Below are 72,089 nucleotides of genomic sequence, written 5' to 3'. Positions count from 1 at the left end.
GGTCCATGACCTTTTGATGCCTATAAAATAATAATCAAATATTAGCATCAAATACCATAATAATTGGCTAATTTGCAATTAAGTCTAAGATCAAATGTAATTTATAAAATGCAATATAAATGTGAGTTTAAGCTAAGAGTAAACCATTAAGAACATGCATTATGAATCAAAATAATGTAGCTAAATCATGGTTATCAGTGTGACTCACTAATCTATTATACATGCAAAAATAATCCATTTTGTAGGGTTTGAACTATCGATTTAACGTGACAATTGATTAAGGGTAAGACCAATCGATTGGGAGGTATTTTTCAACAGGAGAGAAATCCTAAAAAAGAGGAGTTTATGGATATTTGAAGATGTTAGTTCTTGGATAGTTGAGGAAAAAATACTATTATATTTCATTGTATTTTCAACTAATCAACAGACATTTCTGACCAACAAGAGATCAAGTAAGAAGGTGTTCATTGTATTTGTATTATTATCTCTTGTTTTGTACTATTCTTGTGGTATTCTCATGTTCAAAAATTGTACTAGGCTTCTCCGCCTCTGGCAAAAAGGTTTCCATAGTGAAGCTTTGAGTGAGGAATTAACCCTTAGATTAGTCATCTCAAGGAAGTGAATATCAAGTAAAATCGAAGGTGTTAGCATTATGGAGTCTTTGCTTTAAGTTTCCGCTACAAATTAAGTTTGAAGAAGTGAAGCGACCAATTAACCCCCCCCCCCCCCAACTCATACATGTCCTACCAAGTTGTATCAAAGCGAAACCGCTCTTTTTTGAGCTAATCGCCGAAAAAAGCAAAGAGCTAGAGGAAAATAAGAAGCTATATTCTTGACACCCTTTAATATCAACAAGTCATTGGATTAATTTTCAAAAGTACTCACGTGTACAAATGGATCCTTGAGATAGATTCGGATTTGACATCCGAGTGCCCCCATCATTTGGAATGAGAAGATTTGATCTTTGAAAATCAAAGATGGAGAACTTCTTGATAATGGGCATAGAGCAATAGTTTGCTCTAATTGAGAGATTTGAAGCTCCAATGGATGACAAAAAAAACTTCTCAAGAAAAAGAAATGGACCGAGGAGCAAGTTCAAAAATTCGAGACTAATGATAAGGTAATTAGATTACTAGTTAATATTTTACCTAATATTACTTTATGTAAGATAGATGAATATAAAGATGCCAAGGAGTTATGGAGTAAGTTGGCCAAGCTCCATAAAGATCCAACCTCAATGCAATGTGAAAGCACATCCAAAGAGGGAGACTCTTTAGGTCAAGAATAAGAGGATTCAGAAGTTGAAAGGTGTTCAACATATGAGGATGAAATTGAAGAAGTATCCATCTCAAAGATTGATGGAGAGAGACCATTAACACCAAACCAAGATGATCTCTCTACCTCTTAATCAAATGAAGAAAAATATGTCACCCATATAAATAAAGAAGGTATAATAATTTCAATTGTTAAAAATAAAAATCATATCATATGCTTTGAGTGTAGGAAAAATGGACATTACAAGAGCAAGTGTTCAAACTAGGTAAGAAGAAGATTAAAGTTGCACCTAAGGCGAAGGAGAGACTAAGAGAAGGTAGCTCCTTAATATGAAAGGGCAAAGAGTACATTGTGTACTTCTTATGCAATCACAAGGGATATTATCAAAATCAATGTCTAAGTAGGAGGTTCTCAAGTAAGAACAAAGAATGAAGCTCAAGTCATGAGGGAGCTTCCAAAAGTAAATCTAAGGTATCATTAGTTAATGGTACTCCTTTATATCATGGTAAAAAGACATGTTAGAAATATTTTTTATGATTTTGGTTCTATTTATCATAAAAATAGAAAATAGGATAATTCTAAGGATGTTTATAAGTCATATCGTGTTAGAACAACTCTATCTAAGGATAGGAAAGTAGAAAATGGCTTAGGCAATAACCCAAAACAATCTAAATATGTGCCTAAAAAGAAAAATGTTCAAGGCAATCATAAAAAATCAAAATTTGAGGATTTAAAGATGGAAAATCAAATTTTGAGGTCAAGATTTGATCAATTAGAAACAACCTTTAAGAAAACTACAAATGAAGTTAGGGGGTTTAAGAAGAAAAACATAAGCTTAGATAGGCAACAACCATCTAAGGGCAAGAAAGGTTTGGGATACAAATCTAGAGTCAAGGAGGATGTGCCATCATATCATAGAGTATTATATAGTTATGAAACCAACCCTAAGTCTAAAAGTCAAGTCAAAATTACAAGAAAGGTTATCTCTAGAGTTGACTTTGAGGCATCATTTAGTAGGTGGGATATGATAAGTAGTTAAAGTGATAAAAAGTTGTCACCCTAAGTCAATTTAGTATACCTTGGAGGAGTCAATGATTGTTTATCACACCAACTCAATTGTTTACCACTTACTTTAGGATTTGTGGACTGATTAAAAAATGAGAAGAACATGGGATAAATATTTAATCCATAGGATATCACTCCTACCAAACACTCCCTGAGAAGACTAATGTAACTAAGGCTTCTAAGAAGCATAAAAAAGTCATTTGGAAAGTTTTTGGAAAAGATATCTCTAATAAATATCTAGAACACTCGATAAGCATTAATAGATTTTAGGTTCCTAAGAGTGTATTCTCTACATATTAAATGAGTTTTTAATATGTTAATTCTAATTGGAATGGTAGTTAACCCAACCATAGAGAAGTTATCACTTTAGGAAATTTTCAAGGTATTGTCACACCTTGAAAATGAAAAATTGGTTTTTACTCTTGAAGAGTAAAAATGTGTCGATTAAAAATTTTAACTTATTGAGCTTGTTCAAATTAGCACAAATAAGATAGAATTTAAAAAAAAAATGTCAAGTTAGAATTTTGACATTTTCTAAGAAGATGAGGTCAATTTATATTTCTTTTGGCATAATAATTAGAGTTGACACTTAGATAGCATACCTAGGCATTTTTCTTTGTGTTAAGTATTTACTTTCCACTATAACTATTATATTTCTATGTCCTATCACTTGTCATGACATCATATATTCATATTGCTATTGTATTACATGTCATATCTGTTGGTTGCTACTCGGAAAACTTAGAGGTTCCACTATACAAAAATTTTGTACAAAGGTCTGAACCTTTTCCTAGCTACCATGTGTTTTTTTAAATTAAATTTTTGGATCGCCTGCGGAACTTAACACGTTTGATCCAAAACTTAATCTATTTGTTCTTTTAGGTTTTGACTTGGGTCTCCTGCGGAATTTAACACGTTCGACCCAAATCACCTTAAGTTATTAATTCCATTAAATATTAATTTCCATAATTGGTTCCCAGTACTGACGTGGCGAGGCACACGGCCTTCTTGGATATGAGAGCAACCACCACCGACTAGACAAAGCCTTTTAAGGAAAACTAATATTTAATTTCCTTAAATAACTTTAGGTCAACTGAAAAGAACAATCAAATCACAAGGAAAAGAAAAACAAAAAAAACACAACATCGAAAATAAATTCGAAATACTAGAATCGCATGCCTCTTGTATTTGGTATTATTTCCAAAAATAACTAGTATGATGCGGAAAGGAAAAACACTAGTTATACCTTTTAGAAAGACCTCTTGATCTTCTACCATATTCCTCTTCTAACCTCGGACGTTGTGTGGGAACGATCTTCCGATATGAGAACCACCAAGCACCTTCTTCTTCCTTACAAGTTTCGTCCATCAAAACTTCTCCTAGGATGAAGAGGTTCGGCCATCACCACCATGCTCCAAGGGATGCTAGAAACAAAACTTCCTTTCTCTCCTTCTTCTTCTTCTTAGATCCGGCCACCAAAGCTATCTCCACCATGAGAAGGTTTCGGCCACACAAAGGAGAGGAGAGGAAAGAAAGGGCCGGCCACACCCAAGGAGAAAAGAGAGGAAAAATAGAATAGAGTCGTTCACCTTGAAGCCTCCTCTACCCCCTCTTTTATAATCCATGGTCTTGGCAAATAAGGAAAATTTAATAAAACTTCCTTAATTCTTTTGCCATTGAAAAGGAAAATTTATTTAATTAAAATAATTTTCTCTTTTCAAATTATAATGGCCGACCACTCTTCTCCCAAAACAAGGAGAGTTTTAATTAAAACAAAAATTAAAACTTCCTAATTTGTTTCTAGAAATTTATAAAATTTCTCCAATAATTTTAATCCTTCATGATTGGTTAATAAAAAGAAATTTTATAAATTAAAATCTTTCTTTTAAACATGTGGATAATTTCCAAAAGAAAAGTTATCTCTAAAAATTAAAATCTCCTTTCAATCTACAAATAAGGAAAGATATTAAATCTTTTCTTAATCTTTGTAGAAACTAATAAAAGAGAATTTTTAATTTTTAAATTTTAAATCATGAATATAATTAAAAGGAAAGTTTTTACCAAAATTAAAATCAACCTTTTAATCTACAAATAAGGAAAGAGATTTTAACTCTTCACTTAATCTTTTGTAGAATCTTATAAAAGGAAGGATTTAAATTTTTAAACTCTCTTTTAAATTATATTATCCACATAAGAAAAATTTTAAAATTAAAATTCCTTTTTATTTTAATAGGGACGGCCACATGAATTCACCCATGAACATACCCATGGCCAGGGCCTTGGTCTCCAAGCTAGCTTGGTCGGCCCCTGTAGGATGGGTAAGAAGGTGGGTATAGGTGGGTATAGTACTCTATAATTAAGAGGCTACGATAGGGACCGAGAGGAGGAATTGGTTTTGGTCTCCCGATAAAATTAAGCATCCCGTGCTCGCCCCGAACACATAACTTAATTTTATCAATAATAATTCATTCCACTAGAGAACTATTATTGAACTACCGCACCAATCCCAAATTACATTTTGGGCTCCTTCTTATCATGAGTGTGTTAGTCTCCCTGTGTTTAAGATAACAAATGTCCACTAATTAAGTAAGTTACTGACAACTCGCTTAATTAATATCTAGCTCCAAAAGTAGTACCACTCAACTTCATTGTCATGTCGGACTAAGTCCACCTGCAGGGTTTAACATGACAATCCTTATGAGCTCCTCTTGGGGACATTCTCAACCTAGATCACTAGGACACAGTTTCCTTCTATAATCAACAACACACACTATAAGTGATATCATTTCCCAACTTATCGGGCTTATTGATTTATCGAACTAAATCTCACCCATTGATAAATTAAAGAAATAAATATCAAATATATGTGCTTGTTATTATATTAGGATTAAGAGCACACGCTTCCATAATAACTGAGGTCTTTGTTCCTTTATTAAGTCAGTATAAAAGGAACGACCTCAAATGGTCCTACTCAATACACTTTAAGTGTACTAGTGTAATTATATAGTTAAGATAAACCAATACCTAATTACACTACAACCTTCCAATGGTTTGTTCTTTTCCATCTTGGTCGTGAGCTACTGTTTATAATTTATAAGATACTGATAACATGATCTTCTGTGTGTGACACCACACACCATGTTATCTACAATATAAATTAATTGAACAACTACATTTATCATAAATGTAGTCATTTGACCAATGTGATTCTTATTTCTAGATAAATGTTTATACCAAAAGCTAGGCTTTTAGTATACACTCTAACAATATCATACATGCATCATTAAGCTATGATAGTTTCTCTTCTGAGAAATACACATTTGATGTATATCATAGTCATTATCATGCATTATTTTAAATTTCTTATAATTAAGGATAATGATATTAATTGACATCCTATGTAAGATAATCAAAGTTAAACTACCTAGATAGAAATGCATGATCCCTTTATGTAATATACCAAAAAATCTAGATAAAAATTTAAAATAATCAAAATTTGACATAATTAAATTATTTTAAGGAAAATAAATATACTTTTGTGGATAATTTATCAGGAATTACTTTGATATGAATTTATAAAATTTAATGGATTTTTTCTAGATTTTAAAAAAATTATTTTAGATTTTATAGGGTAAACGGATAAAATAGAAAGCATATTTAAAATGTCCAATTAAAGTGAGAGTTGATGGAGTATATAAGCTAACGTTTGCTAATCAAACCCTAAGTCTAATTCCTCCCATCCGCCATTATTCCTTCGGCACCGCTCCTCTTCGCGCACTGGCAATGCACTGTGGTCATCGCCGCGCAGGCTACCCAAGACCCTCGTCTTCGGCGCCTGGCTGGCTCTCTCCTCCTCTCTTCAATGGGATCTCACGACAATAGTTTTTTCATGCGATTCGAGCTGATGTCGCGTCTCTTCTTCGTGCAGCAGTGCTGCTCTCTACTATACACCCTCTTCGAGACCACCGTCCGTCTCCGCTGCCTTCCCCACGCGTGATATGCACCTCACCGTCAGTCGTCAGCACCGTGCACTGCTACCCACGCCACCGTCCTTGGTGGTCGGCCGAAGGCAAGCCACCTGTCCGCACACCACCGTCGTCCCCGTTGATTCTACTTTATAAACATCCGTCGTGGAAAGCTCTAGCCCCAGCGACCGTCGTGGCTTGTTCAGCTAAGCAGCGGTCTTCACCCTGTTCCCTTCCCCGTCGCCATGGGCAGTTGCGCCTCTCCACCACTCAAGTTCACTACTACATTGTTGTTGGCATCATGTACCCTGCCGATAGTTTGCCTGACAGCGCCAGTCGAGGCACTGCCAGTCAGCCCTTCTTCTTCCCCTTGCGCTTGTGCATCACCACCTCACCGTCGGTCGCCACTTTGCTCCACTACTGGAGCGACCAGCAACGTGCGCCTCATGTTCCTTGATAGCTGATTTATTGGGCATATTATTTTGGTAATTTTTGGATGGGTTTTGGGGAGCTATTGTATGGATGAATCGATTTGTGATGTGGTTTTACAAAGTAAGGATTGATTTGAGCTAACCACATTTTTCTTTTAATTCATTAATTTTTGTCTCATAAATGTAATTTGGTTGTGTAGGTAACTCATAGGGTTATTGAGCAAGGAATTAAAGATCATTTGAAGAGAAGTTGGGTTCGTGCAACCAAGTAGCGAAGCGAGTCAGTTTAATCATTTGGACCCATTCCATGTGACTCAACCAATTGGACCAAACCTAGCTACTGTTGAATCAATTGAAGTCAAGTTGAGCCATGTGAACTAGCCAAACAAGCCAACCTAACTGAAACAAGTTAAGTGAACCAGTTCAATAAGGATTTAAAAGCTTGATTCCGGCACTGTACGCAGTGGCTTGGGCTACTATTCATCATGTAATCGTTGTTTCCAAACACGGTCACAAGTTCCTTTCCACTTCTCAGATTTGAGATCCAGTTTCCTTTGTCGATGGCGAGATCTGAGCAACCAGCGAACAATGTCCGATGATCAGAGTGTGGTAGGAGGTGTTTTCCCTGTTTGTGGTCTTGACTTCTGTGTTCCCCTACTTGCACAGATTAGAGGACGGTTCCCCGATCTGAGCTTCCATCATCCAACAGAGGTGACGACGCCATTTTCTCGACATTTTCGATCCCATTTCATTTTTGAATTCATCCGCGACTTCTGAATCGATCAGATCAATCGATCAAGAATAGGGATTCTAGATTTCAAACCTCTTTTCTTCGTGCGTCGAGAGTTTCAGTTGATCACGAGCTTAAAGAGCGGTTCCCAAGAGCTGTGAACATCATATGTTACTAGCTAGGAGTTCGATTCTTCTTCATCGATTGCTTGAAGGGCATTTTCCAAAAACATCTTTGTGTGACGGCAGAGAGAAGGGATTAGATCAGTGATCTAAGTTTGTGGAATGTTTCTTCACTTAGATTTGGGACTTATTTGTTAGATTGAATGTTTAGTTTTTTTTTTTTAACTACAACCGATTATTGATTAGAATTTTATGCATTACTTACTGTAAACTACACACTCCCCCACTATAGTTTAAGTTTACTGCTTCATTTCTACACTTGGGTAGATAAAATTCGAGTTCCACTTTTGTTCTGTAAGTAGTGACAATTTAAGTGTTGAAATTTGAATTCAATTTATACTCTGTAACTAAGGTTTTACAATTAGAGTAAGTAGATCTATTTTTTTTAGTTTAAATTTAGTGAACTCCACAAATTCTTTCCTGTTTTAAGCTTGAAACTTTAATTCTTCAAGTTATTGTTAGAATTCTTGACGCATTTGATTGATAGTTTGAATTCAATTCATAGTTCTGGTCTAATCAATAATTTAAGTTTATTCACAACCACTTTCATTAAAAAAACCCAAAAATAGTTTTGAATCTAGAATTTACACACACTTATTAGTTATCCTTGGAAAAATATGACTTGGGACCTATACTATATCTCTTCTCTTGAATTAATATGGAGTTTCAACAAATAATAATTTGAAGTGTCACATGACATGTATATGGCCAACACCATTCCCTACACTGCTACTGTCGTCCTCAGTGAGCCGCCACCAAAGGAGAAGAGGGTAACGAATCAGTTAACTTAAGTTTTATTCGATTGATTAACTTGTATTAGAAATCGAAGTTTTATTCGATTGACTAACTTGTATTAGAAATCGATGAGAGATTGATTAGAAGCTAAGGTTGATTATTTGTGTATGTGATTAATTAGTTCAATTAATTAATCAGATAATTATCTTAGGTTATGCTCACTAATAGATTTAGGGTATTTAATTAATTTGGAATGATGATGAAAGTTAATTGATTGAGTTATTAAACAATAATTAATTTTATTATCGTGGTTAAGCAAGTAATAGGGATTATCAAATGACTAATAGATTTTTTAATTAGCTATAATTATGACTAATTAATAAATTACAGTTTCATTAAAAGTTTGATCATTGAGATCAATTAATTGATTTAGTTGTCGATTAATTGGTTAAATAATAAGTTGATGGAATTAACTCACAAGTCAACAAATGAATTAAGCAATGGTTGCTAGAATTATTCAAGTACTTAGATCGGCTTCATTCCTATGCTTGTAGGATTCGAGCTCAAGATAGACCTTAGACTTGTAGATGGTTAAGACGATTTACAATGAGGTGAATAGTTTTGATCATAATTCATATTTGTTTACTATTGATCTGGTGGTCAAGGCAGGGGGCCCCATTGCGAGGGGTCAGCGTCACGTGGAGATCAAAGGGTCGGGGGTCCACCGGAGAAGGGTGAGCCGACCGGACTTGGGAGAAAAGGATAGACCGATCGGCCGACCGATGAGCATCCAACAGTAAAATGTGCCCTGACAGGGGTCGGGGTTCCGACGCTCAGTTGAAACAATAGCTAAGAGCCGAGTGGAAGGCCTAAGAGAAGGTGACATGCTGCTAACAGTCCTTACGTAGCACCCGCCCGGAAGTCTCCCCAGCATATCAATGCAAATGACAGGTGGGACGTGATGGGTGTGCCGCCCGGCCAGCGCAGGGGATGAGGGCCGTCCGGACGACGCTCTTCGTCCAGCCGGCCGGACGAACGTCCCGGCCGGTGGTGGGTAAAGAAAGACAGGAACATCTTCTGACAGCCGTCAAGTCCTATAGCTAGGCCATACTCCAAGTCTGACAACGAGGTGTTCTGTTGTCCCATCGAAAACATGATTGGACTGTAGCAGTATGGCGTCAGGTAAGCTTTCTGACAGACACATACCGAGGTATGGGCTGCGGACACGTACACGCCTCGGTGGACGTGTAAGAGCTCTTTCACCGCTCTATATAAAGAACCGCATACTTCGCCGGAGGTACGCGTTGAACACCTTTGGAGCTACTTTTTCCACCACTTGCTTACCTGGCTTGAGCGTCGAAGGGTCGCCGCCGGGAACCCCTTCCCGGCTCGACTTCTGTGCAAGTTCGCCGGAGCTTCGTGCCACCAGTCGAAGATCCACGTCAGCAGTCGGAGAGCGCCCCGTGCCCAGCGTCCGTTGATTCAAAATTCGGACAGGATCAATTTGGCGCCGTCTGTGGGAACGCTCCTGCATCCGAACGGAAACAATGGACGAGGCTGGACGACAACACACGGTGACGCTTTCGACGGAGGAACTCGACGCTCTGATCGAAATAAGGGCCGCCAAGCTTGTGGAGCAAAAACAGAAAGCCATAGCCGAGTGACCGGAGCAGCAAGCAACGTCAGCGTCTGGTGGTCGAGCGGAAGCACCGCCGGCCACCGTTGCATTTCATCGAGCCCTATTCTGCACCCCTGAAGCCGCAGTATCTCATAGAGATCGTGGATCTTCTTCGGACGAAATGCCTAGACGAGATGACAGAAAAGGGAAAGCCCCCCGAGTGGATGCATCGCCCAAGAGGATTAATCACCAATTTTCAGAGGCTATTCTACGAGATCCTCTGCCGAAGCACTACGTGACTCTGACGATCGGCGAGTATAATGGGACAACCGACCCAGATGATCATCTGGGTAAGTTTGATAACACAGCTACGCTCCATCAATACACAGATGGAGTAAAATGTCAAGTTTTTCTTACCACTCTCGCGGGATCGGCTCAACGGTGGTTTCGGAGGCTGCCGGACGGATCCATCACAAGCTTCAAGGATTTCCGGACGGCCTTCCTCCACCACTTCGCAAGCAGTCGGCGCTATCAGAAAACCAGTGTTAGTCTGTTTGCCATCAAACAGGAGCCGAGAGAGCCGCTCAGAGCTTATATCCAGCGGTTTAATCAGGTAGCCATGGATATTCCAACGGCCACCTCAGAGACAATGATGAACGCATTTACACAAGGCCTCGTGGACGGGGACTTCTTCCGCTCGCTCGTTCGGAAGCCGCCTCGAGACTATGACCATATGATACACCGAGCCAACGAGTACATCAACGTGGAGGAGGCCCAAGCGGCTCGAAGAAAGGAAGCTCCGACTGATCGGGCTCCACCTGCCGAGCGGAACCCTCCCACCGCTCATCAACCGCCAAGAGGACCGAGGGCCGAAGCAATCCGCTCCCCTCATGTGAGGTCCCACGTGCAAGAGGTAGCGGCCGCCCGGCCCAAGCCAAAGAAGAAATGGACCCCGATGTTCTGCTCCTTCCACCGGACGGATACGCACAACACAAGGGATTGTCGAAGTCTTCCCTTCGTGGCTCACCCCGTGCCTCGGAATGGCGGCCGACGGTCTCCCTCAGTCGACAGGCGACAAAGAACTCATGAAGCCGATCGGACGCGAGCTGATAGGCGACAGCAACAGACTCCCGATCAGCATCGCTCCCCAAGGCAGGAGAATCGCCAAACGTCCAGAGAACGGTCTCGACCATCCGCTCGGGAGGAAGAAAATAGAAGTAATACTTCCCGAGGTGAGATCAACATTATCGCTGGCGGGCCAACCGGAGGAGACTCCAACCGAGCAAGAAAGGCGAGCGTCCGGCAGCTCCAGATCTATGCAGTCGGCTGTAGCCGAGAGCGGGCGAGTGGACCCAAAATCAGTTTTGGGCCTAGGGATTTGAAAGGAATTGAAGTGCCCCACGACGACGCTCTGCTCATCAAAGAGGTAATAGCCAACTACACTATTCACCGCGTTTTTATTGACACAGGAAGCTCGGTCAACATCATATTTAAAAAGGCGTTTGATCAACTACAAATTGACCGAGCCGAGCTGCTGCCCATGACAACCCCGCTCTACGGGTTTACGGGCAATGAAGTCCTGCCGGTCGGGCAAATCCGGCTAGCCATCTCACTGGGAAAAGAGCCGCTTAGGAGGACGCGGACAGCGAACTTCGTGGTGGTGGACTCTCCCTCATCCTACAACGTCATTTTGGGACGACCGGCACTCAGCGAGTTCCGAGCGGCCGTCTCCACCTTCCACCAGAAGATCAAGTTCCCTGTCGACGACAAAGTAGGAGAAGTACGGGGAGACCAATTGGCAGGCAGCTCGGCGATGCTACATTGAAATGGTCCGAGCAGAAGCAAGTTCCGCTCGGAAATCGCCACGGATCGAGGTGAATGCTATAACTGAAAAACCTCCCTCTTTAGTTTATGAAGAAAAAGAGGAAGTGCAGATATACTCAACCCGATCGGAGGCTAAAACATTCATCGCGTCCGATCTGGAGGCCAACCAGAAGGAGGAGGTGATCCAATGCCTCAGAAGAAACCATGATATCTTCGTCTGGTCGACACATGAGATGCCCGGAATTTCACCAAGTATTGTGCAGCATGAGCTCCACGTCCGACCGGACGCTCGGCCAGTCAAGCAGAGAAAAAGAGATTTCAGCGCCGAGCAGAACGCTATCATCCGGGCGGAGGTGGAGAAGCTTCTGGAAGCCGGCCATATACGCGAGGTGCAGTTCCCGAGCTGGCTGGCGAACGTAGTATTAGTCTCCAAGCCGGGCAACAAGTGGAGAGTATGCATAGATTTTTGGGATCTCAACAAAACCTGCCCGAAAGACTTTTATCCTCTGCCCCGGATAGATCAGCTAGTGGACTCTACGGCCGGCTGCGAATTAATATGTATGCTCGACGCTTACCAAGGCTATCATCAAGTGCCACTCGCCCGTGAAGATCAAGAAAAAGTCAGCTTCGTGACGGCCGACGGCACCTATTGCTATAATGTGATGCCGTTCGGATTGAAGAATGCGGGAGCCACTTATCAGCGCTTGATGAACAAAGTATTCAGAGAACAGATCGGGTGAAATCTGGAAGTGTACGTGGACGACATTCTCATCAAGTCCGTCCGAGCGGCCGATCTCTTCAAGGACATGGAAGAAACTTTCCGAACGCTACGCAAATATGGAATCAAGCTAAATCCTCAGAAGTGCTTGTTCGGAGCAAAAGGAGGGCGTTTCTTGGGGTATATAGTGACCGAGCGGGGTATTGAAGCAAATCCCAGCAAAGTAAAAGCCCTACAAGACATGCCGCCCTCAAGAAATCTGAGAGAAGTGCAGCGTTTGACCGGTCGGATAACTGCTTTGTCCAGATTCATATCCAAAACCGCCGACCGGAGCCTTCCTTTCTTCAAAATCTTGCGCAAGGCCACTAAATTTCACTGGGACGAAGAATGCGATCGGGCGTTCGAAGATTTGAAGGCATATCTGAATTCCCTCCCGGTATTAGCCAAGCCGGCTGCGGGTGAGCCACTTTGTATCTATTTGTCTTCCACCGAGCAAGCAATTGGCTCGGCACTAGTAAGGGTGAGCGGAGAAGAGCCTATGTATTTCCTTAGTCATATTTTAAAAGATGTTGAATCTCGCTACACTGGGCTCGAAAAGCTGGCTTTTGCTCTGGTCCTCGCCACTCGGCGCCTTCGCCCATACTTCCTGGCGCATACCATCATTGTCAAAACCAATAGCCCGCTCGGGCGTGTATTATTGAATCCAGAAGCGTCCGGACGGCTCATCAAATGGACGACGGAGTTAAGTGAATTTGACTTCCAATACCAGCCCCGCTCGGCAATCAAAGCGCAATCCTTGGCCGATTTTATGACTGAGGTGCAAAGGCCGGAGCCGGAAGCTATGTGGAGAATATATGTGGATGGGTCGTCCACTTGGCTCGGAAGCTGGATTGGAATATTGTTGCTCTCCCCTCAAGAAGAAAAGATGCACTTATCCGTCCGGCTGGATTATAAAGCTACTAACAATGAAGCAGAGTATGAGGCCCTCATAGCCGGCTTGCAGGCAGCTCGCCATGTTGGCGCCGGTCGGGTAACACTTCATTCAGATTCGTAGTTAGTCGCGCAGCAGCTCTTTGGCACTTTTGAAATTAACAGCGCCCGGCTCAAGCTCTACGCTGAAGCGTTTGAGAAACTTAAAGCCAATTTTAGAGAAGTTATTGTCTAGAAGATACCCAGAGCAGAAAATCAAGCAGCCGATGAGTTAGCCAAACTCGCGATCTCAATAACGTCGATCGTCATTCAGCAGTCAATTGAAAAAGTAATGTTGGTGGCGCACGTCGACCGGATGGAAGGCCTCACGTTTCCAAGCCACTGGCGGACACCCATCATAGAGTTCCTCCGCTCGGGCGCCACACCATCCAATGAGAATGAAGCCCAGCTGCTAAGGAGGAGAGCCGGTCGGTTCACACTCATCGGCGATCAGCTTTACAAAAAGGCTTTCTCACGCCCGCTGTTGAAATGTGTGAGCTCGGAGGACTCGGCTTACATCCTGAGCGGATGATCACTAGCTAAGAAGATCCTGCTAGCTGGATACTTTTGGCTGACTTTACAAGCGGACGCCGCTCGGACCGTGTCGACGTGCCTTTCGTGCAAGAAGTACCATAACTTCTACCACCGACCGGCAGAGGAAATGAAGGCCGCCACTGTGTCTTGCCCGTTCGACTAATGGGGAATGGATATTGTGGGTCCATTTCCTATGGCGACCTGACAGCGAAAATTCTTACTGGTGGCGGTTGATTATTTTTCCAAGTGGGAGGAGGTCGAGCCGCTAGCCAAGATCACCGAGCATATGGTCAAGAAATTTATTTGGCAGAACATCATTTGTCGGTACGGCATCCCCCGTCGACTGATCTCTGATAATGGGCGGCAATTCAAGGGAAAGTTGCTCGAAGATTGGTGCAAAAGCTATGGCATCGAGCAACACTTCACATCCGTGGCATATCCCCAGAGCAATGGTCAAGCCGAAGTAGCCAATCGAGAAATTCTTCGTATTCTGTGCGCTTGGCTCGACCATTTGGGAGGAAGTTGGGTGGATGAAGTGTCGGGCGTCTTATGGGCCATCCGAACGACTCCAAAGGAAGGGACGGGCGTCACGCCTTTCCACCTGGTGTATGGCGGCGAAGCGGTCATTCCTGTTGAAATCGGCGTCGAATCCGCTCGGATCCAAAATTATGATGAGGACAACGCCGAGCGGAGGAACATGGAGCTGAACTTGGTCGAAGAAGAAAGAGCCAAGGCGTCCGTTCGGCTGATGGCGTACCGGCAGCGGATGAAGCAAAACTACAACCGCCGCGTAATCCCCAGATCATTCCAGGTCGGCGATCTTGTCTGGAAGAGAGTCAAGCCGGTCGGCGACGTCGGCAAGCTGGAAGCTCCTTGGGCGGGCCCCTTCAAGGAACTGGACCGGCCGTAGAGCGCGAATCATCTCCAGCATTATCGGGCTGGGTGAAAGGTGCACTAATGTAACTTATTTTTGCATATATTTTGGTCGCCCGTACCCTTGTAATGCAGGAAGCAAAATTAATTCAAATGACATCAGGCAGCAGTATTGAAGTTAGCCTTAAAAAGACCGTCGAGCTCGACGTTAAATATCGAGAGCGAGTCGGCGTCTATAAACGTCCGAGCGAAGACCGCCGAGCTCCGCGTTAAATATCGAGAGGCGAGGTATATATGTCCGGAAGACCGTCGAGCTCAGGCATTAAATATCGAGAGACGGGCCGGCGTCTATAAACGTCCGGCGGAAGACCGTCGAGCTCGGCCGTTAAATATCGAGAGACCGCGACTATAAATGTTCGGGCGGAAGACCGCCGAGCTCCGGCGTTAAATATCGAGACGAGGCGTCTATAAATATCCGAGCGGAAGACCGTCGAGCTCCGACGTTAAATATCGAGAGACGAGCCGGCGTCTATAAATGTCCGAGCGGAAGACCGTCGAGCTCCGACATTAAATATCGAGAGACGAGCCGGCGTCTATAAACGTCCGAGCGGAAGACCGTCGAGCTCCGACGTTAAATATCGAGAGACGAGCCGATGTCTATAAACGTCCGAGCGGAAGACCGTCGAGCTCCGACGTTAAAAATCGAGAGACGAGCCGGCGTCTATAAATGTCCGAGCGGAAGACCGTCGAGCTCCGACGTTAAATATCGAGAGACGAGCCGGCGTCTATAAACGTCCGAGCGGAAGACCGTCGAGCTCCGACGTTAAATATCGAGAGACGAGCCGATGTCTATAAACGTCCGAGCGGAAGACCGTCGAGCTCCGACGTTAAAAATCGAGAGACGAGCCGGTGTCTATAAACCCTCCGGTCGGAAGACCGTCGAGAGACGACTCGGCATTTATAAACCCACCGATCGGACAGTAGTCAAGTTCCGACGGTAAAATTCGACGGGCGACCGAAGCCTATAGGGCCGCCCGATGGATGGTTTTCTGCGTAGCCCTTGGTCGGACCCGATGTAATAGCGTAAGGCCGAGCGACCCCTTTATAAAATGTACTTGGGGCACAAAAAGCTCAAGACCAAGGCGAAAAACAAAAATCGGACGCAGGAAGAATGGGCAAATAACAAGACACAGTTCATTCACGCCGACCGGCGGATAGACAAAATTTCTAAAGTTTGCCCCGACCGGCACGGATACATAAAAATTACAAAATAGCCTCCCAGACAGATTCTTAGTCATCAAAATTAAAAAGATGGTCAGGGATGGAGCCCATCATGGTCGCCAGGTCTATGGCAGGGACGGATAGATCGGCAGGAGCATGGCCTTTGTTCTTCATGTATTCCACCGCCACTTTGATTGCCTCCTCAAAAGTCAAGGAGAGCTTGTCGGTAAATTTCTCGCCAAACTCGTCCGAGCGGACGAAGGCTTTGCGTACCTCCGCCGATCGACCGGGCTCTCCATCTTGGTAATCCTTGAGAGTGGTCTGGGAAGCATCCAGGGCAGCCTGAAGATCTTGCAAGACTCCTTCTGCTTTGGTCCGATCGGTTGAGCGACCCTCCCGCTCGGCAGTTAGTGAAGCGTCTAGCTCCTTCACCCGTTGTTCTAGCACCCGGTTCTCTACCTTCATCAAGTCCATATCATCAATGGCCTTGAGCTTCCGAGTGGTCGCGGTCTTTACTTCTTTATCCCGCTGCTTGACTAAGGCTTCGAGGCGGGCAACCTCGCTTGTCAAGCCGGAAGTCTTACCCCGCTCAGCTTCCAGCAACCTTTTGGCCTTCTCCAGAGCGGCCGTCGATTGTCTGCTGTCCCCTGCAGCCTTGAGCTTCTTCAGTTCGTCCTCCAGTTCGGCCAGGCAATTGCTGATGGCAATCTGCTCCACCCAGTTCTGCGAACGAATATGAGCAGGTTAGAAGCTCGATCCGAAATAACCAACAAAGCAAGACAACATACCCCGGTCGCCTGTTGTAGATTGCTGTCGCCGAGCTGACCAGGAGTCATCATGGTAATCCGAAGACGAGCATCCTCCCAAGCTTTGGCGAGGGGACCCGTGAGTGTGATTTGCTGCTCGGGGACGATAGGCCGATCAGCGGCTGCCATGTATTCTTCAGACGGGAGGCGCAAGATGGTCTTTATCAATTTCGGACCGCTCGGATCACCTTTAGAAGCAGTAGCCTTGCCGGACGGCTCACCGGCGGAGGAGGAAGGACGGTCGCCCAATCACTTAATACGTCGCAGTGTTCTTGGAGGACTGGAGGGCGGCACCTCAGAGGTTGCCCTTGGAGAGCCGAGCGACGTCGGGGTACTCTCAATAGAAATCGTCCCGGACAACACTGGAGCTTTGTCGCCCCGCTCGGATTGCGGTTCATCGGAAGGAATCGGTTGAGAGGTTGCCTCCGGCTGTTTGCGCTTCCGAGTTGCCAGAGGAATGTCGTCGGCCGAACGACCCTCTACCTCGATTTGAGCGGAGGGTTCTATGTCGCCCGCAGCCTCGTCGTGAGAGGCAGGAGCGGCTAAGGCTTCGGGAACATCCTGAGTCCCCTCACCTTCTTCGCCGACCGGATCCGCTGGAGCAAGGCCCCGCTCGGCGATCTCCTTGTTCTTGGCTGCCTCGATCTCGGCGGCTCGCAGTTTCAGCCGCTCGGTAGCCTTAGCGCGTCACATGACTTCAGCTGCAGAAACAAAGATTAAATCAGTTAGAACAAAAGAAAAAGAGGGATGAGAATCGCTTACTCATGCTGCAGGGCAGATCGGCTGGGGTAGAAGACAAGCCGAATATGTGCATTACTCCCAGAAGGAGCAGCTTGTCAATATGATAGCGCTGACCAACCAGCCGTTCGGCTGCATGAAGGTAAGCCGCGTCGCCTCTAAATTTGCCGAGCTCCGGTTGCGCTGGCATCGCCGTCTGCCACTTGGTACGGAAGGTTGGCGGCTCGGGAAAACGTATATAGAAAAAATGCTCCTTCCAATGTTTATTGGAGCTCGGCATGTTATCGAAGAGGACGAAACCTATCCTAGACTGGAAAACAAAGGTGCCCCACTCGGCTTGCTTGGGATAAAAAAAGTAGTGGAAAATCTTAGGGTCGAGGGGGATGTCGTTCAGTTTAAAGAGAATTATCACCCCGCTCAGCAGCCTAATGGAGTTGGGAACTATCTGGCCGAGTGGGATGCGGAAGTAATTGCAAACTTGCAAGATAAACTTATGGGGTGGGAAGCGTAGCCCGGCCAAAAATTGGTCTCGGAAGAAAAGAACAGTGCCAGGCGGCGGTTCATAAGGCCGATCGGCCGGTGTGGCTAATACTAGGTGGTGGTCGGGAGGAATGTCGTAAGTCCTAGCAAGACGCAACGCGTCCTCCTCATCGAAACGGCTCTCCATGGTCGTGTACCACAGACCAGGAGCGTCGCCGGTCGACTGTGAGGTACTAGTCATGGTATAGGGTCGGGAATAAACGCGGAATGGATGAAAAAAGAAATAAAACTAGGGAAGATGGCAAGATGATGAAAAAGATACCTAATAGAGAAAAAAAAGAGGCAGCAAGGGAAAGGAAGGCTTACGGGCAAAGGAGAAGATCGAAAGGAGCTGTGGAGTCGTCGGAGAGCTGAAACGCAAGGTCGCCGGCGAAAAGATGAGCAGCGGGATGTCTGGAAACAAGGAGGGCGAAATGCGGCGAAGAGCAGGGGTCGGGAGCTTTATAAGGGCGGCAGCGATCAATTTCCACCGTCCGATCCAGGTCGTCGATAACGAGGTCATCATCCAGCCGTTCCTTTCAAACGGCGGCTGTCCCATCGGATGTGACGCCACCGCCATACCCTGACAAGAGAAAGGCAACCACGTGTCAACAAGTTACGGGTTAACGCACGTGGTTAACAGAAGCTTCTGCATAAATTCCAAGGCACGGGCAAGATATCGCCGAACTGCTGAGCATCCATTAGCCCGTCCGAGCGGACTAAGGTATCGGTCGTCACTCGATCAGATCGGCAGTCCAGTCAGTCGGACTTCTCCTCCTTCGACTAGACTTGAGGGGAAGGCAAGTGATCCGGTGGTCAAGGCAGGGGGCCCCATTGCGAGGGGTCAGCGCCACGTGGAGATCAAAGGGTCGGGGGTCCACCGGAGAAGGGTGAGCCGACCAGACTTGGGAGAAAAGGATAGACCGATCGGCCGACCGATGAGCATCCAACAGTAAAAGGTGCCCTGACAGGGGTCGGGGTTCCGACGCTCAGTTGAAACAATAGCTAAGAGCCGAGCGGAAGGCCTAAGAGAAGGTGACATACTGCTAACAGTCCTTACGTAGCACCCGCCCGGAAGTCTCCCCAGCATATCAATGCAAATGACAAGCGGGACGTGATGGGCGTGCCGCCCGGCCGGCGCAGGGGATGAGGGCCGTCCGGACGACGCTCTTCGTCCAACCGGCCGGACGGACGTCTCGGCCGGTGGTGGGTAAAGAAGGACAGGAACATCTTCTGATAGCCGTCAAGTCTTATGGCTAGGCCATACTCCAAGTCTGACAACGAGGTATTCTGTTGTCCCATCGAAAACATGATTAGACTGTAGCAGTATGGCGTCAGGTAAGCTTTCTGACAGACACATACCAAGGTATGGGTTGCGGACACGTACGCGCCTCGGTGGACGTGTAGGAGCTCTTTCACCGCTCTATATAAAGAGCCGCATACTTCGCCGGAGGTACACGTTGAACACCTTTGGAGCTACTTTTTCCACCACTTGCTTACCTGACTTGAGCGTCGGAGGGTCGCCGCCGGGAACCCCTTCCCGGCCCAACTTCTGTGCAGGTTCGCCGGAGCTTCGTGCCACCAGTCGAAGATCCACGTCAGCAGTCGAAGAGCGCCCCGTGCCCAGCGTCCGTTGATTCAACATTCGGACAGGATCAACTACCATATTTGATGAGGTTACAATTACTCGCTTACCTTAAATCTGTCCTATATTGCTTCTGAGTTGACATCTTATTATTTATCTTTATATGTTGACCTATTATTGATAGTTATGCAGTTATGTTTATTATTCATGATTGTGTTTATATATATGCATAATATTACCATACCATAGTGTAGGATGTTGGATATTCTGCTAGACCCTTGGTAGATAACATGAGTTTGTACTTAGTGTTAGAACGATCATACCGTAGTATAGGATATCAAGCATCTTGCTGAATCTTTGTTTGTTATTTCATACCGTAGTGTAGGATATTAAGTATCCTAATAGACCCTTGTTGTTATTTATACTTATAGCTTATGTTCGTAAATTTATATTATAGTTTGGTTATATATTTAGGCTCGTGTCTATAGGTCACCGGTATTATATGTAGTATAGTTGTATATGTTGGTTGCTACTCGGAAAACCTAGAGGTTCCACTATACAAAAATTTTATACGAAGGTCTGAACCTTTTCCTAGCTACCATGTGTTCTTTTAAATTAAATTTTGGATCGCCTGCGGAACTTAACACGTTTGATCCAAAACTTAATCTATTTGTTCTTTTAGGTTTTGACTTGGATCTCCTGCGGAACTTAACACGTTCGACCCAAGTCGCCTTAAGTTATTAATTCCATTAAATATTAATTTCCATAATTGGTTCCCAGTACTGACGTGGCGAGGCACATGGCCTTCTTGGATATGGGAGTAACCACCACCGACTAGACAAAACCTTTTATAGAAATCTAATATTTAATTTCCTAAAATAACTTTAGGTTAACCAAAAAGAACAATCAAATCACAAGGGAAAAAAAAAACAAAACAAAAGAACACAACTTCGAAAAACATATTCGAAATACTAGAACGTAAGCCTCTTGTATTTGGTATTATTTCCATAAATAACTAGCATGATGCGGAAAGGAAAAATTACTAGTTATACCTTCTAGAAAGACCTCTTGATCTTCTACCGTATTCCTCTTCTAACCTCGGACGTTGTGTGGGCAACGATCTTCCAAGATGAGAAACCACCAACCACCTTCTTCTCCTCCTAGCTAGGTTCGGCCACAACAAGGAAGCTTCACCAAGGAAGAAGATCAAAACACCAACCAAGCTCCAAGAGATGCTAGCTTTCTCTCCTTCTTCTTCTTCTTCTCCAAGTAGTATCTGGCCACCACAAGAGCTCCAAGGGGAGAGAGAGGTTCGGCCACCACAAGAGGAAGAGAGGGAAAGGATGATGATGGCCGGCCACACCAAGGAACAAAAGAGGGAGAGAAATAATAGAGGTTGTATCTCATGAAGGCACCCTCACCCCTTCTTTTATATTCCTTGGCCTAAGCAAATTAGGAAATTTAATTACAATAAAATTTCCTTAATTTCCTTGACATGATTTAATTGAGAAAAATTTCTCCAATTAAATTCTAATGGCCGACCACATCATCAAATTAGACAAGTTTCAATCAACCATTAAAACTTCCTAATTTGTTTCCGGAAATTTTAAAATTAAAATTTCTCTTCAAAATCTCTTCATGGTTGATAAAAAGAAATTTCCATAATTTTAATTTTACAACATGTGAATAATTTTTAAAGAGAAAATAAAATATCTCACCAATCTACAAATAAGGAAAGAGATCTAATCTCTTTCTTTAATCTTTTGTAGATCTTTTACAAGAGAGATAATTTAATTTTAATTCTCTTTAATAAATTATATCTTCCACATAATAAAAATTAAAATTAAATTTTTTTTTTAATTTAATTTGGCCTTCTAGCTAGGGCCGGCCACCCCAATTTATACCTAGGCCGGCCCTAGCTTGGTTCCCAAGCTAGATTGGCCGGCCCCCTTTAGGTGGGTATAGAAGGTGGGTATAGGTGGGTATAGTACTCTATAAATAAGAGGCTACGATAGAGACCGAGAGGAGGAATTGGTTTTGGTCTCCCGATAAAATTAAGCATCCCGTGTTCGCCCCGAACACACAACTTAATTTTATCAATAATAATTCATTCCACTAGAGAACTATTATTGAACTACCGCACCAATCCCAAATTACATTTTTGGGCTCCTTCTTATTATGAGTGTGTTAGTCTCCCTGTGTTTAAGATATTGAATGTCCACTAATTAAGTGAGTTACTGACAACTCATTTAATTAATATCTTAGTCCAAGAGTAGTACCACTCAACCTTATCGTCATGTCGGACTAAGTCCACCTGCAGGGTTTAACATGACAATCCTTATGAGCTCCTCTTGAGGACATTATCAACCTAGTATCTCTAGGACACAGTTTCCTTCTATAATCAACAACACACACTATAAGTGATACCATTTCCCAACTTATCGGGCTTATTGATTCATCGAACTAAATCTCACCCATTGATAAATTAAAGAAATAAATATCAAATATATGTGCTTGTTATTATATTAGGATTAAGAGCACACACTTCCATAATAACCGAGGTCTTTGTTTCTTTATAAAGTCAATATAAAAGAAACGAAATGGTCCTACTCAATACACTCTAAATGTACTAGTGTAATTATACAGTCAAGATAAACTGATACCTAATTACACTACGACCTTCTAATGGTTTGTTCCTTTTCATTTTGGTCGTGAGCTACTGTTTATAATTTATAAGGTACTGATAACATCATCTTCTGCATGTGGCACCACATACTATGTTATCTACAGTATAAATTAATTGAACAACTACATTTATCACAAATGTAGACATTTTACCAATGTGATTCTTATTTCTAGATAAATGTTTTATACCAAAAGCTAGACTTTTAGTATACATTCTAACAATCTCCCACTTATACTAAAAGACTAAGCTGCCATATCTGCTGCCATACATCTGATTCCCATGTCTTTCAAAAAGCTCTTGCCTTAAGGACCTTAGGTTATCATCTGATGCAATCTAGGCGGCAACAACTTCTCCTCGTTATACAATTTCTCGTTATACAATCCTAATTGGGCTAACTTGAGTTTGATTCAAGTTGATTCATGTGTTCAATGAGTCTAATTTAGATTTTGACTCATTGAATCAATTTAATTAAATGAATTAGATTCATTATATTAAGTTGGCTTGAATCAAATGGTTGGATTTGATCAACCATGGAAGAGATTTGGTCAAGTTTGACTTGACTTGAGAGGAAAATTAAAAGTCAAGTTTGACTTGACTTTATGCCACCTCATTGGTGAGTTGGCATTGATATGGACCAATGATGTTATTCCACATCATCATGGTTGCCACCTCATGGGAGTTACTAGTGAGTGCCACCTCATGGAGGTTGCATTCCCTCTTTGATGACAACTTAATGCATTAATGAGGGGGTTACATTTGTGAAATGTGGCCGGCCACAATTTGAATGAAATGGATTCATTTTCATTCAAGTGATTATTATTGCATCTTCTTCCTCTCAAGCTCTCCCTCTCCTCCTTGCTTGGCCGAATCTTACCAAGGTGCTAGCACACCTTTGTGTAAGGTTTTCTCCACCTACGTGTCCGTGTGGATACTTCTAGAGGACCGACGCTTGACGGTCTTGAGATCCGGCAACTCCTTGGACGAGCGGGAATACCAAAGGGCACGCAACAAGGGTAAAGCTCTCAACACATAGATCTAGGAGTAGATCTAAAGTTTTTGAAACTCGTATTTGTATTTCGTTCGGTTTTCCTTGCATGGATCTACGGCTTTGGGTGATTCGGGGTTTCCGCGATGCGAAAAGCAATTTTCGCGGTCCGAAAAATCCAACAGTGGTATCAGAGCCATGTGCAAGGCTTGTACGAGTTTAATTTTTGGTTTTATGAAAACTAAAGTTTCTGTAATTTTCTGTAAAATTATGATTTTTGGGTTTTTATGAGTATTTTTCTCGAGTAATCGAAGCACAAGTGTTTAGATGCTTGTAGGCTTCGACTACCGGGAAGATTTTTCCAAAACGGTGATGTTTCGACCCAAATCCATTTGGGACAGCGAGCGAAGGCGCTGTAGTATCGCTTAGGAGCAACTCACGATGGTTAGATCGTGGGTAGGGGCACTCCCCCTAACCCCGCAAGGGGATTTGCTTCGCGATTGCGCCCGAAATCGCTAATCGGGACCGCCGGAAAAATTCTTCTCAAAGGTTTCGTCCCAAATTGTTTTGGGACAGCGGGCTAAGGCGCTGTAGGATCGCAAAGGAACCCTCGCGATGGTTAGATCGCGGGTAGGGGCGCTGCCCCTGGCCCCGCAAGGGGATCCGTTCCGCGATTGCGCCCGAAACCGCTAAACGGGACCGCCGGGAAAGTTTACTCGTAAAAATTGTAAAAATTAATTTTAAAATTATAGAAAATTATGAAAATATATAATTTTGAATTATATATTAATTTTGTGATAGTCATGGCCCAAAAACCTAATATGATTGGATTGTGTTGTAATTCATAATACGGCCTGCGTGTCGTTATGTGTTTGCGCATGTTGTATGTTTTTTTTTTCCGCGACCTGCGCGTCGTGCCTTTCTCATATATTCTGGTTGTAAATTAGATTTAGACTCGAATGTAACTCGAGTTTCAAATTGTAATGTACAAATTGGAGCGGTGGAGGGTCCACACGAGACGTTGTTCCGAGGTGGGCACGAGCAACACAAGGTGGTCAAAGGGAGTAGCTTGGAGAAGCTGTTGACCCTAGGTTGACCATTCGATCTTCTCATTGGCTTGAGAAGATCGTAGTAGGGTCATGACTAAATCACAAATAGATTAATTAGTTAATTGCTTATGTATATGATGCATGTTTAATAAGTAATTAATTAATTAGTGTCTTACGATTAGATTAGATCTAAGTCGTGCACATGATGCACCCTTGCGATTAGATTAGATCTAAGTCGTGCACAAGATGCATCCTTTTCGATTAGATTAGATCTCGATTGAACCAACTCTAAATGTCTAACCGTGCCGTGATACCTATCACTACCTCGATCACATGTATTGTTGAATCTGCCAAAGCAGAGCAATACATATTATCTTGGTAGGGTACGGAGGGACAATCTTGATCCCGCCTATCAACGCATGGGTGAATACAAACTCAATTAGATTGAGTATTCCTAGTTGCTCGGTTAGATCGAGTCAACTATAGGCATTCTTCCAACAGTTGGAAAAGATAGGTCAAAATCACATCTATATTAACTCTCGGGCGTATTAGCCAAAGCTAACTAGAGTTTTAATATAAATGCGGATATTGATTTTATAAACAAGAGTTGCATAGAGATGTAATTGGTAATCGTTACCTACCGATCATACTAAGCCTTGGGCGTATTAGCCAAAGCTAACTCAAGGGTTAGTATGATGTGGATCTTGTCCCACAAGAATTATAGAATTCAGTAGTAGCATCATTTAATTAAAGGCATAATTAAATGATTTTAAAAGAATATGATATTTATTTCTACAAATTTTCTGTTGTAGATAACCATGACGTCGAATACGAACTCTTTCTCCCTGCGTTCTGTCCTTAAGAAGGACAAGCTCAACGGAGCAAATTTCCTGGACTGGTACAGGAACCTGAGAATAGTTCTCACTCAGGAACGTAAATTGTACGTTCTGGAGCAGCCCATTCCGGAGGCTCCTCCTGCCATTGCCACGCGAGCTGACCGGGATGCTTACAAGAAGCATCAAGATGACGCATTAGATGTGTCCTGTCTAATGCTCACAACCATGAACTCTGAGCTTTAGAAGCAACATGAGTTGATGTGTGCTTACGATATGGTTGAACATCTTCGTCAACTATATCAAGGACAAGCAGGGCACTGGAAGAGGAACTTCACAGGATACCTGGAAGATCTTAACAAGAAGAGAAATAAGATTTCTACTTCAGGTATAAATGTTATAGAAGTCAACCTCTCTATTTCTTCGTCGTGGGTATTAGATACCGGATGTGCTTCGCACATTTGTACTAATGTACAAGCACTGAGAAATAGCAGAGCATTGACAAAGGGTGAGATAGACCTACGAGTAGGCAATGGAGCACGGGTTTGCTGTTGTTCTTGTAGGGACTTATTTTCTATCTCTGCCCTCTAGGCTTATACTAGAGTTAGACGATTGTTGTTATGTGCCTGCATTGACTAAAAACATTATATCAGTTTCTTGTTTGGACAAGAAAGGATTCTCGTTTATAATAAAGAACAAATGTTGTTACGTCTATTTAAACGATATGTTCTATTGCACCTCTAATGAACGGACTCTATATTCTAGACCTTGAGAGCTCTATCTATAACGTTAGTACCAAGAGGTTCAAATGAACGATATGAACTACACCTATCTCTGCCGGCATTGTCGCTTGGGTCATATAAATGACAGCGCTATCCCAGCTCCAAGGATGGTTTTTGGACTCATTTGATTTTGAATCATATGACATATGCGAGTCATGCCTACGAGGCAAGATGACCAAGACTCCCTTTAGTGGGCAAAGCGAGAGAGCGATCGATTTGTTAGGACTCATACATAGTGATGTATGTGGCCCTTTCAATGTCATTGCTAGAGGCGGTTATTGATACTTCATCACATTTCTGATGACTTCATAGATATGGTTATGTGTACTTGATGACACATAAGTCTGAATCCTTTGAAAGTTCAAGAATTCAAGAATGAAGTACAGAACCAACTTGGCAAGAGTATTAAAATACTTGATCAAATCGAGGTGGTGAATACTTAAGCCATGAGTTTCGGTGACTATTTAGCTAAGTGTGGGATTCTATCCCAACTCACTCCTCTGGAACACCACGGTGGAATGGTGTATCCGAAAGGAGGAATCGTACCTATTAGATATGGTACGATCTATGATGAGTCACAGATCTTCCGACATACCTTTGGGCTATGCTCTAGACACGGCAACTTTCATTCTCAACCGAGTTCCATCCAAGGTCATGATAAAGACACCATATAGGATATGGTGGGAGAGATGCCGGTGTCTTTCATGAGGATTTGGGGCTGTGAGGCTTACGTCTGACGTCAAGTCTCGGACAAATTAGGACCCAAATCGACAAGTGCTATTTCATCGGATATCCCAAGGAAACTAAGGGATATTACTTCTACATTCCCAGTCAGGTAGTTGTGGCAAAGATCGGGGTCTTTCTAGAAAGGGACTTTGTTTCTAGAAAGACTAGTGGGGCTGCGTTCGATCTTGAAGAAGTTTAAGATGCGAATACTAGCATGAAGCCTCGATGGAAGTTGAACTGGAACCACAAGTGTTGTGGATGATGTTCCACAAGGAGTTGAGAAACAACAACAGTTCAAGTGAGCGTACCTCTTGCGGTCGATAGGGTGTGTCGTCGGCTGAAATACTCATTTCTCTTGTCAGAGCATGATGACGTTGTGCTCATAGAGGATAAGCCTACCACCTATCAGGAAGCTGAGACCAGATTCAGAAATGGCTAGAGGCCATGAGATCGAGATGGAATCCATGTACACCAACCAAGTATGGACTTTGGTTGATCCACCGAAGGGTAAAACCCATTGGGTGCAAGTGGGTCTTTAAGAGAAAGATGACATGGATGGACTTATCTATAAGGGTCGCTTGGTAGCTAAAGGTTTCAAGCGATTCATGGTATTGACTATGATGAAACCTTTTCTCCGATAGCGATGTTTAAGTCCATTCGGATCATGCTTGCTATTGACCTACCATGACTATGAGATATAGCAGATGAATGTCAAAACCGCGTTTCGAATGAAACCTACTCGAGGATGTGTACATAACACAACTGAGGGTTTTGTAGATCCACAAATACTAGCAGAGTGGTGCATAGGTCCATTTATGGACTAAAGCAAGCTTCTCGGAGCTGGAATCTTCGATTTGATGATGCAATCAAACAGTTTGGTTTCATCAAGAACGAAGATGAGCCTTGTGTCTACAAGAAGGTTGTAGGGGATATAGTTGTCTTCCTCATATTGTATGTGGATGACATACTACTCATTGGGAAGGACATCCCTATGCTTCAGTCTGTCAAGACTTGGCTAGGGAGTTGCTTCTCAATGAAGGACTTAGGTGAAGCATCCCGCATTCTAGGGATACAGATCTATAGAGATAGATCTAAGAGATTGCTTGGCCTAAGTCAGAGTACATACATTGACAAGGTACTCCTTCGGTTTGCCATGTAGAACTCCAAGAAGGGATTTCTGCCGATGTCACATGGCGTGAGTCTTTCGAAGACTCAAGGTCCCTCTTCTAGAGAGGAGAGATACCGCATGGATCAGATCCATTATGCCTCAGCCATAGGATCGATCATATACACCATGCTATGTACTCGACCTGATGTCTCGTATGCTTTGAGCATGACGAGCAGATACCAGTCAGATCCAGGTGAAAGTCACTGGATAGCGGTCAAGAATATTCTTAAGTACTTAAGAAGGACTAAAGAATATTTCTTGATATATGGAGGCAATGATGAGCTAGCTGTAAAGGGTTACAGTGATGCTAGCTTCCAGACCGACCAGGATGATTATCGATCACAGTCAGGGTTCATATTTTGCATTAATGGTGGTGCTGTCAGCTGGAAGAGTTCGAAGCAGGATACAGTAGCTGATTCTACAACAGAAGCCGAGTACATTGCTGCATCAGAGGCAGCAAAGGAGGCAGTTTGGATCTGCAAGTTCATCACTGAACTTGGGGTGGTTCCTAGCATTGCTGACCCCATTGAGCTCTATTGTGACAACAATGGAGCTATAGCACAGGCGAAGGAACCTCGCTCACACCAGCGGACCAAACACATACTACGGCGCTTCCATCTCATTCGAGAGATCATCGAGAGAGGAGATGTGAAGATTTGCAGAGTACCTACAGAGGCTAACATCACAGATCCCTTGACCAAGGCTTTGGCACAGAAGAAGCATGATGGTCACACTAGGTCATTTGGGCTTAGAGCCTACACTGATTGGCACTAGTGCTAGTGGGAGATTGTTAGCTAGAGCCCTAGAGCCAATCATTAGATGATTGTATTTTGGACTTATTGTATCATATTCTATATAAATAAAGGCATTTGGATTTTGATTATTATACTTACTTGTATTTGTGCCAAATAAACTAAGTATAATAATGTGCTTGAGTAGATGGTTCTCACCTATATCAATCGGTTAGTTGAACCGATAGTGAGATGATATAGGGAACACTACTCTTAATCATTCCTAGTCGAGTATTAACATTCAGGGACAATGTTAATGCAATAAGACTAACATGTAGGTCAACTCGATGACTTGATCTCACAAGTCATGGATATAGAGATATCAAGTTGACACATGGGTATACATTAGAGAATGTATACTGAATGACCCGCCATGAGAAAGTATCATGGATCGTTATATGAGTGTCATATACTTTCTCATGTGACTATTAGTATGACTACTAGTCCTTAGACCTGAAGTCACCATGGTTCCCTACATAAGGAGTTATGTACTTTGGTTTCGTCAAACGTCACCCGTAACTGGGTGGACTATAAAGGCGATTACTGGGTATGTAACAAATTATGCGGAGGGATGTGAGTGATGTAGATGGGATCTATCCCTCCTATATGACGGGAGTGACATCGATATTCTTGATAGAGTGAGACCACGAAGTGCATGGCCATGCCCAAATGAGTCAATATAGGATATTGAGCTCATTTGATTTAGTGTGTCTACTTGGAGTTCAAGATTTAGATTGATTAGAGGATGACACGGTCTATGCCTCATATTGATCAATCTAGATGTCTAGGATAGAAGGACACTTGTCATATATTGTGAGGAGTCACAATTAGTAGTCACAAGGTGATGTTGGATCTCGACATTTCTTGTAACTTGGGTAGTAATGATGTGTTGCTAGATACCGCTCATTACTTATGCTCCTAAATGGGTTTAGGGCATTGCCAATGTTACAAGAACTTATAGGGTCACACACTTAAAACAATTAGATGGAGATTAGGTTCATATGATGAACCAAGAGGATTAGATTCATTTGATGAATCAAATTAGATTAAGAGTAATCCTAATTGGGCTAACTTGAGTTTGACTCAAGTTGATTCATGTGTTCAATGAGTCTAATTTAGATTTTGACTCATTGAATCAATTTAATTAAATGAATTAGATTCATTATATTAAGTTGGCTTGAATCAAATGGTTGGATTTGATCAACCATGGAAGAGATTTGGTCAAGTTTGACTTGACTTGAGAGGAAGATTAAAAGTCAAGTTTGACTTGACTTTATGCCACCTCATTGGTGAGTTGGCATTGATATGGACCAATGATGTTATTCCACATCATCATGGTTGCCACCTCATGGGAGTTACTAGTGAGTGCCACCTCATGGAGGTTACATTCCCTCTTTGATGACAACTTAATGCATTAATGAGGGGGTTACATTTGTGAAATGTGGCCGGCCACAATTTGAATGAAAATGGATTCATTTTCATTCAAGTGATTATTATTGCATCTTCTTCCTCTCAAGCTCTCCCTCTCCTCCTTGCTTGGCCGAATCTTACCAAGGTGCTAGCACACCTTTGTGTAAGGTTTTCTCCACCTACGTGTCCGTGTGGATACTTCTAGAGGACCGACGCTTGACGGTCTTGAGATCCGGCAACTCCTTGGACGAGCGGGAATGCGAAAGGGCACACAATAAGGGTAAAGCTCTCAACACATAGATCTAGGAGTAGATCTAAAGTTTTTGAAACTCGTATTTGTATTTTGTTCGATTTTCCTTGCACGGATCTACGGCTTTGGGTGATTCGGGGTTTCCGCGATGCGAAAAGTGATTTTCGCGGCCCGAAAAACCCAACAAGTACTTCTCCTAAGACTGCATCATTTGATCTCTTGACAGTATATTATTCATGCACTATATTTTTCTACCTACTGAGTTATTGTACTCACTACCTTTTGCTTTCCTTTTAACTTTCAGGTTAGCAGATAGAGGAGGTGTTGTGTCGCTCAGACGTCCTGGCTGTTAGTCCCGCTCGAGTTGGATTTATCTTGAGTTGCTTCATTTTATTGTTTCCCTTGCTTATAGTTATAGTTCTTTCTGTTCTAAATTTTTGAGTCTTTCACATGTACATGCATACATACACGTATTGTCATTTGTGACTTGGTGTTATTATATTACATCGATATTTTATGTTGGCTTGAATTGGTTCGATATCATATTTCTTATATTGTCACTAGGGGTACCATCCGGTTTGACGGACAAGTATACCCTCGAGGCGTGACACCTTAGTTTAGGGGAAACTCATTTTACATCTCACAAAATCTATAGAATTGACTTGTATGTGTATTGAGATACATTAAATACAAGTGAGATGTTAGGACGATGAGCAAAACTCAAAATATTAATTTAGTGTATCTATTTGAGTTTTGATTTCATTAAAACACATAAATTTTAAAGTCCAATCATGGGAAAAGTTAATGTACAAGTCATGTGTATTTACTTGAAAGATTATGGTTGGAAATTATTTTAAAAAAATATTTTAGAAAAACTTGATGAAGTTTATTTGTCGATGGGAACCACTAATGATTAATTAAATTAAAAGTTACAGTGAAACATTGAAGTTTTCAATGGTTTTTAATTTGATATCATTCTTTGAAAATATGATATATTTTTATAGAAAATTAGTTTTTCCTGATAATATATGACATAAATAATGTCTCTATAAAATTTCATGTTTTTTAAAAAATTGTAGAATTATTTATGGATTTCTAAATTTTAGGTAAAAAACAAAATTAAGAAATCAGAAATACCAATCGATTGAGACGTGTTGTAATCGATTGACAGCTTTCGCCAATTGAATGACATAGGTCGAAATCGATTGATAACTGAAGCCAATCGATTGACTATGACTAATTTAAGTTGAAATGGGTTATTTCAGTTGATTAAGTCATATTTAGGTTATTTAACTATTTCTAACCCTATGAAATGCTTGGACAAGTATTTGAGGAAATTTTTTGATGAAAATGAGAAAGGAATGGTTATAAGGAGACTAATGTAGAGTTAAGGAAGAGGTTTAGATTGAAGGTTGAATTTTTAACCTTATGACTTCAATTTTAAAATTTTCTAAAGGCTTTGGAACTCCAAATCATTGTTGGTGCAATGATAGACGTTGGAGAATGCTTTGAGGGGGAGTTTTACCTTAAAAGCATAATTTTGGATAAGAAAAGAGATCTATAATAGGATGATAGATATATGTTTAACGTTAAGCATTGTAAACAATGGAAGGATGCGAACATTTATTATGATAAGAGGAATTTTGAGAAATACTCAAGATTGAGCTTTTAGAAACAATGGAAGGTATGAAACCTTCATTGTCATAGTTAGATGAATCTTGAAATAAGATTTTTTTATGTATATCGAAGGGAGAGAATCTAAGGTTTAAGTTAGAAAATGCTCATTTATGCTTTGCCATGAGATGAAGAAGAAAGTAAGGATAATGGATTAACCTAACTTAAATATATTATGAAATATCAAAAAGAATGAGATTGTTGGTACAATCATCCTCGAGTCAAGATTGACTAAGTTGATTAAGCTCAGATTGACTCGAGCGTGAATTTCTATATTTGAAACTATGTGATAGAGAAGTCAAGTAGGTCAAGGAGGACTAAATATTTGACTAGGAAAGTCTGTGGGATCGAGATGTGCTAGAAGGGGGTGAATAACACTCGTAGTTTTTTCACGTTCGTTTTAAAGCAATCAGAGATAGACACAGCGAAAATAAAGAAATAAACAAAATAATGACACAAGTTGGTTTTACTTGGTTCAGAGCCTATGACGACTCCTACTCTAAGGCTCACACTCGTTGAATGCTTACTTTGGACAATTCACTATTAATTCATCAAATTATAAAGACAAGTACAATTTACAATGAAAATAGATTAAGTGCTATAACTGAAATTATATTGATGACTTAGAGAGTTAAAGATGCAAGCTTTCAGTCGTCGGAGCAGCATTACGACCTTGTGGACTTATTTTTGGAGCAGCGCACAATAGGAAGATCATAAGAATTCGTTGTGTTTGATGCACTACTCGAAGAGGGCAATTATAAGATATTGAAGGCGCCTTCAACCTCCTTGAAGATGCCTCTGACTGTGAAGTTTATCCCCACAGCGTCGGAGACGATAATTTCCCCAAGCTGCGAAACTTATTTAGTTAAAGGCGCCTTCCATCCCTGATACAAGGTGCCTTCATGCACCTGGAAGGTATTTCCTACTCCCTCCTATGCAAAGCTTTGGCTAAGGCACCGAGGCGCCTCCAATAGCCCCAGAGGCACTTCAGGCGTTGTTCTTCTAAGCATTTCCTTGTGCATCTCCCTTCCTATAAGGCATATTAGTCCACGAGCAAAATATACCCTGCAAAATAAAGTTAACACAATAAAATATGAATAATAAAGTTGTTTGTAGTCTGTAGACTATCCAATTATGACTTTCAAATTTCTTGAAAACCCTATGTCGAACCGACACCTATTGTTCCCTCAATGGGGAACATGTCCTCACCTACTTCTCTCAAGAAAAATTACCTTTTGCCAGATCGGTCTTCCAGACTGTCTAGACTTTTGCTTAGCGTTCGAGACTTCAGGACTTCATGCTGAACGTCCGCTCTACGACCCGTCCAGACTTCCACCTCTGTGATCACCAAGATTTTCACCTAGAGTCCCCGACTCTAGGATTTCACCTAAAGTGCTCAACCCGCCAAAACTTTTCTCAGTCCTCCAGACTAGCACTTTGTTACCTAACTACAGCTAGAACTTTCCACCTGCCTAGAGTTCACTAGGACTTTTGCCTAAGACAACTTAGGACTTCTCTGCAAGCTTAGTCACACTTATTAAATAACAAGATAACTTAACTTTGAACCTCTTTGCCATTATCAAAACACAGGTTTGTTCGTTTGGTGCTTCCTGTTGGTGCGGGAAGCATCCGACGATCGAACCTATGTTTTGATTATGTCAAAGGGTTCAAAGTTAATGTGTTTTGTTTCTAATATGTTGAACAAGTTTGCAGGAAAGTCCTAAGTGGAACTTAGGCATAAGTCCTAACTGCGGTTAGGTAAGGGAAAATCCTAAGGGGGGGCAACCTTAGGTCCTAGGGGGTGGTAACCCTAGGTGAAAGAAAATCCTAAGGGGCGGCAACCTTAGGTCCTAGGGGGTGGTAACCCTAGGTGAAGAAAAACCCTAAGGGGCGGTAACCTTAGGTCCTAGGGGGTGGTAACCCTAGGTGAAGGAAAATCCTAAGGGGGGGTAACCTTAGGTCCTAGGGGGCGGTAACCCTAGGTGGAGGAAAACCCTAAGGGGCGGCAACCTTAGGTCCTAGGGGGCGGTAACCCTAGGTGGAGGAAAACCCTAAGGGGCGGCAACCTTAGGTCCTAGGGGGTGGTAACCCTAGGTGGAGAAAAACCCTAGGGGGCGGTAACCCTAGGTCCTAGGTGGTGGTAACCCTAGGCGGAAAGTCCAGTCGGTCTGGAGGGCCGGACTGGCAACAGGTAAATCTCCTGAGTGGAGTAGGTGAGGACGCGTTCCCCGTAGAGGGAACAGTAGGCGTCGGGTCGACCTAGGGTTTCCGGTAGGAAACCTGAAGTCAGACTCGGACAGTCCGGAGACTGTTAATACTTCATTTATAATATCTATTGTATTATGTGCTAACTTTGTGCTGCAGGATAGTGTTTGGGACTAACGTATCTTGCAGGTGCAAAGGAGCAACTTAAAGCCTCGGATGAAAGTAACAAGGCGCGCAGACCCATTGAGGCGCCTCATGGTGCGCGAAGGCACCTTGATGGTGCTCGAAGGCGCCTTTGATGCTCCATTGGAGGCGCCTTGAAGTGGATGAAGGCGCCTTCAGGCGATAAGCGCAGAATGGTCAGCGCTCATTGCACGATGGAATCGGGCGGTGGAGGCGCCTTGGATGGCTTTCAAGGCGCCTTGGATGCCCTTAGTGAAGGAAAACAACTTAAGCGATTCTTCTGCTTCAACTGCTAACGACTCATTCCGAAGTGCTCAAGTGCTGCTACGAGACACCGACGACCCGGAGCTCCGAATTTTCAGATTACGATATTGTCGTCGGTATAATTAATTGTTGTCATTTATTGTACTTCAAATTGTAATCATTATCGAGCTTATAGTTGTTGCCCACCGGAAGCGATCAAGGATCGCGGGCCTTCGAGTAGGAGTCGATCAAGGCTCCGAACGAAGTAAAATCGACCTGTCTCTGTGTGATTATTTCTTTTTTTCCGCTGCGTATTTAACTCCGATAGTTTTCCGATACGAACGATTTAGCCACGAGCGCTATTCACCCCCCCTCTAGCGCGTCTCGATCCAACACTTCCTACACAAACAATGTCCTAACTGAAGGTTGGGCAACAGGAAGTCAAAATCAAAGGTTAGATAATGGAAAGTTCAAATTGAAGGTTAGGTGATGGAAAGTCCTAACGGGGCTAGATGGTAGAAGACCTAGTTAAAAACTAGGCATAAAAGTTTTAGCAGAGCTAGGTAGTGAAAGACCTAGTTGGAAACTAGGAATAGAAGTCATAGCGGGGTTAGGTAGTGGAAGATCTAGTTGGAAACTAGGCAACAGAAGTCCTAGCTGTTGGTGCAGTCAATACCAATGGTTAAAATTAAGTTTTGATAAATGATAAATAGGTTAGAGTTAGATGTGTTGTTATCTAATCTTACTACCGAGTGTGCAGGGTTGATTAACCCCAGTCAGAATGTTCGATTCCCAGCGTGTTGAAGTCCAGATGTGGGATTCTAGCAAGGGTCGAGATGTGCGATTCTTGATGGGTGAAGACCGGATGTGTGATTTTAGCAAATCGGGATATGCGATTCCTGAGTGGAGAAGGTCGGATGTGCAATTTTGGTAGGTCGGGATGTCTAATTCCCGATGGGTGAAGACCGAATGTGCCATTCCGATAAGTCGGAATGTTCGATTCTTGAAATCCACATGTGTAATTCCGGAAGGTAACTCTACACCTGGTAAGTAGAGGTAAATCACTGGAGAAGAGTGTTTAAGTGAGGACACGCCCCCATTCGAGGGGCAGTAGGCGTCGGTCTAATTTAAGTCTATTTCAGAAACCTAAATTGATACCTTGATTAGATTCTGATCTCAAGGAGACAGAATCTAATTATTACTCATTATGATTATTGTGTTAATACTGTCTTACAGGTTATTACTTGGTATATTGGACTAACACATTTTGCAGGGCAAAAGGAGCACAGTTAAGATTGGGCAATCGATTAGGACAATCAATTAGTCTAAAGCAATTGATTAGGGCAATCAATTGAGAGCATTTTTGCAAGAACACAAAAGGTGTCAGAATCGATTCCGACAATGCCAATCGATTGGGCAGTATGTCTCTTGAGAATATAAAGGTTCTGAATCGATTAAGATAATCGACTCAGACTTCCCCAATTGATTGGCTTAATTGATTGATCCTTTTTTTGTGAGACAACGGAAAGTACAAAAATTGATTGGGCAATCGATTAGATAGCCTTTTCTCTTGCGAGCAGTGAAGGGATGTAAACAAGCCAAGCTGAGCCGAGCCAGACTTAAAATAAACTAAGCTTTTGAAATGATTGTTCAAGCTTGGCTTGGTTTATTTTTTATGAGCTTGACCTTGTTTGAAACTTGGCTTGAGTTTGGTTCATTTAGATGTTATCGAACTCTCAATTCAAGCTTAGCTTGAGCTTGGTTCGAGCTTGGCTTGAGCTTGGTTTATTTAGATGTTATCGAGCTTTCAATTGAAACTTGTTTGATTGTTTGAAACTTTTAATTGTTTGATTGGTTATTAAGTTTGATAATTTAAACTTATTTATTTTATTATTTATTTAGCATATTGAAAAGAGTTTTATTAACGAATATGATTTGTGAATATTATTCACGAACATTATTCACTAATGTTGTTTACGAACATTAACGAGCTGAACTTATATGTGTTCAAGCTTGTTTGTTTAGTTTAACGAGCTGTTCAAGCTTATTTGTTTAATTAATCTTGTGTATATTCAACGAACATAAACAAGCTCTTACCAAGCCGAACACCAAACTTGTTCACGAACGCTTGGTTCATTTACAGCCCTACAATAGAAACTTCGGAATTGATTGACTTAATCGATTAGAAGCTGGTAATCGATTGGTATGGCTCACCAATCAATTAGATATACGAAAAAGAGTCATTCTATAAATTTTGAATGATCAATTTGACATGGTATTCGATTTGAGGTTAGACCAATAAATTGGGAGATATTTTCCAGCCTGGAAGAAATCCTAGAAAAGGAGAGTTCGTGGACATTTGAAGACACCAGTTCTACAAATTGAGTAAGAAGTTATGCTATATTTTCAACTGATCAAGAGGCATTTTTAAGGAACAAGAGATCAAGCAAGTAAGATGTTCATTGTATTTGTATTCCTTTATCTTGTTTGTATTGTTCCTGATGTATTTTTGCATTGTATTCTCGTGTTCGAGATTGTACGAGGTTTCTCTACCTCTGAAAATGAGATTTTCATAGTGAAACTATGAGTGAGGAGTAAACCCTTGAATTAATCACCTCAAAGAGGTGGATATCATATAAAATTGAAGGTGTTAGTATTGTGGAGTCTTCGCTTCAAATTTCTGCTACAAATCAAGATCAAAGAAACGAAGCGAGTTATTCACCTTCTTTTAGCTCATGCATGTCCTAACAAATTTTATACGCCATCAATCCTTAAAATTATGAAATCTTTATATATATATTTTAGAAAATATTTTCAGTGAAATAAAGGTTCCATAAAACATGAAAAATACCAAAGAATTCAATAAGAGATCGGGAAATTAAAAGGAACAAATGAACTTTTTATTTTTCTTTAAAAAAAAACATAGATCATGCATTTAAACTAAAACACATTTTTTAAAAAAAAAAAAAGTATATCCCATTTTTTTTAAAATAATATTTTTATTCTATATCCTTATTTCAAAGTTATTGTGATAATAATTACTATACATAGAATAGAACAGTAGCATTTTTAAAAAAATTACTAAATTGATCAAAAATATTTAAACACAAGTCATAATCGTATAACTACTTACAACACGAAAAATCTAACCATACTTGATTATTAAATATGTGTCATAGCTATTATAAATTATAATAGTTATAAACATAACTACTAGCGAGGTTATAGAACCTATATAATAGAATTAGGATAACAATTTCTCTTAAAAAAATATTTAAAAAATTCATGTTGAAAATTTTTAGTAAGGTCAATTGATCCCACTAGCTATTCCTACAAAAAAATATTCTCCATTAAATAAAAATAAATAAATAAATAAAATAAAGCAAAAAATAAAAAAAAAATTCTCAATAGTACCACAAGATCGAGCTCTTAACAATAATTTACATCAGACTTTTGAGATCACTCATTCATTAATGAATTAGTTACGACCCAATCAATCAAACCGCGGGATCCGCATAACAATATTATAAATCCCCCCGCACTCGATCGCACGTCGACGCTGCAACAAACGCCACAACCCACGCCCAGGCATCCGCCACGTGTCCCTCCGGGACAAGCTTAAATAAACAATTACTTCATGTCCTTAACTTAACTCCTACTTAATCATCCTCAATGTACTTCAAGCAATTCCTTGGAAACGTGCATGCACCCATTAATTAAAGAAATGCTGAGAATATTAATTCTACAAAATATTAATTCTAATTCGTACATATTTATTATTTTTTATTTTCCATTTTTTAGTTGATCCCCAATTTGTGGACAGCCATTAAGCAGAGTGCTCACTGTTCATGGATGTGAAGCTTCATGTGCTTCCACTTTGAGGGCAACTCCAAGTGGGCCAAAAGGGATAGAATAAAATCTAGTAAATCTTAGCATCAACGTGTGTTACTAAGTCCAAATATATTAGAAAAATAAGAAAGATTTAATTAGCAACTCAAATTCTCTTTTGTGTAAACAACAAAAATGAGAGATTAAGAGAGCATGTGTGAGGATGTACTTTGTTTCTAGTAAAGATATCTTTAAGAATGTAAGTAGATTAACTTTAGACGTGCTTACTTTAACCAAGTCTCCCTCGAAGCATCATGCCACGGAATAGGGCACAACTACTAGTTAATAATAAACTAATTTCCTTAGGTACATCCTTGTAATTTCCAATGATAATCGTATAATTTGATCAGACTACTCATGTATGTATCTTCATCGACCTCGACTAAACTGATAAACTTTGATAGTTATTGTAAACTGAATGCCCTTTGGCAAAGGCAACCCTTTTGTCTCTTCCTCTCCATCTGAATAGAATAACAAGAAGACTCGACCTATTTATTTGTTAAAAGACAAAAATAAAGAATTTTTTTTCCCACCTAAGTAAACGTAGGCTAAGGCCTATGGATCGAATAGCTATTCGACTAGCGGCTAGCGAGAGAGAGAGGGGGGGAGGGGAGGAGAGGAGGAAGAAGGCGAGTGTGGTGTCTTCCTTTTAGTAGTGAGACCTGACACTCCCACAAGGCTGCAGGCTTGGTGGAGGGGCCCATCATTGCCATGCCCCCACTCCTCCTCCTTTTACTCTGCACCAACCAAGCCTGCACCTGCAATGCATGGCTCAACCCACCACTCAGTCTGAGCACGACAAGAACCAAGACATCACAGAGACATGGAGGAAGAGCTGGGGTGAGCTGAGCTGACAGAAGGAGAGTGTGCTTGCTTTATCTCTAAGTTGCATCCCAGGAGATGAGCAATAAATGATCCACAACCTCACCTACCAAGCTTTCAGAAGTGAGAGAGAGAAGTATAATGGCGGTGGGGACGAGTTGCAGGGCGTGGGAGGGGTGAAACATGACCCTGTCGGTGGTTATGGATTCTCTCCTCTTCTCTTCTTCCCTCTACCTCGCTTCGACTTAAAATCCCCCCCTTTGTCAATTCTCGATTGTCATCTTCTTTCCATCTGCGTGTTTTTTTTAAAAAAAATTACCTAAGGAGTTTGGTTTTATGGAATTTAGGAAGCAGGAGTTGTTGGAGGAGGTCTACAACCCTGCTCCTCTGCAGCAGTCTGCCTTCGCCAGGCCTCTGGCGTCGCCTTCTTCTTCCTCTTCTTCGTTCCTCTTTGCCAGAGCAGGCGAGGCCATGGGATCTTCCCTGGTTCAGAAGCCCACCCCCATCTCCGCCGCGCCGGCCGCCGAGGCAATGAGGCCCGAAACGGAGCCCCGCTACCGGGAGTGCCTGCGGAACCACGCGGCCAGCGTCGGCGGCCATGTGCTCGACGGGTGCTGCGAGTTCATGCCGAGCGCCGGCGAGGCGCTCAAGTGCGCCGCCTGCGGCTGCCACCGGAGCTTCCACCGGAAGGATCACGGCGAGATGTGCGAGCTCCGGAACGGCGCCGCGCCGCCGCTCTTGCTTCCGCCGCCGCCGCCGCTGCCTCCGGCGGCGACGCCCTACGGGCACCTGAGGCCGTTCGGAGCCTCCGGCGTGATGGTACGGGTCGGCAACAGCGGGAGCGCGGCCGCGGGGACGGAGTCGTCGAGCGAGGAGCTGGCGGCGCAGCGACCGTTCGTGGTTTCCAGGAAGAGGTTCCGGACCAAGTTTACCGCGGAGCAGAAGGAGAAGATGCTGGCGTTCGCGGAGAAGGTAGGGTGGCGGATGCAGCGGCAAGACGAGGGGACTCTGGAGCACTTCTGCGGCGAGGTCGGGGTGAGCCGGCACGTGTTCAAGGTGTGGATGCACAATAACAAGAGCTCGTTGAAGAAGCCAAACCACGAGCAGCAGCAGCAGCAGGAGCAGCAACAGCTGCTGGAAGACGACGAAGAGGAAGACGAACAGCAGCACCACCAGGTCCACCACCACCGCCACGAAATGCCAGCCAATTGAGGATTCTACTTTTGTTTTTTTTTTCAATTACTTTTAATTTACTCGTGTTGTAGCGGTAATTTCTTAGCTCTGGTACTACGCGTAGCTTGATGACACAATGCTGAGGCTTAACGTTCTTTATTCACATCTTATTGCGTGCCCCGGATAGAGCATAGAGGTATTTAATGAAGCAGGATAAGTAGATAGAGACCAAATGCCCAGACAGGCCTTATAATTATGAGTTCCTAATATAAAGAAAATAGAATCTAGTAAAAGTAAATGGCCATATTTCTATGAGCTAGTTGCAGTCGACAAATGTGAGATTAGCCTTCTCACCCGAATGCGGCTAACGACACAAATCAATGAAAAAGAATGCGATTGGACACTTGAAAGTGTCGTTCTCAACACGTAGCTTCAGCAGCAAGTTTAATACGTTGGTGATGCTCAGTGACCTTGTAGTTCACCACTTCCGAGAAGAGCTCCGGGTCCAAGACGCAATCAGGACGGCCATACACAGCCGCTTGGACACTGGCCATGAGTTTTGCAATCTCTCGACCTGAGAACCCGGCAGTGTTCTTGGCAGCTTCACGCAACACCTCGTCACTCACATCCCTGACAGTGATCTTCTGTTGCCGCTTCGTGAATAGGGAATTCCATGATCGTTCGCCACTATCCTCCTCTTGCAATATGTATCGTCTTAGGTAGAGCTTCAGCAACTCGTATCGTTCCTCCTCCCCAGGCAATGGAAACTCAATGACTTCATCCATACGGTCGGTGACGGCTGCATCTAGGTCCCCGGGTCTGTTGGTGGCCAGGACAAGGACTACGTCCCTTGATTGATCACCAGTTCGGAAGAGCAATGCATTCAATGCGCTACGTTGGGCTTCACTCATGTGTATGCTGTTCCGCCTGCTCATCGAGGCATTCACACAGTGTTAAATTGGTATTTAGAAACAGGAAGCAAAACACGAAATTAGTCTGTGGAAGAACAATGGAGACAGAAAATGAGTGTGTAACATACTCGCACAGAAAGGCATCTGCTTCATCAATAAAGAGTAGCAATCCTTTCTTTGACTTTTTAGACCAATCAAATATCTGATGGATCTTCGTGACCGCCTCAGAACCCAAGGGAGCAACATCCCCGCCAGTCATCATTGCATAATCTAGACCCTGCGTGTCACAGTATGACATGACATCTATCAAAATGAAAGTTGAAAACATGCAACGTTCAAAAACATCCCGTCATTTGGTTTGTGTACGAAACTACGAGGGCATGGCTTACTGGATACAAGTCGAAGAGGACACTAAATGAACAGCTAGCAAGATTTTACAATCTAATTATCACTGTCTCCTTGTTTGTACCCGCAATTGCATGGAGAATCAAATAATAATCAAGTGCAGACTCAATCAAACAATTATACGAGTGCATGGTCGATTCAGAGGTCCACAAAACCAACATTTCTACATAATTAGCCAGAATGCAATGTAAAATTCTAGTAGAGAAACCTGTAAGTTTTGTAGAAGAAAATGAAAGAAAATGCAACGAATATATACACACGTACCGACTTGTGAGCAATTTCCCGAGCGACCAATGTCTTCCCTGTACCAGGAGGTCCATAAAATAGCATGTTGCGGAATGGTGCTTGATGCAACTTGGTATTTTCTGTTGCTCTAGCAAGTTGTTCAATCCTTCTCTTTAGAGAAGGATGAAGAATAACTTTATCAAAAGAGCTTTCTGATAACGACTCTTTCCCAAACGCTCCTCTAGAACTCGTAGCTAGTTTTATGATCTTAGGTGCTATTCCAGACCATGGAAATTTAGCTATGGAAGATTCACGAATAAGTGACGGCTGGCCTAAGATTCTGTTAACATAGCCCCATAACACCTTTGCACCTTCCCTGCATGCAAAAAACAAATGGACTACAAAATGACCAACTGTTCAATAAGGATGGTGAATAACAAATCAAGGTCGTGGTGCAAGCACACTATAGTAAAATAATCATTATTTTTTATAATATTTACTTTCCGGACGATGAGTCCGATGTGACGCCAGGACCGCACGATGAATTCAGACACATCGTCGGGACCACACGACGCATCCGAGCCCGTTGCCGAGCTCGAACAACGCATCCAAGCCCGTCTTTGGGCTCGAGCGACACGTCTAGGCCCATCGCTAGGCTTAGACGACGCTTCTAGGCCCGTCGCCAAGCTTGGACGTGTCTGGACTCGTGCAACACGTCTAGATTCGTTGTCGGGCCCAGACGACATGTCCGGACACGTGGTGGCAAAGCGACGGCAATGGTGGCAGTAGAGAGGTGAGTTACCACCTAAAGCACCACCTCAAGCAAAGATGGTGTGGTTGATGCCCGTCTCCCACCTAGGCAGCCGCCTCTCACCGTTTAGAACACTAAAAACAACCAACTGAAACAAAAGAAAACTATAGTATGCAAGTCGACCTGGTAGTGTAGACACCAGCTGCAAGTGCAGTGACTCCTCCAACAGCCATAACAAGGGTAGCACGATCAGTTAGCAACATCCTCAAACCACCTGTAAGTATGATTTTTGGATGTTTTAATAGTATTTAAAAAATGAATGCAACCCCTGAATGACGTAAAGCCATGAGACATATATGATAAACGGAGAAGTAAGCATGCACAGGACTAAATGCAAGTGATAACCCCCCATAGAAGAGAGAGCTTTAACAAAAGCCAACAAGAACAAGAAATCATAATGTCAGAAAAATTTAGGATTCATAAATCTAGTGCTCACATTGAGACTTCCGTATGGGTAATCTACTTGCACATTGATATGTATGAAGGTTTGCAATTTTTGGTTTCAGCACCAGCTTTAATCTTTAGACAGAATAGTATGGTACCATACCAACCCGTATGAACACATAAGATAATCAGCAAGAGACAAAATGCAGCAACTTAGTTTTTGACTAATTTCGCCTCTCTATTCTCCTCTCACTTGACCTATTAACCTATGAGAACAAGAAATATGACTACAGAGTCAATGAGTTAACATTCTATAAATAACTTGGAAAAAAAAAATGTATTATTAATGTAATGCCTACATAAACTTATTTCACAACGGTAAAGTTGATGTCGTGTGACCTGGAGATCACGGGTTCGAATTGCAAAGACAACCTTTTGCAATGGAAGAATAAGGCTACGCACCATAGACCAATTTCTGGGACCTCGCATTAATGGGAACTTCATGCACCAGGCTACCCTTTGATGTGCTAGCCTTTAATTAAGTCTGACTGCATGTTTAATAAGTAGTAGATTGGAATCAAATTAGGTTCAATTGGCTCTAATGACTTAACTTGGGTTTAAGTTTGATATATGGTAAAACTGGAGGTTGCGCAATTAATCATGTAAATCTTACTCATACCACCTTAGTTTCAAATTCAGTCTATGGGCTAAACAGGATTGTTTTGCACTTGCTAACTGACACAAAACAAGAGTTTGAACCACGAGATAGTTTCTTAGAACTTCTTGTAAAACATCTGCTTCACTCTTTTCCTAATTGATTCTCCTCATTGAACTAGGAAATAATTATATTACTATAGGATCTTGCAAATCCAGTATGATAAATCAGAATAGATTTTATAGCTACCCAAATGAAATTTTTATAAATTTCAAACTTAAACACTTACTCAGAATCAGTTCTTGTTGGAGAAGACATCCATTTCACATAAAACAACAATTCTAAGAATTATAATTCCAATCCTCATGATTCAAGTGAGAAAATGAAACTCCTGTTTTGACATCATCAAGTAAGATTGGACCTACAAAATAGAGCACCATTCGTTGATTTTCTCCTAAGTTTTATTTTAAAAGAATTCTCTAAAATGTTCAACACATAATTCAGGTTTCTTGTCTCTTAGAATTACCAACAATAATGGACAGCCAATTTATTTAATTTGCATAAATTTTTTACTTAATAATAATACTCTCCAAGCTTGGTAGGGCATAGGCCGATATGCAAAATTCAAAAAGTAACAATCAATACCTTCTATATGGCTAAAAGTTGCATTAATTGCAGCAAGCCATTTCTCCCTTTCACCCTTCATGCGTTCTAAAAGCATTCTCCTGTTATGCTCCTCTGTAAGTTTTGCCTCATGGGCCCGGCCTTCAGCCTCTGCAATGGCTTTAACCCTGATTGTTTCACGCTCTATCTCAGCTCTCTCTTTCTCGGTCTGTCGTAATTGTTGTTGAATCTGCTCCTCAGTAGCACGCCGTGCTTGTTCCTTCCTTAAGGAGGATTCTTCTTGCATCCTTACAAGCTCAACATTTTGTTTCCTTTGGGCTTCATGCTCTGTCTGAAAAAGGAACATATACATTAGAACTGGAATATCCAAATAGAAAGCACAAAAAAAAGAGGAAATTCAACTTTATTTCCATGTTTGAATGCTAATACTGTCGAAGCCTGATAAGTAAGAAAGTATTCTGGTACCTGCATCCTTTTCCTTGTCAATTCATCTTCATAACGTGCCATTTGAGCCTTTGCTTGTGCTGCTTGTTGAACTAAGTTTCTTTGCTCTTCAGCCATTTGTATTTGTTTTTCCTAGAAATGGAAATAAACTCATTCAGACATCAGATAATATGTATACAATATGGAAACTGAAGGTCCCAGACTCCCAGGTATCACTTTCAAACAAAATAATAAGGACCATTAAAATAGTACAATGCCGCAAAAGACGCCTGATTCAATGAATAGAACCATTTTATGGAGTACAATGGCACAAAAGTTACCCTGATGCAAAATCACGCTAAGATTGTGATTGGCACACGAATAGGACCATTCATGTTGATGATTTCTGAAGTGAATTTTGATGAAGATGGAAGTTGAAAACGTGCTTTGTGAGAAAATTTGGAATGATGAACAAATATAATACTCATCAGAAGGAAGTCTTCCACAAGAAACAAAACCTCAATCAATTCAGTCTTCTATGAATGACACAAAGGTTTATGGCTCATATTGCCTTGGCTAAAAACATTTTTGGAGTGGACTTTTCATAGTGTAAACAAGGATGACAGAAGGTGTATGACTGCCAGTTGATGGTTTAGCACTGAATATTCAGCCAACTCTTTTTTTCTTTAGTACTTAATGTCCTTTAAATAGGTGTAGAATTCCTTTGTCCAACATTTTTATTTCTGTGGCTAATGAGGTTGCAAGCATACAGACTGTTAATTCTGCAGGACAAGGACAAGTACAATGCTTGAATGTCAACCACCAGAAGCAACATAGAAAGCCACAAGAAACTGTAACAATGAGTTAACATCAAAAATCTATGCATAGTAGTTGGACACTTTCCATGTCCTAAAAAAACACCCACTTAGTAACCTTGTCTAAAGAATAAATGAACGAGTCAATGCAACTATAATTAATTTCCATTTACAACATTAGTAAACAATCAAAATATGCTGAAAACAAATTAAAGTCTCTGGACTTTCATCAGAGTTAAATGACAGTTATTTGTGCATGCTACTACCCCACACAATGTACCTCATAATCCATAATTAAAATTTTAAATTTCCATATGCCAGAACACTTAAGTTTTATTTTAAGCAAATTGATAGATTCTGAAAGTCCGTGATCATGTATTAACCTGGCCTTGACAACCCTTGGAAGGTAATATACATCAGTAGAAGAAACTAACACCGTGCATCAGACTATTTGCAAGACAAGGAGTAACTCCAGAACGTATGCTGTAATGTAACAAGGAAAAGAAAAGAACTATTGACAAGAAGCTCACAACTTCACTCTGAGCCTGTATGGCGAGATACTGGGCCTTCTCAGCAGTTAATTCCGCCAAACGCGTCTCTTCCTGCTTCCTCATTAGATCAAATACCTGAAAAATCGATCGCCCCACAAGAGGAATGCCCACAGTTTTAAGAATCTGAAAATCGCGAATGAAGGACCATAAACCAACTACAAAAGCAATCACCTGCTTCGCATGAGATGAGCTATTGATCTCCCGCAACGCCTTCGCCCCACGCTCCAGCGACTCCGGATCAAACCCACCGGACGACGAAGAGGAAGACGCAGTGCTTTGACCCCCTCCCGGCAGACGGGACGCCGCGCTCTGGGAGTCGGGCGACGTCTGAGTTTGGGCAGGAGAAGACAGAAACGGAAAGCGGAAATAACCGTCAGCGTAAGCAGGGTCGGAGAGAGCAGCTATAGTGCCCGCGGCGGCCGTCGCCGCCGAGACGGCAGCAGCAGCGCACAGCATCCGCATCGGCGGCATCAGGGAAACAGGCCGCGAAGTGTTCGGTCGTTGTCTCGCTGGGTGCTAATGATGGCGGCGATAGGGGTTTAAGGAGGCGGCGGGGATGGTCAGACCGACTCTATTTTTAAACCCTAAGGCTATGTTTACTTGGGAGAGTGGAAAGCAAAATTAAGGAAAAGTTTCCACAGTAGAAAAGTTTCCGTCGTTTATTTCATTAAAATTTTTCGAAGGAAAAGTAATGCAATCCATCCGTGGATAATTTTTGAGCCAAAATCGATCACCTCAAAATCGGACGGAAAGCAGCGGATGGAAAAAAAAATGACGCATGTACCCCTTTTGCATTCACAAAATTACACCATATACAAAAAAAAAAATGACGCATGTAGCCTTTTTAACTCATAAAATTACACTATGTACCAAAAAAAATGACGCATGCACCCTTTTTGATTTATAAAATTACATCATAAGTATTCACCTTCCTCTATCAAGGTAAACAAGTGTGCAAAGGAAAAGATTTTTTCACCATTTCTTTTCTCTTCCTCCAAAGATAACTTTCCATAGTTGATTCCTTTCCTTTCCTCATCCACACTCTTGAGTAAACATAGCCTAAACATGCGCAGCTACAGCGGCTGAGTGCGGCGGATCGCTGCGGTCGTTCCTTCGAGTTAGAGCAAGTAAATAAATACCCTTTCAATTACCATAATGCTTTAAATTTTAAATCTATCAAAAATAAATTTTAGTTTTAAATCTGTCTTACTTTTGCACTTTATATCTATTTTATTGTCGATTTCATTCTTTAGGAACAACCCTTTCATCGTTAGTAAAATTAAACTTCAATCAACAATCTGATATATATTTTTTAAAACATTGTCATTAGACATAACAATCTCCAATGAAATAGATAACAAATATTTTGGGGCATAGAGAGATGAATTGATGAAACCTTTTGGTCTGAGACGGGGGTCGTTCATGGTGTTTCATCCAAGGGAATACATATTAGCTGTGAGTGAAGCAAGCAACGCTAACAAAATCCATGATCTATAAAACACTTAGTGATTCTATAAATAATCATCTCAAACTCATGTCGAGATCTTCATCGTCGTCCATCTCTTGTTCACTCGATGGTCGAAGCCGTTTAGCATCTCTTAAAGCAACTCTTCCGCCCTTCTTTGGTTTTCCTCTGAGAAACATGAACGCACAATTTCATCTCTGTATTTCCAGCCATATGCGGTTCATTGGGAGGATAATCGATGTACTTACTGTCCATTAGCAGAACCTCCACCCTTTGATCGACCTGGACCATATTCGGATCTTCCATCTATATATTGTCAAGTAAACCAGTGTTACATAATCAGAGCTCTCTAGCAAGTTATTCAGATAACTATCCGTGAGAACTCACCATCTCGACCAGCAACATTTTCTTCAGCCTTAAAACACAAACAAAGAGGTTAGATTTACTTTAAAAAGTCTGAGCACAATGATTTAGTTACCAACTTACTGAAAAGTAAAGCTTGAAAATTGATGTATGCAATAGTGATTTAGTACAACATTGTTTACCCATTTTTCAAACACCAAAACCTACTTGATATTCTTTTTCTTGGTTCACAGAAAACCATTCCTCACCAGAAAGGTGGCATTTTGTTGTAGTGAAGAGATTGAGCTGGTTTTTTCCAGGCGAGTGTTATAGGACCTTTAGAAGTCCCGATTCAATCATTCAACATGATAAGTCAATGTTCACAGGGAGTGGAAAGTCCATATTCGCTAGATGAGCAGATGGCTTCGTATTCACAAGTTGATAGGGGGGCAAAACCTTGTCGGGTGTAAGTCTAGCTGACAAGCTCAGAACAGAGTTTGAGGCTGATGAGTCCACAAGTAAAGAAGCAATGCAAGAGATGTGGGTTGGTAGTGAAGATGGCTTTGGAGATGGAGAGATAGGCCAATTGTGAGGACGAACAGAAAATGTTTATAAGTAGAACCTGGATTATCGAGTTGTATGTGTGGAGTAACACGGGTGAAAGGGTCCACATGGAATTGGGATCGCTTTTAAAGACCCTGATTACAACAAAATAAGGAATAGTTTATTATACTTCAGGAAAGAAATCATCCAGTACCTAATGGACTAGTTTAAACTTGTAATAAATTTTCTATTCTCCTAACAAGATAATTACCAAATAAAAAAGGATCTGCCCAGATAAACAATAAAATCTGCAATTTTTACAAATTAAATGTCTGATTTGCATTAGTGATAATAAAGGCACACATAAGAAAGCAGACTTTTGAGCATAACAAGACATATCAGAATAGTCTTATTATTAAGTCAGAGATCAATTCTTTTGGAACCTGAGAAATTTCGATTACTATCATAACATACTGAAAAACAGATTTCAGAACATATTGACTTGAGATAGTTCTAAGAATTATCTCCTTTTATTATTTTCTTAATTAAAATGTCCTTAACCTGTTGAAACTAAAGCACCAGAAATGTACAACTAGAAAGTTTCATTAAGTACATACCGCTGGAGAGGTAATTGACGATAAGGAGAAGAGCCTGTCTTCAGGCTGAAACTTTCTGGAGCGCTTTAGGCTGGAAATATAATTACATATGGTGTTTTTATCAGAATTGGGTGTATGCTGCGACTTGAAGTAGGTACGAGAAGCATTAAAAAGCATTACAGCAACTATTCATATTATCCTGCATCTAATAATCTGTTATCTATCATGCTAAAATAATTAAAAATGCAAAATGAAATACCATAGCTATCATATCCTTAATGGTCAATCTTTTGAGTTAATCCAAGGCCCGTCGTCCAAACAATATGCAAAAAGATGTTATCTCCAAAACAAATTGAGAGATCTCCATGGGTTATTCAACAGAACTGTTGCTCCTTTCCATCTCCAAAAGGACAAAGTTATAAAACTTCATCTCTGAAATTCATGGCATCAAAGCTAAAAGCCGGAATGAGTCTAGACAAGACAAATAGCAGAAATATTTGAAACAACACTATACTGTTTTTTGATTAAAATAAAAACAAGAACAATAGTAGATATAAGTTTTTGTACAATTATTATATATTATTTATTATTTAATAATTTCAAACTTCCAATCTCAGCATCGTGCTACTATAAACCTAATTCTTCGAGTAATTATCCATGCATACATATGTTAGGCCACTCCCAGATCCTTGTTCAATGAGAAACAAAAATCCGAAATAGATAAAAACAGATATGGAGCAAAATGATGCATAGAAAGAAAAACTAATACAAATTAAGATTCACAAATCACGTAGAAGGAATCATAGGGAACACTAACTTATCAAGATTAAAAGAAAATTGTGTATTACATCTTATAAGTCATAATATAAAAGGTGATCACCAAATACATAAGCATAGAAGTAAAGAACGAATGGGCATACTAGTGAAGCTTACTTTGCAGTACTCTTTGATGATGACAAAAATCCTTCAAATCCTTTCAACACACTTCCATTCTGATTTGAATCTTGTAAGTAAGTAGTTTCTAGGTCATAGACCTTTAAAAATAGCAAAAGAATGTGAAGAATCAATAAATTGTTTATATATAAAGAAAAATAAATGTCAACCACAAATAGACAACTGCGAGCAAGAAAAAAATATATATAACCTCAGGTATTTACCAGTCAGATAGTAACTTGAAAATCAACAGGTAGGATTATATTATCCCACAAGACTCTTTTATTTTAGATCAAATCATCTGATTTCAGACATAAGAGTCCTATGAATCTCTGAACAGCAAGGATTATAGTAGACGTCTCCTCCAATTGCACTTATGAAAGCAGGAAAAACTTAGTTGGCCCAATAGTACCATCCAATGAATAAATGAGACTCTAGGCTCTTAAGCATATCAGAGCTGCCTTCTAACGGATGAGGAGTATAGTAAAAGGTTTTCTAGACATGAAACTAATCAGATCAGGCCAAGGCCTATAGTAAAAGGACAACTTTTAGACTAAAGAAGAAAATATGCCAATGTAGTATCTGGAAGTTTAACTGTTGTTGCAAATGAAAAAAAGCAACAATAGCTTCAGCGTTGTGGAATATAAGACACGATTCCTTTTCGACTTGGGATAGCATTACAGCATTTCCATATGGTAAGTGAAAGGAAAATTTGAGTTTCCATTCACAAGGAGTAGTAAGATTGCATCATCTTATAGAGGAAGATAGATTATATTAATATAGCAGACAACTACTAAACATCTATCTTGCTCGATAAAACAGTTGAAGCTTACATTAAAGAAAAATTCCACACTAACCTCCCAGTCTAACTTGCTAAATCATTTTAATTGGGCAGGAAAAACCCTAGAGAGGGAGGACAAGAGAGGGGGCATACTTGTCTCTCAATTGCCCGGAGCTCATCCTGGAGCTTTTCCCTCTTGCTCATGAGCGCAGTAAGCACGGCCGAGGGGTTCGAGGATGCCCTTTGCCCTAACAAAATCCATTTTTCAAATCCGCATCGCAGCACAATCGATGTCAAAGACCGAATCAAACGATGAATTCGAAACCCAATTGAATCAAAGAGAGAAAGGGACGAGCAATTAGCTTTTTCCATGAGCATGAGAGGAGTACTTTACCGTCCGATTCCATCCCTCCCGCGGCTTTTCGAAATTTCTCCAACTGCTTGATCTCCGGGTTAGGGTTTCGACCAAAGTAACGTAAAATCGTGAAACTTTGATGGCCAAAGCAAGGAGTGGCTCTGATTCAATCTGGCTGGACTCGTATCTATTGATCAATACGACATGACTTATATAATCCCATAGATATTATAATTTAAGGCTCCATTTGTTATATAATCCCATAGATATTATAATTTAAGGCACCATTTAATTAGGTGTAATGTAATTTAATTGGTGTAATGTAATCTAATTTATGTAATGTAATATTGATTATATTATTATTTTTTATAATGTAATGTATGTAATCTTTTATTATAAGAATGATTGGGAGGAGTTCCCTTTACTATTTTTTATAATGTAATGTATGTAATCTTTCATTATAAGAATGATTGGGAGGAGGTGAGGGAAGGAGAAATAAAGGAAAGGAAAACTTTGAATCTTATTTGAGAATGAGTGAGGAAAGGGAAGGAAAGGTATGTTTTAGCTTAGTTATCCATAAAAAGAGAGATTTTCTTACACCCTAAATTTGGGTGTAAGGATCAATTTCTAATTTTGGCGCTGGAGTCCAATTTCCTTATCTTCTTTGCAGCTCATCATCAAAGGAGAGGATCTGACGTGTCTTCTAACTGAATTGAAGTGAGAAATTATTTTTGTCGTCAAAATTTAAGAGAATATCTACTATTTTTTAATTTTGTCATCAAAATTTAATAAGTTTTTAAAGAATAAGAATTCTCGTTACCAGCGTTATCTTTTAAATTTTTTTATTTAAAGTTTTTAAAATCATTATTTTCATTATTTCTCATTTAATTACTTGATTATCGATAATTCTTTTATTATGAATAGTATAAAAAATTAATTTTTTATTAAAAATAACTAATTTAAATGATAATATAAAAAATAAATTTTATTATTATAAATATCTAATTTATATTTATAAAATAAATATTAATATTATGAAAAATGTCTAATTTAAAAAGTAAGGGTATTTTCATAATTTTATCTATTTAACCTTTATTCTCTTTCCTTTCCTCTCAAACAAAATAACACATGTTACGTTAATGAACCTTTCCTCCCTTCCAAAGAGAAGTTAAATACTTTACTTCCCCTCCCTTCCCCTTCCGTTAATGAACCTTCGCTCACTCCATCCAAACAGAGGATAAGGGTGGAGAGCTTGATCTCCGGGTTAGGGTTTCGACCAAAGTAACGTAAAATCGTGAAACTTTGATGGCCAAGCAAGGAGTGGCTCTGATTCAATCTGGCTAGACTCGTATCTATTCATCAATACGACATGACTTATATAATCTCATAGATCTCATAATTTAAGGCTTCGTTTGGTTGGGTGTAATGTAATCTAGTTTATGTAATGTAATATTGATTACATTACTATTTTTGATAATGTAATGTATGTAATCTTTCATTATAAGAATGATTATATTTTTTTTATTTGGTGTCCATTATTTTTTATAAGGAATATAATTTGTATTATTATAAAATGATAAAAATATACTGTGATCTCTACCGACGGCCTTCGTATCTTTGCCAGAGCTTGCGGCAACCAGCGTTCGTCGCCGTTAGCCTCCTCCGCCAGCCGTCGCCACTAGCAACCGTCGATCACCGGCAACCAGCGATGACGACAACCGGCGGTCGGCGGTGACGGCTGTGGCCGACGAAGGCGACCGGTAGTCGTCGTCGTAGCTTGTTGCCGGTGGTGGCCGTTGGCGACGCCGGCCAGCGGTGGCCGCCGCTGGTGATTGCCGACAGTGGCGGGCGACGGTGGATGGCGATCGCAGTGGACTAAGGATATATTAGGTATTTAAATTTTGATTAAACGATGACCTCTTAATATATAATCGGATTACATAGTATTTCACTACAAAAAATAAAGGATTTCGGGACAAAATTGGGGACGAATTTTTAAAAAAAAATTCGTTGCAAAAATTTTTGCGACAAAATTTGGGACGAAAATTTTTTCGTCCCAAAATGGTTGATGCCACATTTTGGAACGAATTATGGATTGTTGCAAATTTGGGGACAAATTTGGGGACGAATTTGGCGACGAAAAAAGTTTTTGTCCCCAAATTCGTTGCAAAAAAGTATAGAAATTTGCAACGAAAACTGTTTTTGTTGCAAACTTAGGAACAAATTTAGGGACGAATTTACATAAATAGTTTGTCCCTAATATTGCAACGAATTTGGGGACAAATTCGGTGACAAAATTATTTTTGTTGCCATCTTTGTTCCTAATTTTGCAACGAATAATAAATTTGTTGCAAAACTGGCAACGAATTTGGCAACAAAAACTTGCCAAATTCTTTGCACATAAGATAAATTTTCGTCCCAGAATTCGTCCCAAATTCTGGGACGAAATTTGGGATGAAATTTCTAGATTCGTCCCAAAATTCGTCCCAAAATCTGGGACAAATTTTGGGACGAATCCATAATTCGTCCCAGATTCTGGGACGAATTTTGTGGATTCGTCCCAAAATTCGTCCCAAAATCTGGGACGAATTCTGGGACGAAAATAATTTTGTCCCAAATTACGATAGAATTGGGACAAATAATTTTCATTGCCAAATTCGTCCCTATTTCAAATAATTTTTTTCAGCTTCAATTTCTTTCTACAATACAATCCAAATACATACAAACCAAATTCAAATAACAAATAATATGCATTCAACACATCCTAATTTAACATTCAACACATCCAAATTTAGCATTCAACACATCGATCAACTCATAATTCAAGAAGTATAAAGTTTTCAACAAAGTTTACAATATCCATCTTGTTCTAGCTACTAGAAAATATGATACAAAGTTCAACAACCCAATGTTTTATAAGTTCATCATCCATCCAACAACACTAAGAATACATATAGTCATCTTCATGTGCCACAAAATCTTTGATCCCCATCAAATCTCCTTTGCCTACATAACAACAAACAAATAAACTAGATCATGTCTAACAAGAAAGATTGTAAATATTATACGATATGGCCATGTAAAAAGAATAATTGGAAACAAAACATAAATGTGAAATTCCTTAAACATTCTAATAAAAACCCTAATTCTAATAAAAGTCATATTTACCAACGATATAATCATCCATGTCATAACAACGGTAAATAAAATTATAAGAATTATTTTGAAGCTAAGTACATGTATCGTAACTACGATACAACCTAATATAATTGACACATCATATAGAGAGAAAGAGAGAGAGATATTGTGAAGTATGGTATTACCCAATCCGTTATATTGTGAATCTTGCTCATTGATGATGCACAGGTTCGGCTAATTGCTGCTCAAGCCTTAATCACTATTGCAATCAGATCTGGAGAGCCTTATCGACTACAAATATATGAATTCTTGCATGCTTTATCTCTAGGTGGTGTTCAATCTCAGTTTTCACAATCACAACTTAGTAATGGGGAAGATCAAGGTGCTAGTGGTATTGGTATTGGGTCTTTAATTAGTCCTATGCTAAAAGTACTTGATGAGATGTACAGGGCACAAGATGATTTAATCAAGTAACTTATGACAAATTTATTACAAGCGAAGAAGTTAGAATGTTTATTTTATGTTGATCTATGCTTGTTTCCTTTGATTTCTAGAGATATGCGGAACCATGACAACAACAAACAAGAATGGACAGATGACGAGCTAAAGAAACTTTACGAGACTCATGAGAGACTTCTTGATTTCGTTTCATTGTTCTGCTTTGTCCCAAGGGGAAAGTATCTTCCTCTTGGTCCTACCAGGTAATTCTGACTTGCATCTTTTGGTCATCGTAAAGCACACTTGTTTTGCATAGTGCGGAGTTTATATTCATACCCAATCCGTTATATAATACTAATTACATGTCATGTCCTAGGCCCTCATGTGAAATGTGGACGCAGAACGCTAATTTCTTGTGGAGTGGGAGATCTGTATCAAGTGTCTAGTTGGTTGAGCTTTTCATTCATTGCTTCCATATTGTGTTCTTGTTGGGTTTAACAATGTGGCAATTGATTCTTTGGATATTGTGAAGACCCATTTCTTCCCTATTGGCGGCCACATAATTGTTAAACTAGGTGCTACAAAAAATTATTATAATGACAATGCATATAGTTCTAAACACATTACATTGAGTGGAGGTTAAACGAGAATAAATACACACCACTAGACCTGATTAGTCATCTGTGCTGAAAAACAACAAACTAGTGGTCGTTTGGGGGTCAGGGCCACTACAACACTAGCTCCTGACTAGCTGTGGGAGCAGGTTCAAACATAGAGGACCATCATGACAATGATTATGTGGCTGATAATGCTATTCAAGTAAGCATAATGCAGAACTATATGGCAAAAATGCAATATCAATTTTGGTTGTAACTAACGCAAATAAGAAGATCTAGCATACCTTTTTTCACATACTGTAGTAGTTGTCTCCAGCTAATTCCCTTCTTGTTGCTTGTAAGGTCGTAAAACAGCCAAAGAATTGCCAAATCTGTTCAATTTGGCTGAGTTGAACTAATTTCACCATCTTTGACCAATTCCCTTCAAGATTGAGAGAAGAAAATTGCTTATAATGATCTTGCAATAGCCATCCGGAGGGCCTGCCGGAGGCCAGGCAGCAGCTGCCGCCGCCGGCCAGGACAGCGGCTGCCCCCACCGGCCATTCACAAGGCCAGGCAGCGAAAACCTTCCACCGCCGATCGTCGTAGATCACGCCGTCGTCGGTCGGAGATGTGGCCGAAACCTGGAAATCGCAGATGGGAAGAAGGGGGAACGGGGGCGAGAGAGGAAAGAAAAGAGAGAAGGGAAAAAGAATCGGGTTGGGAATTAGATCTAGGGTTTTTAGGAACAAATATTTTTTGTTCCCAATTTCGTCCCTAAATTTGGGACGAATTTCTGGATTCGTCCCAAATTTTGGGACGAATCCAAGATTCGTCCCAAAACTTAAAATAATTTAAAAAAAAATAAATCAAAGACCGAAAGCTTATATCATGACCTAGAGACATCGGAATTTGATGAAACAAGTTTCTATGTGTTCGTATCATTGGCCTGATCGTAAATATGTCACCATCCATATTTTTTAATTAATATTTTAAATGATTCAAATTATTAACCCCAAATTAGGTCAAATTTGAATTAAAAAATTCCAAAAATAAATATATTTGTGAAAAAATATTTTTATGTATATATTTACGATCAGGACAACGATACAAATGCATAGAAATTTATTTCATCAAATTCCGATGTCTCTAGGTAGATATTTTTTATGCATTTATAGGTTGCTATTAACTAAAAAGGTGTTGTGCAGTGAACGATTGTAAATTAGTGTCTGAAAGCTTATATCTTGACCTAGAAACATCAGAATTTGATGAAACAAGTTTCTATGCGTTCGTATCGTTGCCCTGATCGTAAATATGTCACCATCCATATTTTTTAAATAACATTTTAAGGGATTCAAATTTTTAATACCAAATTAGGTCAAATTGGAATTAAAAAATTCCAAAAATAAAAATATTTGGTAAAAAATATTTTTATGGATATATTTACGATCAGGACAACGATACAAATGCATAGAAATTTATTTCATCAAATTTCGATGTCTCTAGGTCCGTATATAAGGCGTCCCATTTTGTTTTTTTTTTTAAAGATATTTAAATTTTTGGGACGAATCTCTGGATTCGTCCCAAAACTTAAATTAATTTAAAATAAATTAAATCAAAGACCGAAAGCTTATATCTTGATCTAGAGACATCGGAATTTGATGAAACAAGTTTCTATACGTTCGTATCATTGCCCTGATGGTAAATATGTCACCATCCATATTTTTTAATTAATATTTTAAATGATTCAAATTATTAACCCCAAATTAGGTCAAATTTGAATTAAAAAATTACAAAAATAAATATATTTGTGAAAAAATATTTTGATGTATATATTTATGATCAGGACAACGATACAAACGTATATAAATTTGTTTCATCAAATTCCGATGTCTCTAGATAGATATTTTTTATACATATATAGGTTGCTATTAACTAAAAAGGTGTTGTGCAGTGAACGATTGTAAATTAGTGTCTGAAAGCTTATATCTTGACCTAGAGACATCAGAATTTGATGAAACAAGTTTCTATGCGTTCGTATCATTACCCTGATCGTAAATATGTCACCATCCATATTTTTTAAATAACATTTTAAGTGATTCAAATTTTTAATACCAAATTAGGTCAAATTGGAATTAAAAAATTCCAAAAATAAAAAAATTTGGAAAAAATATTTTTATGGATATATTTACGATCAGGACAATGATACGAACGCATAGAAATTTATTTCATCAAATTCCGATGTCTCTAGGTCCGTATATAAGACGTCCCATTTTATTTTTTTTTTATAGATATTTAAATTTTTGGGACGAATCTCTGGATTCGTCCCAAATTTTGGGACGAATCCAGAGATTCGTCCCAAACTTTGGGACGAATTCCTGGATTTGTCCCAAATTTTGGGACGAATCCAGGATTCGTCCCAAAACTTAAATTAATTTAAAATAAATTAAATCAAAGACCGAAAGCTTATATCTTGACCTAGAGACATCGGAATTTGATGAAACAAGTTTCTATGCGTTCGTATCATTGCCCTGATCACAAATATATCACCATCCATATTTTTTAATTAATATTTTAAATGATTCAAATTATTAACCCCAAATTAAGTCAAATTTGAATTAAAAAATTCCAAAAATAAATATATTTATGAAAAAATATTTTTATGTATATATTTACGATCAGGATAATAATACAAACGCATAGAAATTTGTTTCATCAAATTCCGATGTCTCTAGGTAGATATTTTTTATACATATATAGGTTGCTATTAACTAAAAAGGTGTTGTGCAGTGAACGATTGTAAATTAGTGTCTGAAAGCTTATATCTTGACCTAGAGACATCAGAATTTGATGAAACAAGTTTCTATACGTTCGTATCATTGCCCTGATCGTAAATATGTCACCATCCATATTTTTTAAATAACATTTTAAGTGATTCAAATTTTTAATACCAAATTAGGTCAAATTGGAATTAAAAAATTCCAAAAAAAAAATATTTGGTAAAAAATATTTTTATGGATATATTGACGATCAGGTCAATGATACGAACACATAGAAATTTATTTCATCAAATTCTGATGTCTCTAGGTCCGTATATAAGACGCCCCATTTTGTTTTTTTTTTTAAAGATATTTAAATTTTTGGGACGAATCTCTGGATTCGTCCCAAATTTTGGGACGAATCCAGAGATTCGTCCCAAACTTTGGGACGAATTCCTGGATTCGTCCCAAAATTTGGGACGAATCCAGGATTCGTCCCAAAACTTAAATTAATTTAAAATAAATTAAATCAAAGACCGAAAGCTTATATCTTGACCTAGATACATCGGAATTTGATGAAACAAGTTTCTATACGTTCGTATCATTGCCCTGATCTTAAATATGTCACCATCCATATTTTTTAATTATTATTTTAAATGATTCAAATTATTAACCCCAAATTAGGTCAAATTTGAATTAAAAAATTCCAAAAATAAATATATTTGTGAAAAAATATTTTTATGTATATATTTACGATCAGGACAATGATACAAACGGATAGAAATTTGTTTCATCAAATTCCGATGTCTCTAGGTAGATATTTTTTATACATATATAGGTTGCTATTAACTAAAAAAGTGTTGTGCAGTGAACGATTGTAAATTAGTATCTGAAAGCTTATATCTTGACCTAGAGACATCGGAATTTGATGAAACAAGTTTCTATGCGTTCGTATCGTTGCCCTGATCGTAAATATGTCACCATCCATATTTTTTAAATAACATTTTAAGTGATTCAAATTTTTAATACCAAATTAGGTCAAATTGGAATTAAAAAAAATCCAAAAATAAAAATATTTGGAAAAAAAATATTTTTATGGATATATTTACGATCAGGACAATGATACGAACGCATAGAAATTTATTTCATCAAATTCCGATGTCTCTAGGTCCGTATATAAGGCGTCCCATTTTGTTTTTTTTTATAGATATTTAAATTTTTGGGACGAATCTCTGGATTCGTCCCAAAATTTGGGACGAATCCAGGATTCGTCCCAAAACTTAAATTAATTTAAAATAAATTAAATCAAAGACCGAAAGCTTATATCTTGACCTAGAGACATCGGAATTTGATGAAACAAGTTTCTATACGTTCGTATCATTGCCCTGATCTTAAATATGTCACCATCCATATTTTTTAATTATTATTTTAAATGATTCACATTATTAACCCCAAATTAGGTCAAATTTGAATTAAAAAATTCCAAAAATAAATATATTTGTGAAAAAATATTTTTATGTATATATTTACGATCAGGACAATGATACAAACGCATAGAAATTTGTTTCATCAAATTCCGATGTCTCTAGGTAGATATTTTTTATACATATATAGGTTGCTTTTAACTAAAAAGGTGTTGTGCAGTGAACGATTGTAAATTAGTGTCTGAAAGCTTATATCTTGACCTAGAGACATCGGAATTTGATGAAACAAGTTTCTATGCGTTCGTATCGTTGTCCTGATCGTAAATATGTCACCATCCATATTTTTTAAATAACATTTTAAGTGATTCAAATTTTTAATACCAAATTAAGTCAAATTGGAATTAAAAAATTCCAAAAATAAAAATATTTGGAAAAAAATATTTTTATGGATATATTTACGATCAGGACAACGATACGAACGCATAGAAATTTATTTCATCAAATTCTGATGTCTCTAGGTCCGTATATAAGGCGTCCCATTTTGTTTTTTTTTTATAGTTATTTAAATTTTTGGGACGAATCCAGGATTCGTCCCAAAACTTAAATTAATTTAAAATAAATTAAATCAAAGACCGAAAGCTTATATCTTGACCTAGAGATATCGGAATTTGATGAAACAAGTTTCTATACGTTCGTATCGTTGCCCTGATCATAAATATATCCATAAAAATATTTTTTACCAAATATATTTATTTTTGGAATTTTTTAATTCTAATTTGACCTAATTTGGTATTAAAAATTTGAATCACTTAAAATATTACTTAAAAAATATGGATGGTGACATATTTACGATCAAGTTAATGATATGAATGCATAGAAACTTGTTTCATCAAATTTCGATGTCTCTAGGTCAAGATATAAGCCTTCGATATTTGATTTTCTTTTTTTAAAAATAATGTCATTTTTGGAACAAATCCTGGATTCGTCCCAGATTTTGGGACGAATCCTGGATTCGTCCCAGATTTTGGAACGAATTCTGAATTCGTCCCAGAATTTGGGACGAATGTAGTATTTGTCCCAAAATCTGGGACGAATTCTGAATTCGTTCCAGATTTGGTGACGAATTTAGCAACGAAATTTTTTCTTGTTGCAAATTTGAAACAAAATTTTTTTGTTGCAATTTTCGTTGGTTATTTGGGTCGAAATTTGTTTTCGACCCTAAATTTGTCGCAATTTTGGGACGAATAATTTTCGTTCCAAATATTTGTCCCCAAATTTATGTTTTTTTGTAGTGTTTACTTTGTAATCTAGATTATCTTTTATAATTTAAATTATATTATATTATAAATTTAAAATTAAATTAAATAAAATAATCAACTTTGTAATATAATATTAATTTTTATAGTAAAATAATAAATCTTTGTATTAGGGATATATTAGGTATTTAAATTTGTAAAATAAGATAATCTTTGTAATATGCCGCCGGTGATTGCCGACAGTGGCGGGCGACGGTGGACGGCGATCGCAGTGGACTAGGGATATATTAGGTATTTAAATTTTGATTAAACGATGACCTCTTAATATATAATCGGATTACATAGTATTTACTTTGTAATCTAGATTATCTTTTATAATTCAAATTATATTATATTATAAATTTAAATTTAAATAAAATAAAATAATCAACCTTATAATATAATATTAATTTTTATAGTAAAATAATAAATTTTTGTAATATAATCTTTTAAAATAATCATCCCACCAAACTACCAAACGGAGTCTAATTTCCGTCGTAATGTAATCATCTGTGCTGCGATATTATGTTGGACGCCCCATGCGCACGGGGCCCATACGACTGATTGGCACCGGCATAACATACCCCCCTTTCTCTCTGAACAGGATAATCCAAATTTGCATAACGATATTACTAAAAAATAAATTCAAGAGGAAAAAATAGATATTCATCCAAATTTTCAGAAGGCACACTTCGTTTTTTATTTTATCTCCAGTCATAGTGACACTTTATTTAAAGAGTATCATCGTTATGACATTAGATCTTAAAGAACAATATTAATATATTATTATATTTGAAAAATTAATATCAATATGATGTTGTATTTTTTTTTAAAAAAAAATATGGAATCAGTAGCCCCTAAACCGCCCGCTACCATTGGGAGAGATATACAGTGAGAAATTTTCAAATGACAAGTGTTTGGACGTGGCCCACATAAATAGAAATAGTGAAATCCTTCGTTGAGTTTTAATCTGCTTACTATAATCTTATTTCACGCACCTACCATTAAACCATGTCCCTGAGGATTTTCAAAATTTAACACCACACTAATATTGATTTTAGGATTTAAAATAACTATTTTTTTAATTGGGTTAATTTGGTGCTGTCAATCAAACATCCATGACCCAATATGTCTGTATTTGGTGCTCTGTATGGATCAAAGGGATGCTATGGATCTCTACTATCTACTATTGATTCTATCCACTCAAGCCGACTGATTAATCTACTTCAAGTGGAATTTTTTTTCAGCCCAATATAATTTAAATTTTAAATAAGATGAATATTTTAAAGAAACTGCTTGTTTTCATAGCACCTTGAATACAGCAAAAAGCTTGTTCACGGTCCCTTGTCTTCAACGTAATTTACTGATCGGTAGGCGTGCTTTCCCATCATTAAGCAGACAGCTAGGGAGCAGCATGTGAGCAGGCATGGTCTGCTCAGTCGACAGCCACACGAGGGATGGGATGAGTGTACGAGCCACATCGTCCACTTTTTAAGGTCCATCCACATTATTAAATTTGTGTGGAGAATTCAGGATAAACATTGTTCTTAGAGTTCTGTGTTTTTTTTGGTTTTTCCTCCCAATTTCTCACTACGATCTGTGCCTGTAAAAAATTGAGGAAGTAGGAGCGTAACAGCGACAGCAGTTGGCTTCCAGCAGACATCGACGTCCATTCTTAAGCTTGGAAGGAAGGGTAGAGAACAATTGCAACGCAACGAGGAGAAGAAGTCTGTGTTCATCGAATCGCGATCTTCTCCTTCTTCTTTTCTAAGTTAGTATTGTTCAGTGCGTCCTCAAGCAGGCGCGAACCCTTCTGGAGGCCATCTTTCTATTGTCGTTTATTGGTACAATAATGCAACACGAGAGCAGTGTGGATGAGTTATATATGGCTGATAGGAAGATAAAGTTCGGAGCTTTGGGGGGAGGAAGAATTTCTTACCGCATCTTGTAGGAGGGAATGCTTCTCCGCCGATGTTTTGTTTCGCGTTGATCGGTTCCAGGATCGAGACGCCCGATTTGAGGATCGGCAGAAGTTGAAGAACGCGAGGTTTGTATTTGATTTTCCCCCCTCATTTCGTGGAATTTTGTAAAGTTTCTCGACTTTTGGTGGAGCAATGAAGAATCTCGTGTCTTCTTCTCTTGCTAGGTTTTTCCCCCCTCCCGGAGGAACAAAAAGCGGAGGGAGGACGGTAGATTTCAGAAGGATGGTCTTTTGGTGAGTGGTTCTTGATTCTGCTTTCGAGCTCGGAGATCTCCGCCTCTGGTTCGATTCGCTTCCGTCGGATCAGGGGTAGCAAGCCAAATCTTGGTTTCGCCCAATTTTTATTGAGTTTCTTCTTGTTCTCCCTCAGATTCTTTGAGAGAAGGCGGCGATGGAGGCATCGGTAGCATGTCTCCTTGAATCAAACCCTAGCGCTCTTCTCCGATATAGTAAATCTACATAACCAAACCTTGTAAGCTGCAAACCCTCGTACCACACCCTTGGATCTGAGCGATGCCGTTTAAGAGCCTCGTCCGCGAGCTGAAGGAGAAGAGAGACGGCCCTGGAAGCGTGCCCAAGAGAGGCTGGCGCGGAGGAGGAACCACCGAATCGAAGACGATCGCGCACAGCGGAGGCTGTTCCCAGCGTACTCCGTGGCAACACCCGCCGAATCTGGAGCAGCCGCAGGAAAGGTGGGCGAATCTACCTCCGGAGCTCCTCTTGGACGTCATCAGGCGGGTCGAGGGGAGTGAAGTCTCGTGGCCGGCGAGAAGGAATGTGGTGGGATGCGCCGCCGTGTGCCGTCTCTGGCGGAGCATCACCAAGGAAGTTGTCAAATCCCTTGAGCATTGCGGCCGGATCACCTTCCCCATCTCCCTAAAGCAGGTTGCCTCCTCTTCGCTTCTCTTCGTGATGATTCTGCCGCATATTTCTTGCTCTTCAATTCTTCCATTGTCGATCTCAAAAACAGCCTGCGCCACGAGATTACCCCATTCAGTGCTTCATGAGAAGGGATCGAGCAACCTCAACCTTCCGGTTATACCTCGGTCTGAGCCCATGTAAGCAAATTTCTTTCTCCAGTTCAGTCGCCGTTTGTTTACATTCAGTTTGCAGAAACTTTTAGATCTATTGCTGAAGTTAGTCGCGATCTTTGATAATCACAGCACTGCGGATGCAGAACGACAAGATGTTGCTTGCTGCTCGCAAGATCAGAAGGGCAACTAGCACTGACTTCGTGATCTCGCTCACCGCTGATGATTTCTCGCGAGCTAGCAGCACCTACAGTGGCAAAGCGAGGCAAGTGATACTCTACACTCCAGAATTCATTACATTTTTCCTTCCTGTTTTTGTTCTCTAATAGTCTTCTCGATCTCAACCAGATCAAATTTTCTAGGAACCAAGTTTACAGTCTACGACAGCCAACCTCCATACGATGCTGCAATTTCTTCGCGTAATCGTTCATCCAACCGAAGGATCAATTGCAAGCAAGTTTCACCTCGAGTGCCCGCCGGCAACTACAATATAGCCACCATTTCGTACGAACTCAATCTCCTCCGAACTCGAGGTCCGAGAAGAATCCAGTGCGCCATGCACTCGATTCCCCTCTCTTCCATTCAGGAAGGCGGAAGTGTGCCGGCACCCCGCAGTTTCACTCACGCCGTCGATGAGCAACCCTCCGGAGCACCGACCATGAAGGGCAAGGAACCGGTGACGGAATTTTCCGCCGGGGAGCCGCTCGTTCTGAAAAACAAGGCGCCTAGATGGCACGAACAACTTCAGTGCTGGTGCTTGAACTTCAGAGGACGAGTGACTGTGGCTTCTGTCAAGAACTTTCAGCTTGTTGCAGCTGCGAATCCTTCATGCAGCATCTCCCCGGCCGAGCAAGAAAAGGTTATTCTTCAGTTTGGGAAGATAGGGAAGGACATTTTCACCATGGATTATCAGTACCCGCTCTCCGCCTTCCAAGCATTTGCTATCTGCTTGACGAGCTTCGACAATAAGCCAGCATGTGAATGAATGAATGGTTGTTGATGGAGGTATTAATTATATCGATGTATTCATCTTCTCGTGACTACTTCTTTGTATCAAATGAGAGTGAGTGTCTACGATCAAATGTTAATCATATCAAGCGTGGATGTAATATATTTTTGATGTTTGTTAAATCAAGCACCTTTAAATGAATGGTAAGGTTCTTGCCTCATTAAATACTATTTGAATAGGCTCGTTTATGCATCTCACGTAATGAATGGTCAACTTAATTGCTTTTGAGATTCACTATTTAACATTTATCGAGGAAAATCCGGTACTCACTCAATATCTCAACAAACACTTTAATATGTAAAAATCCTCAAGCCGAGATTAACAAATTCAGGGAAAATCCAGAGACATGAATCAGATTTCCTAGATAATCATAATTACCTTTTCCAAATTCGAAATGCCTTTAAAATGTTCTTTAAAATACATTTTCTAAGGGGTATATATATATATAGAGAAATCTTCTGCTGCGGTGCCTTAGGTGCGGTTTTGCTGCGGTACTTGCCTGATCGGTCACCAGTCCGATCAGGGAACCTCCTGATCGGTCTCTGGACCGATCAGGGAACCTCCTGATCGGTCTCTGGACCGATCAGGAGGTTCCCTGATCGGACTGGTGACCGATCAGGCAAGCACCGCAGCAAAATCGCACATAAGGCACCGCAGCAGAAGATTTATATATATATATATATATTGAAATTGTCCCCAAAAAAACTCCATTTTATTTATTAACAAAAGAATGTCTCGTCTCGTGAGTAGATACATTTTTATTTTCGAAAATTATCTTTATTTTTGTGTGTTGTTATCTTACTATTTTATTAAAAATCTCCCCCCTTTACTAACTAATTTTGGTGAAGCCTAAAATGAATTTACGTTACTGTCCTTTTTTCTATTCACACTAAAAATAATTTCAAGGTTTATTAGTAATTTTCTTTGGTTGTTTTATATAAAAAATATAGTTCTCTTTAGTCCCACATCTTAGAATTGACAACACTATGATCAAAGAAACTTCTATAAATATTTTAGGCCGAGGATGTTAAAAAATATACTTTTCTTAGTTTCTTTTATTAAGATAAATATAATATTAAATTAAAATATTTTTTTGCATATGGAAGCTCATTACAATAGTTTATTGCTGGGATTCTCTAACGTGATACTAGAAATCCAAATAATTCAGATTTTCAAAGATCCAAATAATTTATATATTATTATATTACACACGCAAGACTCAAATAATTTATATATTATTATATTACACACGCTTTGCGTGTGTACGATCACACTAGTAGCAATTATAGATTTATAATTATTATAACATTATAATAATACTTTAAGTATGATCAATACATATCAATTATGTTATAGTAATTATAGTTTATGGTTGCCATAACATATACCATTCAACTTTGATCAACACCAATAGCAAGTCTAAATTTCAACTAGAGGGGATAAATTTAATAATTTTTTTTAAAAAAAATTAATACAATATAAAATATTTAGCTCTGGGTTCTCTATAACTCAAAGTCAAAAAAATATTTAATCTTGCTTCCTTATAATATTTAATATTCTTATATATGATATCTCATTATGCTCTAATCATCCAAACTAGCAATGTAATAAAAATAAAATTTATAGTTTACCATTCTTCTTCAATTAATGAAATATCAAAGAAAGGAAAAACTTAGACTCTTTTTGTAGTTGGATGAAGAGGAAAAAAAACTACTTGTAAAGAGTTATTCGTTGGAAAAGATTAAAGAAAGACCGTTGCACTTGAGAAAAATAAAGAAAATAAGATAGGGAAAAAGAAGCAAATTTTGATAGCAACCTCAACTTGTTTCGGTGAGCTTAGCAACGACATAAAGAGAGAAAGACAAAATATGACTATTCTTGTGATATCAACAAAATCCTAGAAAACACGAGAAGAAAGAAGATGCAAGGGTTGATAACGACTCTTGTTGCTGGAAAGAGGACAACAGCTGGTACTACGTTTCTTACTTGTTGGAGAAGATAAAAGAGAAAAATAACAAGGTCTCGCGCTTGTAAAGAGAAGAGAAAAAAGTTACCATTGGGAAAAGCGAAGGAAAAAAGGTTCTATTGGGAAAAGTAATGGAGAAGAAGGAAATGCGAAAGATGATGAAAAAAAAAAAATAAAAGAGACAAATAAGCGATGACACGTCGGTGGCATACGGTGGTGCTAGATATGTGAGTTGGGAGAAAAGAGAAAAAAAAAGAAAAGATTTTTTTTCTTCAAAAACATACCTTAATTCATTTTAAATCGATTGAACTCGATCGTTTAAACCTTTACAACTTAACCAATCTACTGGTGCAAGTTGTATTAATGATCTAACTCAGGTTCTGATAAATGACAAGTGTATTAAAGTTAGAATATTTGTAATCTAATTGATTAACCAAGTGCGCAGGAGTTGACGGATCTGAAATACCTGACACTAGGATGAAATCTAACTAGGTCGTATTGGGGTTGCAAGATTCCAAACATAGTTCCACATTGAAAACACATAGGAAAGATCATGGGTTTATAAGAAAAAGATATCTCCATTGACATGAGGTCTTTTGGGTAGAGCCCAAGAGTAAAATCATGGCCACTTAGATCCAAAGTGGGCAATATCATACCATTTTGGAGATATCTAAATTCGTTTCGATCCTACAATTGATATCAGAGCGAGGTTGCACTTCATCAGACTAACCGCCAGAAGAAGCATGAACTAGAGTCATGATCCAAGATTGAACCATGTGGGTAAAACCTTAAACAAAGTAGGGGAGACCCTGAACATGGTGAAACCCTAAACAAAGTAGGGGAGACCTTGAACAGATCAAGAGTGACCCGGTCCTTGAGGGAAATCCCGTGGTCCTTTGTTTGAGGGGGGATTGTTAGGGTTGCAAGGTTGCAAACATAATCCCACGTTGAAAACGTATGAGAAATATCATAAGAAAAATATATCTCTATTTGCATGAGGCCTATCATACCATTGTAGAGATATCTAAATTCTTTTCGATCGTACAGTTCCACGAGACACGAAAGTTTATGCAAAATCTAGCTAGATCCGTATGACCTGATAACTAGTGCGAAGTTCAGATAGGTCCACAGGACCTAATATCTGGCGGAAAGTCTTGTTGAATTCGTAAGACCTGACAACTTGCCGGAAGACTTGGTGGGTCAAAGACAAGTCAAACGATTGCAGTTGGTAAGTAAAAAGTAAACGACTGGAGGAGAGACGCAGTGAGGACGTGTTCCCAATTGAGGAAACTGTAGGCATCGATCTAGCTTAGGTGCATACCTAAGCTAAAACCTTGACTAGATCCTGGTCTTGAGGAGACTGGACTTAATTACTACTATCTTATTGTAATGTGCTAACGTGACCTTACAAGATAAACATATTTTTGTTGCCTGAATTAACTCTTTATTGCAAGGAAAAGTTGTTAAAAGAGAGTATCTGAGCGCCCGGACTAGCTTTGCCCGGGCGACCTAACTAGGCACCTGGGCGGTCTGGGCGCTCGGAGTAGGTCTAGGCGTCTGGACTAGAAAGTCATCCAGAAGCTGAGTTGGAACGCGACAACTGGCCGAATCCACGTCAACGGTCCAAGGACCCGGAGGGGGTCTAGGCGCCCAGAGGAGGTCTAGACGCCCGTAGGTGGATAAACTTGACGAATCAAATTTTAACGAGAGATCGCCACGTTAGTGTTGGGCCACGTTGGCCGATTAGAAGGGAGGTTGAATAGACTTAAAAAAACACAAACATAAAATACCCTTCTCGAACTTCTAACTTAAACACTTGCATAAAATTGAAAGTAATAAACTAAAAGAAGAGGCTCATAGACTTGACTTGGTTACAACCGGGGAGGCTGTTAATCCAAGTAATGAATCGTATACTAAAAAGATCTCCTTCAGGCGGAGAAGCCTCTTATAGCAGTGAAATTGCAAAAAGAGAAAAAAAATTTCGAAACTTATTTCAAAAAAAATTCTAAGTAAAAAAAAATTCAATCAGAAAAAAAAATTCTAAAAAAAATTCTAAGTTTAGACAATTTTGCAAGAAAAATATTATAGATTTTTTTTCCTAAATTTTTGCAAGCATAAATATTTTTGAGAATTTACAAACGAATTGAGTAACCGTTTAAAGTATTGTTTAATTTCAATTTAATGCATTTTCAGTTAGTCAATTAAACTTTTTATTTCAATACTTGCTTCCAGGCAGTGGCGAACCACTAGGCCTTCTTGGTTATTGGAGCAACAACCACTTTCTAGACGGCCTCATACAGAAATTAAATGTTTAATTTTTTCGCTGAAAAGCGCTAAGCCTAATTCAAAGTTTTAGATTAAACAAGACTTTGACACCCAATATAGGTTACAGCCAACTGGATTAACTAAGAATTTCTTAGGGATATATTTCTTTGAAATATTCCTAATTCGTCCCTTATGATATCTATATTACCAATTTAAATTAGTAAAATTTCTAAAGCTTGTATTTGATGAACATGTATGATTTTTTAAGTTATCTACTTGTCTTTCCAAATTTTCATTTTCTAATTTTACTTTGTCTAACTCTTCTAATGAGCAAGATTTAGTTAGAATTAATTTTAAATTTTTAATCTCTTTTTCAAATTTGCATCAATCTTTAGTTAATAATTTAACGAACTTAAATAATTTATCGGGAGGAAGAGATTGTACCTGATTTACATTGTCGATCTCGTTATTCGTGTCTCCCCTTGAACTGTTGCTTTCTTCCGACGTAGCTCCTCCTTCATCGATACTCTCGATGCTAATTTCGGACGAGCTTGAATCGTAGTCCTCATCTTGATGACTTGCCATTAATGCAAGTCCGGAAAAAGCCTCGACTTCCGGTTCCGACAACATATCATCCCACGTCGCTTTTAGTGTCTTGAATTTGTTCGATCGGACAGGCTCCTTTCCTTTATCCTTGTTTCTTAGCTTGGGGCAATTGTCCTTGACGTACCCTTCTTCGTTGCAGTGGTAGTATCGGATCATCCTTTTCTTTCTACCCTGCGGATGGTTAGTTTTTCTAGATTTACATAATTTCTTAAAGCGCCTTTCCATCATTACCAGTTCCTCATCGTCGAGAGAAGACCCTGACTCAGGTTTGTCTCTCGATGCTTTGAGGACGACGTTGTGCTTCGTCTCCTTTATACCTGCACATCTCGATTCATGCACTTCAAATGTGAAAAATAATTCTTCTAAGGAAATAGTTTCTAAGTCCTTAGATATACAAAAAGCATCTACTAGTGATGCCCATTTTGTGCTCCTAGGGAAGACATTAAGAGCGTACCTTAGCGAATATCAGTTATTTATCTTTTCTCCGAGATTCAAGAGTCCGGTGATGAGCTCCTTAATCCTCGAGTGGAGATGTGCAATGGTTTCATCCTCTCCAAATTGTAGGTTGGTGAGCTGGTTACAAAGTAAATCCCGTCTCGCGAGCTTGGCTTCGGACGTCCCTTCGTGTAGCTCAAGGAACTTCTCTCAAAGTTCCTTTGCTGAGTTGTAGGTGCCGATCTGGTTGACTTCTTGTGGCGGAAGGATGTGGCGGAAGGACGCTTAGCAGATAAAACTCTGCTTTGTCATTTGTCACATAGTCGGTCTGCTCCTTTTTCGCCCACTGGTATTCCTCCTTACCTTCAGGTGCTACAAAATCGAACTTCATTATTGAAAGTAATTCAAAGTCGATTTAAAAAAAATACCTGCATTCTCTTTTTTCCAGCTAGCGAATTCCCCTTCGAACTTCGGTGAGTATATGCTTGGTCCGACTATTGATTCGGTGTTTCGATCGACGGTTAGTCCTCCTGAAGCGTTCTAACTTTGATACCACTTGTTGGGCCGCGTTGGTCAGCTAGAAGGGGGGTTGAATAGCCCTAAAAAAATACAAACACAAAATACCCTTCTCGAACTTATAACTTAAACACTTGCAAAAAATTGAAAGCAATAAACTAAATGAAGAGGCTCACAGACTTGAGTTGGTTACAACTGGGGAGGTTGTTAATCCAATGAATGAGTTGCATACTAAAAAGATCTCCTTCAGACGGAGAAGCCTCTTACAGCAGTGAAAGTGAGAAAAGAGAAGCTAAACTATAAATGGAAGCTCACAAGTGTTGTATTGCTAATTCTTATTCTGTTGAAAAGCTTCTAAACCAAGGTTATATTTATAACCTTGGTCGGGGCGCCCGAAGGGTTCCAGGCGCCTGGAAGGGGGATAAAGTGTTATCCCCTTCGCAACAGATCGCGGTCAAACGCGATCCGATCAAAATCGGGTTTCAAGCACCTAGGCCACTAAAGTCAACTTAGTTGACTATTGATCCAGGCCCTCTACTCCGGTGCTGCTCGCCTCAGTCCGGGTCTTCCGCTCCGGCTCCGCTCACTTGGGTGATTTCAGCGAACTGAAATCAGGCTCACCAGAAACCCAATTTCGACCTTCTTGAGCAACCTTCCGCTCCGGCTTCTCGTCCCTCGGAAACGCCGCGCGCTTCATTCTCGTCCGTCAGCATACTCTTCCGCAGCACCTCGTCTCTCAGACACACCGAGCCCGTCAGCTCTCTCTCGTGCTGTCCTTCTCGCTAGCTATGTCTTTTGCTCAACTCCTTGTGCTCCTAAGCTCCTGCACACTTAGACACAAGGTTAAAACACCACAGGACCTAACTTAGCTTGTTGATCACATCAATACAACCTTGGTGTTTCCAACAGTTAGCAACGATCTAGGCGCCCATATTAGGGGTTCCAGGCACCCAGAATGAGCCTATATAAAGGCCTTCAAACAGCAGCTTCAGACAATCATCTGCTACGACTTTTATATTCGTGCACTATTCTGAAAAGGTTGCGACGACACCGAACGACTGCTCCGAAGTTCGAAGAACGAATACTTTAAATTTCCTTTCTATTTATCGGTAACACTTATATTTCAGTTCTTGTACTCTAATTTTTGTAACTCAT

At 40.0% G+C, this 72,089-nt stretch overlaps 4 protein-coding genes across 5 annotated transcripts; 2 read left to right on the top strand and 2 right to left on the bottom strand.

Annotated features, from left to right (window-relative positions):
• The first annotated feature begins 39,325 nt into the window (after positions 1–39,325).
• On the top strand, positions 39,326–40,821 carry LOC121996928 (zinc-finger homeodomain protein 6-like). The gene is made up of 2 exons (XM_042551094.1): positions 39,326–39,674; positions 39,831–40,821. Exons 1-2 carry the CDS (start codon positions 39,667–39,669, stop codon positions 40,693–40,695), a joined length of 873 nt encoding a protein of 290 aa, XP_042407028.1. The 5' UTR covers positions 39,326–39,666; the 3' UTR covers positions 40,696–40,821.
• Positions 40,822–40,880: 59 nt separating this feature from the next.
• Positions 40,881–47,013, bottom strand: LOC121996927 (ATPase family AAA domain-containing protein 3-like). Its single transcript, XM_042551093.1, has 8 exons — positions 46,632–47,013; positions 46,440–46,535; positions 45,137–45,247; positions 44,693–45,002; positions 43,132–43,222; positions 42,237–42,573; positions 41,696–41,844; positions 40,881–41,583 (listed from the first exon to the last, which is right to left on the bottom strand). The coding sequence occupies exons 1-8, from the start codon at positions 46,929–46,931 to the stop codon at positions 41,076–41,078; spliced, it is 1,902 nt and encodes a 633-aa protein (XP_042407027.1). The 5' UTR covers positions 46,932–47,013; the 3' UTR covers positions 40,881–41,075.
• A 726-nt stretch (positions 47,014–47,739) lies between these two features.
• LOC121996926 (chromatin modification-related protein MEAF6-like) lies at positions 47,740–51,670 on the bottom strand. Of its 2 annotated transcripts, none has more exons than XM_042551091.1 (7): positions 51,515–51,670; positions 51,274–51,368; positions 50,340–50,440; positions 49,428–49,497; positions 48,313–48,340; positions 48,174–48,231; positions 47,740–48,093 (listed from the first exon to the last, which is right to left on the bottom strand). In XM_042551091.1, exons 1-7 carry the CDS (start codon positions 51,525–51,527, stop codon positions 47,982–47,984), a joined length of 477 nt encoding a protein of 158 aa, XP_042407025.1. In that variant the 5' UTR covers positions 51,528–51,670; the 3' UTR covers positions 47,740–47,981. The 2 variants fall into 2 exon arrangements, with proteins under 2 accessions (XP_042407025.1, XP_042407026.1); XM_042551092.1 differs by having other exon boundaries at positions 51,510–51,646.
• Positions 51,671–62,564: 10,894 nt separating this feature from the next.
• On the top strand, positions 62,565–65,287 carry LOC121996925 (tubby-like F-box protein 5). The gene is made up of 6 exons (XM_042551090.1): positions 62,565–63,172; positions 63,272–63,340; positions 63,477–63,991; positions 64,077–64,164; positions 64,270–64,402; positions 64,486–65,287. The coding sequence occupies exons 3-6, from the start codon at positions 63,620–63,622 to the stop codon at positions 65,120–65,122; spliced, it is 1,230 nt and encodes a 409-aa protein (XP_042407024.1). The 5' UTR covers positions 62,565–63,172; positions 63,272–63,340; positions 63,477–63,619; the 3' UTR covers positions 65,123–65,287.
• The last annotated feature ends 6,802 nt before the right edge of the window (positions 65,288–72,089 follow it).

Source organism: Zingiber officinale, chromosome 6A, assembly GCF_018446385.1.
Source record: "Zingiber officinale cultivar Zhangliang chromosome 6A, Zo_v1.1, whole genome shotgun sequence".
NCBI classification, from domain to species: domain Eukaryota; kingdom Viridiplantae; phylum Streptophyta; class Magnoliopsida; order Zingiberales; family Zingiberaceae; genus Zingiber; species Zingiber officinale.
The sequence above is the reverse complement of the archived record's forward strand: the minus strand, read 5'-3'. Positions and strand labels throughout refer to the sequence as shown.

Coding starts and splice junctions, on each gene's coding strand:
- LOC121996925 (XM_042551090.1), top strand. CDS start 63,620: ATGCCGTTTAAGAGCCTCGTCCGCGAGCTGAAGGAGAAGAGAGACGGC. Junction 63,992..64,076: donor TCCCCATCTCCCTAAAGCAG/GTTGCCTCCTCT, acceptor TCTCAAAAACAG/CCTGCGCCACGAGATTACCC. Junction 64,165..64,269: donor ATACCTCGGTCTGAGCCCAT/GTAAGCAAATTT, acceptor TGATAATCACAG/CACTGCGGATGCAGAACGAC.
- LOC121996927 (XM_042551093.1), bottom strand. CDS start 46,931: ATGCCGCCGATGCGGATGCTGTGCGCTGCTGCTGCCGTCTCGGCGGCG. Junction 43,223..44,692: donor AACTTTTAGCCATATAGAAG/GTATTGATTGTT, acceptor TCATACTTACAG/GTGGTTTGAGGATGTTGCTA. Junction 41,845..42,236: donor GGGAAATTGCTCACAAGTCG/GTACGTGTGTAT, acceptor TGTGACACGCAG/GGTCTAGATTATGCAATGAT.
- LOC121996926 (XM_042551091.1), bottom strand. Junction 50,441..51,273: donor TCCGGGCAATTGAGAGACAA/GTATGCCCCCTC, acceptor CTATTTTTAAAG/GTCTATGACCTAGAAACTAC. Junction 48,094..48,173: donor GGAGGTTCTGCTAATGGACA/GTAAGTACATCG, acceptor CATGTTTCTCAG/AGGAAAACCAAAGAAGGGCG.